Here is a 59,505-nt window from a genome sequence, read left to right as displayed (position 1 = left end):
GGTGGTGCAACCGGTTGAGAGGGGGGGCGGCTAGGGTTAGGGTTTTGGTGGCTCTGATACCATGTTGTAAATGAAAACCCTAATCTTATTCATGAGATAAGATGGGCTTATATAGGCCCCTACAACTTACACATAAGCCCCTAAACATATTACTATTTCAACAGTTATCATATGTTTAGTTATTTGGGTAATTGTGCCAATATCTATACTCGTTTATATAATCCTCCTTATCTCTATATAAGAGAGATCTCACCTTTCGTATACAAAAAGAAATTGGTGAACTACTTCTACTGGTAAGGCAAAAAACAATATGATAAGGCACAAAACAATGTAATATGTTAAGGCAAAAGACATGTAATATGTTAAGGCACAAAACAATGCAAAGTGCCATATATTATTTTAATTTTAAATTAGAATTCCTATATGATGGATTCATTTTCGATTTTCTACATTTCTATTGTATAAAAAAAGTGTGAATCTCTTACCTATATCTCATATCTTAATCCCCTCCTACAGTTATTATCATGCATCTGAAGTAGTAAATCATATTTACCATATAAATTCTAATTTGATTGGTTTCTTTTTCTAGAGTTCCTATAAAAATAGTTACAAGAATTTTCATTTCATTTTAAATTTAAGTTATTATTTATGGATTGGATTTCTTTGTTATTATTTATTTCTAGAGAAACTCAGAAGGTCAATCGCCACAAATTTTTAGCCATGTCAGCCCATTTCAAGTTGTGAGGTGGATATCGATTATCAAAGAAAAAATTGGACAAATTAATCGTATTGTCATTATCTTTTGTAAAAGCTTGCATTTTTTAGATTAATTTTTAAAAAAACCCATGAATTTTGGTGTGTTGCAATGAATACCCTAATTTTTTTAATTCACTAGATCCCCTAACTTTCCTAGTTATTTCACATAACGACTTAAACTTTTTTATTTTACTAAATCCCACCTAAAAATTTCTCATTTAATTCCCTAAATTATCATCATTAACTTTAATCATCACGTTGCAAGCAAATGAATAAAAATAAGATCACCCCTCAGTAATTAAAATTATTCTTTTCATTTTTGGACTAAAATGGAAGTTTCATTTTTTTTTTACATGACATGTTAGCCACATGACACGTTGGAATTGATGGCGCTAATTTTGAGATTTATTGGAATAAAAACTTTTTGGGGATTTATACGTAATGGCCCCTAAAGTTCAAGAGCGTTAGTGGAATAAAAAAATCCTCTAGGCATGTTTTCTTAATTTACTCTAATTTTTTAGGGTAAATTTCATACCGTTTTGGTTGCTTTGATACCAAGTTGAAATATATGAAGAAACCCTAATCTTATTAATGAAATAACATGTGCTTATATAGGCCCCCTACAAATACATCTTACAAATAACCCCTTAACTATTCTAATATGTCAACAGATATCAATCTGAGGGCGGCGGCTAGGGTTTTGGTTGCTTTGATACCAAGTTGAAATATATGAAGAAACCCTAATCTTATTAATGAAATAACATGTGCTTATATAGGCCCCCTACAAATACATCTTACAAATAACCCCTTAACTATTCTAATATGTCAACAGATATCAATCTGAAACCGAAAAGAAAATGGAAGAAGCAACAGATGAAAAACCTGCTCAAAATCTAATTGGTCAATATAAATCTGAATCCACTGGTTTATGCTTACTGATAAATTTCAATTTTCTTTGTGTCCTAAATGAAATCAGGTACCACACACCATCCCTTCTCATGACTGTGCACTATTGGTTTTTTGGATTCTTTATATCCAGCTATTGCCTAACAGTTTCAGGTATGTCCTTGGAGTTGTGTTTATCTTTGTCCATTTGTTGTAAGAATTAATGCAGCATTACCAGTATTGATGGAAAATATAAATGCAACATAAACTACAAACAGAACTCTATTTGTATAATTGTAGTCAAAGGTGTGGATTTTTTTTAGTCCACATATAAGAGTATCTGTTGTAAAGTTGATTTATCAGTGATTACATAGGCCATGAGTTAACTATAAACACAATAGTATTATTTTCTATGATTAATTGCGGATAGACGCCATGTAGTTTCACTGTTGCATATAGATCACTTGAGCGTAACTTTTTGGACTATATTACCCTCGTGTGCTCCTTTTGTCAAAGGAGAAATTTCAATTTCTCTCAAATGTCAAAAGAAAAAAAATTGCTCGGGGTGTCTACATGCAACAATAGAACCACACGGGATCTATCCGGAATTGAAATTACAGGGATAATGGAATAATATTGTATTGAAATTACCTTCATTGGTCATAATTGATCTTTCCTGGTCATGCAACATTAGCTGTTGATTCCATGACACAAATCTACTTGTTGTACTTACAATTAGTTCTAGGGTTCTAATTTCTTTGGACATTTGAGAAGATAAGAGCTTTGGACAGGACCAGGACCATCTAAACCTAAAAGGGTGTGCAGCTGCTCCCCTATAATAATAATAATAATAATACATCACATGGTATACAGTCTAGCTACTCCCCTCTCATGTACCAATATATTCCTTGTGCTAAAAGCAAGAGACAACAAGCAACAGACAGTAGACTATCTAGAGTGAATCTTCCAACAAACAACTAAAAACCATATCTTTTTACTAAAACTTACATATTACAGTCACATGGGCATTATTATTATATCAACCTTAAGCTCAAAACTTCAAAGTCTACCAACTCCTTGGATAAGAACCAACACTTAATTAAACAAAGCCATAACCAACATAACTAAATAGAGATCAGCTAGCTAATACAGCCCCCAACTCTTTTCCTTACATGACAACACAACTGTTTGCATTCTCATCACTGAAGAGATGTGAGTAGTCAGTTCTCTCTGCAGGCTGATTGCTGCTGAAGTATGGAGCTTGAGAGTACTGATTATAGTAGCCAGTGTAAGGAGAGACCTGTGGAGATCTATGGTACATCATCTGAGGCTGCACCATCATCATGTTATTGTTCATGGGCCCACCTCTCATGTTCATCATCATGGATGATGGGTGATGATGAGCCCCCATCATCATGGGTTGATGGCCATTCATGCCAAGACCCATGTTGTTACCTGCATGAACCATCTTGGGTCTATTGTCTGGGCCATGTTGGGCCTTGGCCTGGATTGGGCCCAGCCCACTCTTCTTTGGGCCCGCTGCATTCTTTTTTCCGTTGGCATTGTTGATCTGCTGCTTCATCTTCTCAGTGATCAATCTCATCTCTTCATCATCATCATATTCATCGTCGTCGTCGGAAAAATCCTCTTCATCTGAGCTGAAGGAGGGGCGATTTTTGGGCTGGGCCTTGGCATTTTTCACTGGGTTGGCCTGCGGAGGCTTTTGTGGCTTTTGCTGTTGCTGCTGCTGCTTTTGGTTTTGATTGGGTTTGGGCTTTTGTTGGGCCTGGTTGCTGGATTTCTGAGAGGAGAGGAGTTCTGCATGCTTGCCCGATTTGTTCAGTTTCTTAATGAGGGTGGAAGAGTCCACAGTACCAGAGACTGTAACCTTTTGGTTCTCTAAATCAATGCTAACTGAGTAAACCCCTGAATGAAAATTCGAGAGAATAATTATAAAAAAAAATATTTTTCTTTGTACAAGAGTTGAAACAGAGTAGAAACAGGGCTAAACGTCTCTATGATTAGCTCTTGAATCTGGATTTAGCTCTGTTTTTTTCATTTTTAAGATTAGAACTTTGATTAGCCAAGGATAAGAAGATCTATTTACTTATATTTTACATTTTACTTGGAAATTTTGTAGAATGTTGAAGAATGTAAAAAATATATATATAAAAATTGGAGAAATGGGCAAAGTTTTGCAGTTACAATCATCAAAATTCAAAAGCTAACTAAAATGGAAGTGGCTGGGGGGGGGAGCTTGAACTCATCATTATCTTTGGTCATTTTCTGCTGAGAGAGAACGGAAAGAGAAAATAGAAGCAGAAGCTCTCTGTCTCTCTCTCTCTCTCTCTCTCTCTCTCTCCTCACTCAACTGATATATACTTCTCTTCAGGACTGACAGATGGAAAATTCACAGTTGGAAGCAACATGTAGTGTGCACATAAAGGCTGTATTTACTGTGATAATGTACTGTGTACGGTACTTACATACAAGGGTAAAAATACAGATGAGATTTGAATGCGAGAGAGGGTTCTTTTCCAACTTTTTTAACCTGGCTTTATGAGTTTTTACTGCTTAGCGGAAAGTATGAGGGCTTGTTCCTGGAAAGTTCTTCAGATGTTTCGTACAATGCATGCGGATTTGTTCAATGCTTGAACATTTTGAGAGCGTCCGTGTTAGGTAGTGTTTCACCACCTCAATTTTCAAACTTAGAAGAAATATTAGAGTCCGACTAAACTCGTAAAAAGTTTTTTAAAAATTTATATTCATCAAAAGACCATTAAAATAATCTTACCATTAAACTAAAACCAACAACAAATATTCTCTATAATCCAAAAGCCAATATTAATCCAATTAACTTGAGAAAAAAATAAATATTCTTCAACTTGAAATAAAACTCAACCGGAAGGGAAGAATCTCATTATTACAAAACTATCAAATTATCAACTAAATATCAAACCCTTATTTAACCTCCACCTATAAGAAATTTAGCAATCTGTAATTTTATTTCTTACTCTCTTCTAAGAATTTAGCAACCACCAACTCCATCTAATCTCGAGTCTCTGAAAAGAATGAATATAACACAATGAGTTCACAACTCAATAAGTGGATAAATTTATACATTAAACACTGGTTTCGTAAAAACTCAAACATTTTGACAAATGATAAGCAAATATAGGAATAATAGAAAATCATCAATGAACTCTAATACTTGATGCAAATATTTGAAAACTTAAAAAAATCATGAATTGGAAAATAAATAGGCAACGTCTCAATGCAGTCAGCACTTAATACCCCGGTTGACACGGTATTCCCACTTTTATTAATCCCGTGGTACTAGGATATAGAGACCCAATTTAGCGCTAAAATAATCTCATAGAGGCACATTGAGTCATGTTTAGATGGCTTACTTATCTCTAACATATACCGATATATTGACCTGAGATACATATGCTTTAAGAACAATTGAACAAAGTTCATATAACCAAATACTTCATAAAGAATTGCTAAAGGTTAACCAATAGTGAAATTAATCAATCATATATGTATCTCAACTCACTACTATATGATAAGACATGATTGTCAACGAAGAAGCATACGCTCATACCAAAATAACCGCATGCATCATAAAATACAATCCAACCAACAACCGATATATGAGTAAATCATACAAAATGATATAATCCATTCGGAACAAATCTGCATATACTTGATATACTTTTATATGAAAAATAAGCAGCGCAAAATGCATAAATTCACGACTTACCTTGATCTAAAAATAGACGAAGCTCAACTCAAGCCACTTTCTTAGAACCTCTAGGGATACCTAAAGAATAAATACAGATATTCATCAATATATAATATGCCACTGCCATACAAATCCATATACTAAAACAATGCTAGACTCCGTATCAAATTATGTATTTTTTTTATATTTTATTTAACCCAGCATCCTATCTATTTAGTCATAAGAATAAATCTACCCCTTGAGAACTTGTATGCCTAAGTTTCTAGTCAGCCAATAACTTGAAGTCATGATCCATAATCTATACATGTACACAATTGGAAGATAGTTGCAGTAAAGTTTAGCTATAGCTACAATATAAGATCCGACTAACTACATGAAGTCATGGCTAACCAGAAACATCAATATAAGGTAAATTTAATAACTTAGAAATACCTTAATTACCCTATTGAGACCGAAAGATCGCCAGGATCTCCAGATATAGATATCAAGAGATCGAGAACATCAAAAAGCCGAGAACAAGGCCGAAACTGACGCCTTCTATCAGAAATAAAAAAGATCCTAATAAAATAATATATTTTCGGCCTTTAGTAATACAGGTTCAAAAAAAAAAAATCCCGAAGATTCTAATAAATATGTTACTATAGTTATTATTTTCTTTCTTTGGATAAAAGTCCTCTTACAAACTCATTTATATATAAATTAACATTGTTAATCCAATTGTTTGGATATCTATTTAAATAATTAATAATAAAGACTCGTTATCACTTTAGGATATTGTTGCTCTGATTACATTATTGTTGATTACCCTATGACACACAAAGGAAAATTTTAGTATAATTTGAAAATGACTGCTGATCTTGAGGATTCCAAACAAGGATGTGAATTAGCTGCATCCACCTGTCAATTAGGTTAGGGCCCCGGGGTTGGGGGTGTTGAGATCGGTGTAGACTCAAACCTCCGCAGGCGAGCTCGATGTCGAGGCGGATCAGAGGCGAGCTCAAGGCGAGTTCGAGATCAGCGGCTTCAGGCGGATCCATCGCAGGCGAGCTCGAGATCCAGAAGCTGCAGGCGAATTCCTTCAGGCGTGTCGAGCGGATGGCTGCAGGCGAAGTTGGGGGCAGGCGGAAATCTCGAGCACGCGAGCTGAGAGACCCAATTTAGCGCTAAAATAATCTCATAGAGGCACATTGAGTCATGTTTAGATGGCTTACTTATCTCTAACATATACCGATATATTGACCTGAGATACATATGCTTTAAGAACAATTGAACAAAGTTCATATAACCAAATACTTCATAAAGAATTGCTAAAGGTTAACCAATAGTGAAATTAATCAATCATATATGTATCTCAACTCACTACTATATGATAAGACATGATTGTCAACGAAGAAGCATACGCTCATACCAAAATAACCGCATGCATCATAAAATACAATCCAACCAACAACCGATATATGAGTAAATCATACAAAATGATATAATCCATTCGGAACAAATCTGCATATACTTGATATACTTTTATATGAAAAATAAGCAGCGCAAAATGCATAAATTCACGACTTACCTTGATCTAAAAATAGACGAAGCTCAACTCAAGCCACTTTCTTAGAACCTCTAGGGATACCTAAAGAATAAATACAGATATTCATCAATATATAATATGCCACTGCCATACAAATCCATATACTAAAACAATGCTAGACTCCGTATCAAATTATGTATTTTTTTTATATTTTATTTAACCCAGCATCCTATCTATTTAGTCATAAGAATAAATCTACCCCTTGAGAACTTGTATGCCTAAGTTTCTAGTCAGCCAATAACTTGAAGTCATGATCCATAATCTATACATGTACACAATTGGAAGATAGTTGCAGTAAAGTTTAGCTATAGCTACAATATAAGATCCGACTAACTACATGAAGTCATGGCTAACCAGAAACATCAATATAAGGTAAATTTAATAACTTAGAAATACCTTAATTACCCTATTGAGACCGAAAGATCGCCAGGATCTCCAGATATAGATATCAAGAGATCGAGAACATCAAAAAGCCGAGAACAAGGCCGAAACTGACGCCTTCTATCAGAAATAAAAAAGATCCTAATAAAATAATATATTTTCGGCCTTTAGTAATACAGGTTCAAAAAAAAAAAATCCCGAAGATTCTAATAAATATGTTACTATAGTTATTATTTTCTTTCTTTGGATAAAAGTCCTCTTACAAACTCATTTATATATAAATTAACATTGTTAATCCAATTGTTTGGATATCTATTTAAATAATTAATAATAAAGACTCGTTATCACTTTAGGATATTGTTGCTCTGATTACATTATTGTTGATTACCCTATGACACACAAAGGAAAATTTTAGTATAATTTGAAAATGACTGCTGATCTTGAGGATTCCAAACAAGGATGTGAATTAGCTGCATCCACCTGTCAATTAGGTTAGGGCCCCGGGGTTGGGGGTGTTGAGATCGGTGTAGACTCAAACCTCCGCAGGCGAGCTCGATGTCGAGGCGGATCAGAGGCGAGCTCAAGGCGAGTTCGAGATCAGCGGCTTCAGGCGGATCCATCGCAGGCGAGCTCGAGATCCAGAAGCTGCAGGCGAATTCCTTCAGGCGAGTCGAGCGGATGGCTGCAGGCGAAGTTGGGGGCAGGCGGAAATCTCGAGCACGCGAGCTGCAGGCGAGTTCGTGGTCGAACCGCTGCAGGCGAGGTTGAAATCCAGGCTGTCGACAGCCTATCGACATCCCAGCTAGGGTTTCCTATAAAAGGGAAACCCTAGGGCTCGAGCAGACTGTATCTTTTTTCCTCTCTCTCTCTCTCTTCGATTCCTGGCGGCACCTGCGATCTCTCTCTTCCTCTTCTCTCTCTCGCGATCTCTCTCTGTCTCTGTCTCTGTTCTCACGTGATTGGGAAAGAGATTGAAAAGGTGGAATTTATTGTAGAGAGATTGAGAGGAGGTGTTATTTAAGAGAGGAATCTTCACTGTAGCTACAGTGAAAGATTGTATTTATTTGAGGAATCTCAAGTTTGAGATTCGCTCTTGATTTGTAATTTCTTGTTAGATTAATAAGAAAATTACTGTGTGGCTCCCGAGGACGTAGGCAGTTGCCGAACCTCGTTAAAACTTGGTGTACTTTTTCTATTCTGCGTTTCTGTTGCATTAGAGATTTCGGTGTTAAATTCCCAACAACTGGTATCAGAGCGTGAAACGATCTAGAGGAAATCAGATTCAAGTGGGAGCCATGGCCGCAGATGAAGGAAAAATAAGACTCGAGAAGTTTGATGGAACAGATTTCGGATTCTGGAAAATGCAGATAGAGGATTATCTGTATCAGAAAAATTTGTATCAACCACTATCGGGGAAGAAGCCAGATTCTATGAAGGCAGATGAGTGGAACCTTCTAGATAGACAAGCCCTCGAATTTATCAGATTGACGTTGACTCGTAATGTTGCGTTCAACATAGCGAAGGAGAAGACCACGACGGGTCTTATGGCAGCACTCTCAAATATGTATGAGAAGCTATCAGTCGCAAATAAAGTTCATTTGATGCGGCGGTTATTCAATTTGAGAATGGCGGAAGGCGCGTCAGTAGCACAACACCTCAATGAACTTAATACGGTTACAACCCAATTGAGTTCAGTTGAGATTGAGTTTGATGAAGAAGTTCGGGCGTTGATATTGTTGTCTTCCCTACCAGAGAGTTGGAACGCTACAGTCACAGCTGTGAGTAGCTCGTCGAGAAACAACAAGTTGAAGTTCGACGACGTTCGTGATTTGGTTCTCAGTGAGGAGATCCGACGGAGAGAGACGGGTGAAGCTACAACCTCTTCAGTATTGCATACAGAGTCAAGAGGTAGAAATTTAACCAGAGGAAACGGACGGGGCAAATCAAACTTCAGAGGTAGATCAAAGAACAGGAGGTCCAAGTCAAGGAATCCAAGCAACAGCTCGAAGGCTATCGAGTGTTGGAATTGTGGAAAGACCGGGCATTACAAGAATCAGTGCAAGAATGCACAGAAGGAGAAGGAGGCGAAGGCAGAGGTGAATGTCACCTCCACCTTAGGAGGAGACGACGCATTGATATGCTCTTTGGAGAGCAAGGAGGAATCTTGGGTGTTAGATTCAGGAGCGTCGTTTCATGCTACCTCTCAGAAAGAATTCTTTGAGAAGTATACCCCTGAAAATCTTGGATACGTATATCTTGGTGATGATCAACCATGTGCTATTGTGGGCAAATGCGTGGTAAAAATTAAGTTGAACGGGTCAGTATGGGAGCTGAAGGATGTCAGACATATTCCCGACCTGAGAAAGAATTTAATATCCGTAGGTCAGTTGGCTGGCGAAGGATATACCACGACCTTCCATGGAGATGATTGGAAGATCTCAAAAGGCGCAATGACGATTGCTCGAGGTAAGAAGACTGGTACCCTGTATATGACAGCAGATGCACGTTGTTTGATCTCAGTTGCAGCAGACAATGAGACTTCAAAGCTGTGGCACCAGAGACTCGGTCATATGAGTGAGAAGGGGATGAAAATCATGCACACAAAGGGAAAACTCCCAGGACTGCAGTCAGTGGAGATGGATATGTGTGAAGAATGCATACTTGGAAAGCAGAAGAGAGTCAGCTTTCAGACAAGTGGCAGAACCCCCAGGAAAGAGAAGCTAGAGCTCGTTCACTCAGATGTTTGGGGACCAACCACCACATCGTCTATTGGTGGAAAACACTACTTCGTGACTTTTATCGATGATCACTCTCAAAAAGTGTGGGTCTATTTTCTGAAGCACAAGTCAGAAGTATTAGAAGCTTTCAGGAGATAGAAAGCTATGGTCGAGAATGAGACCGGTCTGAGAATAAAAAAGCTCAGGACCGACAATGGCGGTGAGTATGAAGACACCAGATTCAAGAAGTTCTGCTATGAGCACGGGATCAGAATGGAGAGAACCGTTCCCGGCACGCCTCAGCAAAATGGTGTAGCTGAGCGGATGAACCGAACGTTGACAGAAAGATCCAGAAGCATTCGAGTACAATCAGGCCTACCGAAGCAGTTCTGGGCAGAAGCGGTCAACACAACAGCTTACTTGATCAACCGAGGTCCATCGGTTCCATTAGAGCACAGAATACCAGAGGAGGTATGGTGCGGAAAGGAGGTAAAACTCTCACATCTTAAAGTTTTCGATTGTGTAGCTTACGTGCATATTAGTGATCAAGGCAGGAATAAGCTTGATCTCAAGTCAAAGAAATGCACTTTCATCAGCTATGGTGAAGATGAGTTCGGCTACCGCATTTGGGACAACAAAAACAAGAAAGTGATCAGGAGCAGAGATGTGATATTCAACGAGAAGATGATGTATAAGGACATGTACAAGATAGATGACTCAGAGAGCGAGTTAATATTTGTAGATGCAGATGATGTCCCGAGTAACCTCTCGGAAGAACCCAATGTAGAAGATCCTTAGCCAGAAAAGCCTGTTGGACAAGATGGTGCGCAGGAGCCCGACGCACCAGCTCCGATATTAAGAAGATCTTTTCGTCCTCCTGTACCCAATCGGAGATATATGAACTATCTGTTACTGACAGATGGTGGGGAGCCTGAAAGCTTTGATGAAGCTTGTCAGGGTGGAGATGTGAGCAAGTGGGAGCTTGCTATGAAAGATGAGATGAAGTCTCTCATCTCAAACCAGACGTGGGAACTAGCTGAGTTGCCCACGGGTAAGAAGGCACTCCACAACAAATGGGTGTACCGGGTGAAAGAGGAGCATGATGGTTCCAGAAGATATAAAGCCCGGCTAGTTGTTAAAGGATTCCAGCAGAAGGAAGGAATTGACTACACCGATATTTTCGCTCCCGTGGTGAAGCTAAATACTATCAGGACCGTGATGAGTATTATAGCAATTAAAGATCTTCATCTCGAGCAGTTAGACGTGAAGACGGCGTTTCTTCACAGAGATCTAGAAGAGGAGATACACATGCACCAGCCAGAAGGTTTCTCAGAAGAAAAGAAGAAGAACCTGGTGTGCAGACTCAAGAAGAGCTTGTATAGCCTAAAACAAGCCCCAAGGCAGTGGTACAAGAAGTTTGACGACTTTATGCAAAAGGAAGGTTTCCAGAAGTACAACGCCGACCACTGTTGCTACTTCAAAAGATATCAGTCCAGTTATATCATCCTACTGCTATATGTTGATGATATGTTAGTTGCAGGAGCAGATATGGAGGATATCAGGAGGTTGGAAGATCCTTGGAATGCAAATCACGAGAGACAAGAAGAAAGGATTCTTGCGGTTGTCTCAGACGGAGTACATCAACCGTGTTTTGCAGAGATTCAACATGGGCGACGCCAAGCCAGTGAGCACACCATTGGCCAGCCATTTTCGTCTATCGAATGATCAGCCTCCTCAGTCAGAAGAAGAAAAAGAGAGTATGGCTCAGGTTTCTTACGCCTCAGCTATCGGAAGTTTGATGTACGCAATGGTCTGTACGAGACCAGACATTGGTCATGTAGTGGGAGTGGTCAGCCGGTTTATGTCGAATTCAGGGAAAGTTCATTGGGAAGCGGTCAAGTGGATTCTGAGGTATCTACGAGGCACCACACAAAAGTGTTTGCACTTTGGTAAGGGAGAGGTGAAAGTGCAAGGGTACGCAGATGCAGACTTCGACGGAGAAGTTGATCACCGAAGAAGCACCACCGGCTATGTATTCACTGTCGGAACTATAACTGTTAGTTGGATGTCACAGATACAGAAGATTGTCACTCTGTCCACTACAGAAGCTGAGTATGTTGTAGTGACTGAAGCCAGTAAAGAGATGATATGGCTTCAAGGTTTGTTAACAGAGCTGGGATTCAATCAGGAGAAGAATGTTTTACACAGTGATAGCCAGAGTGTGATACACTTGGCGAAGAATTCCGCATTTCATTCTAGAACGAAGCATATTGCGCTTCGGTACCACTTCATCAGATCCCTGTTGGAAGATGACGTGTTAAAACTGGAAAAGATTCTAGGAAGTAAGAATCCAACAGACATGTTAACAAAGACAGTGACCGTTCAGAAACTGGAGTTGTGCGCAACTTCAGTTGGTCTTCATGCATAAATGATGAGGGCGGAGCCACACATGAGAAGGAGCTTGATGAGATAGCCTGCTGACGGCGGTTTGATCTCCAAGTGGGAGATTGTTGAGATCGGTGTAGACTCAAACCTCCGCAGGCGAGCTCGATGTCGAGGCGGATCAGAGGCGAGCTCAAGGCGAGTTCGAGATCAGCGGCTTCAGGCGGATCCATCGCAGGCGAGCTCGAGATCCAGAAGCTGCAGGCGAATTCCTTCAGGCGAGTCGAGCGGATGGCTGCAGGCGAAGTTGGGGGCAGGCGGAAATCTCGAGCACGCGAGCTGCAGGCGAGTTCGTGGTCGAACTGCTGCAGGCGAGGTTGAAATCCAGGCTGTCGACAGCCTGTCGACATCCCAGCTAGGGTTTCCTATAAAAGGGAAACCCTAGGGCTCGAGCGGACTGTATCTTTTTTCCTCTCTCTCTCTCTCTCTCTTCGATTCCTGGCGGCGCCTGCGATCTCTCTCTTCCTCTTCTCTCTCTCTCTCGCGATCTCTCTCTGTCTCTGTCTCTGTTCTCACGTGATTGGGAAAGAGATTGAAAAGGTGGAATTTATTGTAGAGAGATTGAGAGGGGTGTTATTTAAGAGAGGAATATTCATTGTAGCTACAGTGAATATTGTATTTATTTGAAGAATCTTAAGTTTGAGATTCGCTCTTGATTTGTAATTTATTGTTAGATTAATAAGAAAATTACTGTGTGGCTCCCGAGGACGTAGGCAGTTGCCGAACCTCGTTAAAACTTGGTGTATTTTTTCTATTCTGCGTTTCTGTTGCATTAGAGATTTCGGTGTTAAATTCCCAACAGGGGGGATGCAACTAGAAATAATAAAATCATACCCACTGTGGATAACCGGGTTGATTAGAGGTTCCAATAAGGCTCCCGTGATTTTGGGTTCGGTTCGTTCGGATATGGTTATAAACAAATAATAGCAAAACCAGATTTCTCGTAACTAGAAAAATAAAAGGTTGCTGGTGGCTCGTGTGGCTTCAACACGGCAGGATTCAGAAAAGCAAGCCTTAGATGGGAGCTGACGAGTCTGAGCGCTCTCCAGGGTGTTGAAGCAGAGAAAAGACAGGTTTTTTGAGCTAGCCAAACGACTGGGGTTGTAATGTCTTGCAAAGCACGTAACAGGGTTCAGGGTTGCGGTCAAAATCCTTCTGACATCCAAGTCTGTGAGGGGCTTTGGACTTCTACGCGAGAGAAACAAATGTTTTTAGAATGAGGGGTTTAGAAGTTTCCTCTCCTTATTTTCGTGTAATTTTATTCTGAGTGGTGTTAGGGGCACACCCAAACCACACCCCAAACCACACCTCCAAACACACCTCCCCCTCTTATTCGCTACAGTACTCCGGGCCCCACATGAGTTTTTAAAATTTAAAAAATCATGTGGGGCCCGGAGTACTGTAGCGAATGAGAGGGGGAGGTGTGGTTGAAGGTGTGACTTAGGGTGTGCTCCTAACATTTCTATTTTATTCTTGTTAGCATGCAATGTTTAATATTTTTTAAAGTATAATACATATTCATGTAATGTTTTCTTTTTTTTTTTTAATCTCATATTGAATATAATCCAATGAAGTCTTATTGTATGGAAAAATGTGTCCAGGCCCCAAAAACATAAACTTCATGTGCTGCAGCCCCTTCTAGTTTTCCCCATGTGGTTCAGCCCCTTGAAGTGTGACGTTTTGTGCTGCAGCCTCTTCTCTCTCTCTCTCTCTCTCTCTCTCTCTCTCTTTAAAAACAAGGGTTTTCTTAAGCTCGTCGCTCTGGCCCTCGCCCTCCTCGCCGTCGCCACCTCCGCCCAGGCTCCCAAGCCTCCCCCGAGTTCGTCGCCGCCTCCCCTCCTCTCCTCCGCCCGACCTCGTCGCGGTAGCTCGCCGTCGCTCCCCATCTCGCCCTCGACTACGCCGGAGTTCGTCGCTGTGCCTGCCACTTTTGAACCCATAGTATGGTAGGCCGGAGGAGGATGACCAAGAGAAAAGAGTGCATGATGCTCAAGAAAAGTAAAAATGAAGGGGACAGAATAGAACTAACATTGTGCAGATTAGAACTAACACTGTAGACAGAATAGAACTAACATTGTAGACAGAATAGAACTAACATTGTAGACAGAATAGAACTAACATTGTAGACAGAATAGAACTAACATTGTAGACAGAATAGAACTAACATTGTAGATAGAATAGAACTGTAGACAGAATAGAACTAACATTATAGACAGAATAGAACTAACATTGTAGACAGAATAGAACTGTAGACAGAACAGAACTAACATTATAGACAGAATAGCATATTCTTGTACTTTAACTTGGAACTAGATGCAACTTATGACTCTGTCTAGTTTCTGGTATTGGTTTATGATTCAACAAATGAGCATGCTCATATTCTTTACAGAAATTTACACCCTGTCATTAGATTGAAATAGAGCATTCTGGCTGTTTCGTCATTGGTTGACAATAACAGTATCAGTTTCTTAATGTGTTCCTCTGCCTGTTTAAGCTCTCGAGCTGGACTTCTGGATTACTATAGACATGTAGTTCGTTTGCATACAAGTTTTAGTGGTTTGAAATTGACTACGTGGTTACAGTTTTCTATTTTGGAAATGGGAACGTATCGTAAATCATGCAGCATTTTGCTCCTTGGCAACATTTTGGCTGACTACTATTCTCAATTCTGTAAACAGGAACCATGCTTTGAAAATGGGCAAAAGCAGCAGGAAGACTCTACACAATTGTCACGAGTGTGAAGAATCTGCGAGACATGCCGGAATGCCTCAATCTTTACTTCGAATCCCTTCAACCAAGTTCGTGCCGCTTATTGAGTTTGTAATTTCTGGTGTTACCAACCACAATTATTTCTGTCCAGAATTGTCCAAAATACAATCACCCTATAAGAAAGTTGTTGGGTCAATTACAAACTTGGTTGAAGGGATTCGAAGTAAAGATTGAGGCATTCCGGCATGTCTCGCAGATTCTTCACACTCGTGACAATTGTGTAGAGTCTTCCTGCTGCTTTTGCCCATTTTCAAAGCATGGTTCCTGTTTACAGAATTGAGAATAGTAGTCAGCCAAAATGTTGCCAAGGAGCAAAATGCTGCATGATTTACGATACGTTCCCATTTCCAAAATAGAAAACTGTAACCACGTAGTCAATTTCAAACCACTAAAACTTGTATGCAAACGAACTACATGTCTATAGTAATCCAGAAGTCCAGCTCGAGAGCTTAAACAGGCAGAGGAACACATTAAGAAACTGATACTGTTATTGTCAACCAATGACGAAACAGCCAGAATGCTCTATTTCAATCTAATGACAGGGTGTAAATTTCTGTAAAGAATATGAGCATGCTCATTTGTTGAATCATAAACCAATACCAGAAACTAGACAGAGTCATAAGTTGCATCTAGTTCCAAGTTAAAGTACAAGAATATGCTATTCTGTCTATAATGTTAGTTCTGTTCTGTCTACAGTTCTATTCTGTCTACAATGTTAGTTCTATTCTGTCTATAATGTTAGTTCTATTCTGTCTACAGTTCTATTCTATCTACAATGTTAGTTCTATTCTGTCTACAATGTTAGTTCTATTCTGTCTACAATGTTAGTTCTATTCTGTCTACAATGTTAGTTCTATTCTGTCTACAATGTTAGTTCTATTCTGTCTACAGTGTTAGTTCTAATCTGCACAATGTTAGTTCTATTCTGTCCCCTTCATTTTTACTTTTCTTGAGCATCATGCACTCTTTTCTCTTGGTCATCCTCCTCCGGCCTACCATACTATGGGTTCAAAAGTGGCAGGCACAGCGACGAACTCCGGCGTAGTCGAGGGCGAGATGGGGAGCGACGGCGAGCTACCGCGACGAGGTCGGGCGGAGGAGAGGAGGGGAGGCGGCGACGAACTCGGGGGAGGCTTGGGAGCCTGGGCGGAGGTGGCGACGGCGAGGAGGGCGAGGGCCAGAGCGACGAGCTTGATAAAACCCTTGTTTTTAAAGAGAGTGAGGGGAGAGAGAGGGGGGAGAGAGAGAGAGAGAGAGAACTGGGTTTGAATGATTGAGGAGAGGGGGTAAGGTTATTTTGGGGATTTTAGCTTAGTTGGCATGTAATAATTGTTAAAAATGGGCTGCAGCACAAAACGTCACACTTCAAGGGGCTGAACCACATGGGGAAAACTAGAAGGGACTGCAGCACATGAAGTTTATGTTTTTGGGGCCTGGACACATTTTTCCCCTTATTGTAACCTCTTCACTCTACAAATAACATGATCAATCTAAAAGCCAATGGGCTGGGCTTCTTATTAAAAAGCCTTTGTAGCACTAAATTCAAGTTTGAGGTCCAAACATTTGGTCTGTTTACTGGGTTACATATTTATACAAGGCCTAGAAATCTTAACAAAAGCCGAAATGAAGCCTGCTGTGTTACTTCACATTTCTAGCGCAAAATTATCTGGGATCAAATGATCATGGGCAATTTTATAACAACTGGCTGTCAAGTTGGTTTTACAAAGAAAAAATGATCTATGAAAAAAAAATGATTTATCTTCGTCATCTTAGTAAAAATTTTGAGAATGTACCCAGAGATCCCGGTCTATTTCATGAATGGCATATTAGAAGTATATCAATTGTTCAATCAGTACACAAATTCTTAAGCTAACCAATCTAACGGTTGGCATTGTTTCAATATATCATCAACGTTACGCACTCAATAATATTTTGTAGTTTTCTAACAACTATAATTGGAGATGCGATTTTCCACAAGCCATAACAATCCACAACCCAAAATCGAAACGGTCCTCCAACTTCCGAGTGTACTCACTTTAAGCCCGTGGGACCATTTTTAACTCGTAGACAAAGGTCTACCGTCTATGGACCATTTCTTTTGCCAGTTGCCACACATTTCAAGTTACATTGATAATATAATGACAAAAATAGCTCAACGTATCCTGGCCGAGCTTTAGGGCTGTCCATTTTACCCGCTGGCCCGGGCCAGGCCGGGTTCCGGGCCCGGGTCCGGGTGGCCTCAGCGGCGCCCGGCCCGGGCCCGGCCCGGCCCGGTACAGTGCGCCGCCGGGTCAACGCCCGGGCCGGGCAGCCCGGGACCGGAGCCCGGCCCGGGTGGCAACGGTCACCAGTGGTGACCGTTGCCGGAATTAGGCCGGGCCGGCCCGGCCACAACGGTCACCATTGGTGACCGTTGTGTGAAAACGACCGGGCCGGGCCGGGCTGGCAAACGGCTATTTTGTGAGGTTATTTTGGTCATTTACCTAGGGGGCTGGTTCTATAAATAGAGGGGGGTTTTCATTTGTTTTCTTCACACCAAAAACTCATCTCTTCTCTCTTATACTCTTATACTCTCTCTTATACTCTTATACTCTCTTATTTATACTTTCTAATCCAATCCCCAAATGGCTTCCGGATCTGATTATGAAGAGCAAAACATATCTCCCGATCCTGAATTGAGTCCTCCTACTATGAGTCCTCCTACTATCAGTCCTCCTACCGAAGTTAATCCCGAATCCGGTGGCGACGAATCTGCACCAAGAGCTCCTAAACGGCCAAGATCCGATGTGTGGAATTTTTACGAGAAGATCGACGTCACCAAGGATGAACACGGTAGGATCCTCACCCAGAAGGCTAAGTGTGCTTTGTGCGGCAAGATTTTTCAAGCTCATCATAAGAGCGGCACCAACCACCTCAAACGCCATTTAGATAAACACAACAAAGGCCAGCCTCCTCAAGGTGATATCCGACAATCCATGATTTCTCAATCCTCCTCTTCTGGTAGTCTCGGTAGTTGGAACTATGACGCTGCCAGAGCCAGGAAATGCGTAATCAGGTTTATCATTCTTAAAAACCTTCCTTTTAAATTAGTAGAAGATGATGAATTTGAAGATATGTTTAGAGATGGTTTTTATCCTGCATTTAAAAAATTTTCTCGTCAAACCTGTCAACGTGATATTTTAAAATATTATCAGCAAGAACAAGAAAAAATAATTTCTTATTTTAAAAATTTAAACTGTAAATTTTCTTTAACTTCTGATATTTGGACATCTAGAGCACAAACTGGATATTTATGTATCACAGCACACTGGATTGATGAAAATTGGCAAATGTTTAAAAGAGTTGTTTCTTTTATTGCAATAGAAGAGTCACATACTGGTGCTAATGTTGCAAATTTAATAATTGAAGAACTTATGAAATTAGAAATTTCACAAAGAATATTTTCTCTTTCACTAGATAATGCAAGTAATAACAATGTAGCTGTTGATTTTATCAGATCATCTTTATCATTGCCATGTCATGGTGATCTTTTTCATATTAGGTGCATCTGTCATATTTTAAATTTAATTGTTCAAAGTGCATTTACTGAAATTAAACCCATGATAGAAAAGGTTAGAACAGTTGCTTACATGCATAGTGCTTCTGAACAAAGACTTAAAAGATGGAAACAATTTTGTAAAAGAAAAAATGTAAAGCCTAGACTAATTCCAAAAGATGTTGACCATAGGTGGAATTCCACATATGCAATGTTAAGTGTAGCAATAGAATATAAAGACATTATAACTGATTTTATAAACTATTATGCTTCTAGTTCTAGTTCTGGTAGCACTTATGGAATAACTGAAGATGAATGGACAGTTATATGTAATTTAAATGAAATGTTACAAGTTTTTTATGATGCTACCATGTTATTATCTGGCTGTTATTATCCAACCATTACTTTAGCTGCTTTACAAATTTTAAATATTCAAAATTTTTTTGATAAATATCGTTTGGATGCTACTTTTGGACCTATGGTTTTTGAAATGGAGAGCAAATTTAATAAGTACTTTAGGCCTATTCCTCATATTTTTGGTTTGGGGGTTCTTATTGATCCATGCTTGAAGGATATTGGCCTTCGAAGTTTGTTACAGTCATTGTATGGTGGACAGGTTATAGACTTAGATGATGGAACCACCCTGAATGCTACTACTCATCATTTACTTATTAGAAATTATTTTCAAACTTTATATGATGAGTATGCAGCTAGACATGGTGTAGCTGCACAACAGTCTGCAGCTTCGGTTTCTTCGAGCTCATCCCGAGCCCGAGGTAAAAGTGTAAGTTTTGATAGGTATGCAATGGTAGCCGAGCTAACTGGTCGATCTGGACTTGGATCGTCATCATCGGAGGTTTCTGAAATAGATGAATATTTTTCTGCTTCTTTAGTTAGATGTCAAGGAAATGCTTTAGATATTTTGCAATGGTGGAAAGTATATGGATCAGTTTCATATCCTATACTTTCCACCATGGTTCGTGATTTACTAACAGTGCAGGTTTCGACGGTAGCTTCGGAATCCGCCTTCAGCACAGCAGGTCGTTTGATCGACGATCATAGGACATGCTTGGATCCGTATACTGTACAAGCGGTGATGTGCCTACAAGATTGGTGGAGGTACGAGAAGCGAACGCAAGGCATCGATCGGATGGCTGGAATTGAAGATAAATTTGAAGAATTGGGACTAGCAGATAGATATAAAGAATAGATTGTAGTTTTTATATCTTAGCTTACAATTTGTAAAGAATTATTTTGGAAATAATTGCAAATGATAGTGATATAGGTGAGTAGGTGCCAAGCTAGTTGGGATTTACTTATCTATTGTGATGCGATTAATTCCAAAATAAATTTGTACTTGTAATTTGTAACTGATTTATCAATTATTAATAAAGAATATGTTTTTATCATTTCTTATTTGTAATTTATGTCATTTTAAGTAATTAATAAAATTATTGTTTTTGTTATTTTTCTTGTCTTTTTTTATAATTTATAAGTTAAATAACATTAAAAAATTTTGGAAAAAAAAAAGGAAAATCACCCGGGCCAGCCCGGAACCCGGCCCGGTCGGGCCCGGGCCCGGGCCCGGACCCGGCCCGGTGTACCCGGGTCCGGGTCCCGGTTTTGCCCGGCCCGGGCCCGGATTTCCGGGCCGGGCCGGGCCGGCCCGGATGGACAGGCCTACCGAGCTTGGTTTGGGAGGGGGATTGAGGGGGAAAGGTGAGGTGAGACGAGGTGCGATGAAATAGAGAGATGAACATCAATTTAAGCCTTTATGTTTGGTTAGAGAGAGGGGAGGAGGGATGCGTGCTTTTGTTGTTCATTTTCTCTCTCGTCTTGAATCATTCGAATTTGGAGGGATACATCTCTCTCTCTCTCTCTAACTTTTTAGTTCCATTTGTGATGCCTCCTCCCTCCCCTTCCCTTCCCTCACTCTACCTTCCCCTCTAAAAATTCTCTGCCAAAAGCAAATCTAATTTTTATCACTCCTCTCTCCTCACCTTCCATCCTATCAAACCAAGCGCAAGTCGACTACTAGCTGGTATGAGGGACCATGAGAATCTAAGGACTTCACGAAGCATGACATCAACAAAAAAACCTTTACTTCATCAGAAATGAGAATACAAGGACTATAGTGAGCAATAGCACGCATGCAATTGCCAAACTTTGCTTTTACTTTTTAGTACACACCAAATGATACCTATCAAATCTTAGCGGCATCTTTTCCATGAATCTAGACGTGGAGATGCTTCCTTCCTAGGCGGGGAGAGCAATGAAGGGATTAATCTCAAAAAAGTTTTGAGTATTTTTGACCTTTCAATTCTGATCCCATGTAATTAACTAGAACACTTAACTAAAAGAAATATTGAATTGTCAGCTAACATATACGTCAGCTTAACATAAATTCTTAATGACGTTGATCAGGTAATTTTGATGATAACAAATATTGAAATTTGACTAACATGAATCATTTGTAGTGCTACCCAAGTTGATCAAGCAAGGCAAGGCTCAAGACTACCGGAGAAAGAGTTGTGCTTCAAAATTGTATTTTTTTTCTTAATTTATCTTAGTCAATTTTGTTAAAAGCCTTGATGATACACACACACTAGACTTAGATTACCAGGTGACTTAGCCCCTAGCCTAAGTTAGTTTATACTGGTTAATTTGATTGTAAGTTCATTAAATTTTTAATCTTGTTTTTTATTCAAAATTGATTTTAAAGTGACAATAAGCTTTCAACTCATTCGTCAAACTAAATATAGCCAGTCGACTGATGAAGACCCTGATACTTAACCAAAAGTCTCTGGTCAGACGACTTATCTTTTCACCAGTCGACTGATCAGTATCATGCAATTTTTAACAAAACTCTCTGGACAGTCGTCGGTATATATAAGTCGACTATTTGGTCAAACAGTCTACTGTTTGATCAAACAGTCTTTGTTAAAAGTTTCTGGCCTGTCGACTGATGAGTTCACCAGTCGACTAACACAGACAATTTATTACTGTTTGATTTTGATTTTCAAATTACATTAGTTGTTTATAGCAGTTAAAAATCGAAATTTTGACAGTAAATTTGAACTCATAAGTTATGTCTTTTGGTTAGTATATATACTTTTGAGTTCACTTTTCAAAATACAAGCTTTTCATTCAAAGTTTTGATATACTCTCAAGTTGAAAATCTGAAACTTTTTCTCTCTTGCCATCAATTTTTAGAAAACTTTTAAATTGTTTTTAGGCATCCAAAGAGAGATCCTATTAGCCACTGAGATCACTTCTTCATCAAGGCTTATAGGGCAAAGTGTTGTAATATTCTTCAAAGTGTTTTCTCTAGTTTGAGGGAATGTTCTTCTCTGGTTTGAGAAGGGGTCTGCATTTTGGCAGGGGGGTTGTCAAGGTTATGCATGAGTTATTCTTATAAGGAAATTTAAGAATGGTGGAAAATCTCAAGAGGGTTGCTTAGGGACTGGATGTAGGTCTAGAGGACCAAACCAGGATAAATCTCTGTGTTTGCGATTGTTCAGTTCTAGTTTGTTTGACTACTTTATTTCCGCATTTTGTTGATTATTTTTCAATTTCGCAAGAAATTTTTATAAAGCACTATTCACCACCCTCTAGTGCTTTGGGCATTGCATACAGGATCCAACAAATGATTCTTATTGTCAGATCAGACAGACCTCTTTGTAAGTTTAATGAGTTCTGAACAGAGGTTAATCAAGAAGCTGATCCAAAAGTTTTTACTCTTACTCATTTGATCCCACTGTTTTATCTAAATTCATCACTAATTTTTTATTCCTTCAATTGGGGACTACACCCTCACATGAAATTCCAACAATCTTTTCTGTCAGTTGTGAATTTGCTTCAATCACCCAACAGAATCATGGCTCCTTGGCTGCTAAGCTAGAAAGCCAATAGGGTATTCGAACTTACGACTGTCGAGCAGGAAGCAAACCTATCCAATTATCCTAGCTGAGCATGGGCCAGTTCCAATCTTAGCTCAGAACCAATCTTATCACATATCTCTGAATTCCTATTTCCAAATTGAATAAGTCAAAAATGATGACATTTTACTAACTCTAGCGGCTGTTAGGCACCATTCTGTTCGTTGATATATCCTTTTGAGCAACCATTGAAAATTCAAGGATAGCATGCTGCGGTTTGTCCTACATGTATCGTCTATATCGCCTTTTGCCCGACATAACAGCATTCGGTTGGCTTTCCGACAAATTTTACCCTCAACATTTTCTTTATATTATCCTCAATAATTTCTTCACATGATCCTGGTTAAATAAATAAAAACAGTACCTAAAAACAAAATGAATTAAAAAATAATAATGGAGAATTTACTTGGAGCTAGCTCTCAGTACGTGCAGCTTCAGGACATCCATGGTTCCAAACTTTTAACAAATATTTACAGGATGTATATCATCACACTATCCTTTTCGAACTTGTATATAAAAGTAAGACTAGAAACAAATCAAATTGAATCAAAATTTTGAAGTTGATACATTTGTTTGTACTGGTGTATTAATTAAAAAATTTTAATTCTATGATGAAGGATAAGTATGAATCGAATTTGAAATTGTTTCCTCTATAGTGATTATATATAAACCGATAACTTAATGTCTGATAAAGATCTGTGTACACATTGTAACAAGGATGGTTATATAAAATCATGTCCCTATCAGCCAATGTCAGTGTTAGATCTCAAGGGATCCTCCACAACGATGAGTGGAGATGGTGGCTTTAACCAGAAGGCCAATCTCCAACACTGGTATTTATGAAGTTCAAGCTCTAAGAAATTATCTCTCTAACCTCCACATTTAGCCCACTTATGCCAACAATGGGGCTTGGTGGCCATTCCATCCTTCAGGCAACTTTACAGTCAAATCCATATACACCTTCATCGATGGCGCAAGACAACTCTTCAGAGGCTACAACTTTATTTGGAAATCTTCTACACCCTTCAAAGTGAAAGTTTTCCTTTGGATTCTTAGCAAGAGGAAGCTTAATACCAAGGTGAATCTTAGGAGAAAAAAAGGTTGGACATGTGACATTACCTGCTCTTTCTGTAATTGTAAAACCTCGTAAATTTGAATATATTATGATAAATAATAATAAATATGTTATATTATGATAAATAACATATATTGATGTTTGAGTATGCTAGGGATTGATTTGAGAATGCTAGGGATTGATTTGAGATCAATCTAATGTATATATGTGAGTATAGATAGAAAAAATGTACAAACATGTTTCTGGGCTGTTAGTAGTCGACTACTACTTAGAGTAGTCGACTAACCAGCTTAGTAGTCGACTACTCTGAGTAGTAGTCGACTACTCTGAGTAGTAGTCGACTATCCGGGATGTTTCTAGTTTTTTGTCAGATTTTGGGTCGGCTTCGTTTTGTTTCGAACCCAGTTATATATATGCGTATATATACTTGTTTTAAAGCCCTTGCTACTCTCTTTCACATGAGATTTACTCCAGCCACATTCCTCCTCAAACACTAACCCTAATTGTGAGTTTCGGGAGAGTTTCGAGGCGTTTGTCGAGAGGAATGCGGAGTTTGGTGATCGTGATTGAAGAAGAATCTTGCATACACGTGGTTGAGGAGTTCAACAGCGCTCTGAGGCAAGATCATCTTCATCCAAACCTGCACCCTTAGTAGGTTAAAGATTTAATGAGTTTAATTCAATGTTTAGCATGTTTATGCTTATTTTCATGTGATAAAATGCAGGTTTTTGATAACAGATCTTTAACCCTTGATAAATCTGATGTTTCTTTGCTGTTTATACTCGAAATATGATCATGATCATTAGGGTTAATGTTAATTTCATTTTTACCTTGTTTAATTAAGTTTAACCCATGTGAAAACCCTAATTTAGTTAATTAATTGAGTTTTCTTGTAATCTAATCATGCTAAAACCTAGGGTTGTGATACCTAGACTTGTAATCAGGCTTAAAACAAAATACACCTCTGTCATGTGTAGATTCTATCATGCTTTCATAATCATGTTGTTTATATATGAGTAATTGAAGAATTTGTTTAACAAAGAGGTTAACCCTAATTAGATTAAGCTAATTCTATATTTCATGTTCAAGTTAGAATCTGTTAAAAGTATACATAATGTTTTTAATCTCGTTTAATATTGCATATGTGTATGTTCTTTGGTTAATTTCATGGTTGCGCACTGTCAGTTTTTATGTTGATGCAGTGTAGTCGACTACTAAGCATAGTAGTCGGCTACACTGTCTTAGTTTTGATTCACGGAGTCTGTTTCATAGCAGAGTAGTCAACTAATGATCATAGTAGTCGACTACCCACACTTAGTTTAATTTTTCATGTTCGGGATGAACTCAGAGTAGTCGACTAATTAGCATATTAGTCGACTACTATGATTAGTCGACTACTAAGGCTTGATTTCCTGAGTTTTGTCTTCTATTTGTTTGAGATATGTTTGCGTGGTTCGAGCCACACTTCCTCACATGTAATTACACGAATACATAAGTACAGTGGTATTGCACACACATGAGTATCCCAAAAGGGATTTTTATAAGAATTGAGTTGTTTATAATAGAGTTAGAGATTGTTCATACACCCGTTGGATATCGTTAATGAGCACAGCTGTTTGGTGAAAAATTTGTAGTAAAAATAAATATTGAAAGAAATGTATTTGATTTGTATTCTCTTAATCTCAATTACAATTTGGATTTCCTGATATAAAAGAGAAGAGAATTGATCTGGATTCTCTCCTTTGTTTAATTCTGGGTTCTTCACGGTAGCGATGGAGTGCCTCCCTCGAATGCTTTCGTCGAGTTTACTCTCCGTTGATGATCTGAAAGTCTTGATTCACTGGAACGGTATCTCCTCTTTATGATTTGACGTTGTGGAGAACTTATAAAGCAAGTTTGAAACTCTGAATGAGTTGATAACTCGGAGCGAGTTTAAACTCTTGAAAAGGAGTTGATTTGAACCAAAAATTGGTTAATAGCCAAGTGAATTTGCTGTTGCTCAAGGATGCCTCAAGATCTCCTTGTTGCTAAGTATTTCTCTCTAGCCGATCTCCTCAAAAGCCAGCCTTTGATCCCTTCTTTGCTGCCAAACCGAAGGACCAATCCGAGAGCCCGAACTCAATTGAGTTTTCCGCTATTTATAGGGGATTAAGGGGTATAACTGACCCCTTAATTTGCTCCTAAGTGGGGATAAATGGGGTGTAATAGCCCCCTTAAACAGCTCCCCAAATCATGGGAAAACGGTTTTGAAATCGTTTAGTTCGTGCTTGGAATGAGTCAAACGCTGAAAAATAGCGTTTATGGCCCGAACTCTGCGTTTTAGACTTGAAACGCAGAGTTGGACCTATTTTGGTGGCTGAACGCACAGGTCGCGCTGTGTTGTAAATCTAAAACACAGAGTTGAGATGCAGAGACGAACTTCGCGTTTTGGACCTGGGACGCAGAGTTTGGCTCTGCATGAACTCTGCGTATTGTGTCCACGAACTCTGCATCTGGACTTGAATGCTGGGAATGGCCTCTGCATTTTTGACTAGAATGCTGGGCATGACCTTTGCGTTTTGATATTTGTAACGTAGGCATGACCTTTGCGTTTGATGTTATAACACAGTGATGACCTCTGTGTTTTGATGGTGTAACGCAGGGATGACCTCTACGTTTTGATGATGTAACGTAGTGATGAACTCTGCATTTTGATGTGAAGAGACCATTAATTTGTGGTCTCTTTTGCTGAAGCGTTGCAAAGATCGTCATCTTATAATCTTCATCTTGGCTCCTTGAAAATATGAGAGTCATCAGATTGTAACTCCTAAAATGTTGATTGTGAAGACTGTTAAACTAGAGCTTTCATCGGTTGTTGTGAAGGTTGTCAGATTGTAACCTTCATTGATCTACGTGAAATTCTTAAATTATATATTTTTGAAAGTCGTCAGATTGTAACTTTGTTTGCGTCGAAAATTGTTATGTTCATTACGGTATTCATTACAACTTCGGTCGTTACAATGAAAATGCAAAAAGATGGTCTTTTTATAAGACTCTTACACAATGAAAATAAAAAAAAATACAATTCTCGTCAAACAAACACAGAGATCGTTTATCGGTCTTCTGCTTGCGTGGGATCTTTGCCTGTGCTGGGGTTTATCCGTGGACCGCCTTAGATCTGGATCCGGTTGATGGAAAATTCGGCAGAGCTTCGCCTTCGCCGAGGAAGTTTTCTGGTTTGAAGCGCTGAGATCGACAAAGCGAAATCAGGGCTCTTCTCGAGATTAAGACCAAGCCTAATCTCAAGGAACGGAGGAAACGGGCTTCGGATCTCTCGAACTCTCCTTCTTTATGCTGAAGAACTCGCCAAGATCTGTCAATCCTCGCTGAAATTCGTGCTCCTTTGACTCCTCAATCCGGCAGCACTTCGTCCTCTTGATAATAACTCCGCCCCGCTGAAAGGAGGCCCTAGGCTTGTATTTATAGGGCTTCAAAAGCGGTTATTTGGATGAGAACAAGTGATTTGGCTCTATCTTCAGTTGACAAAAGCCTAACCACGTTTGGGGATGATCTCAAGCCAGTTAAGAACCCCTGGAATAGATGAATCCTACGAAAAACCACTTTAAAACCGTCAAAACGCGTTTCGGGTACCAAACTACGCGGCAGACTGGTCTGACCTGCGCTTGCGTGGGTCGGACAGATCCGACCCGCACTTGCGCGGGTCGGACCAGTCTGACCCGTGCTTGCGTGGGTCGGGTTGATCCGTCCCGCCCTCGCGTGGGTCGGTTTGTTCCGTCCCGCACTCGCGCAGGTCGGTTTGTTCTGTCCTGCGCTCGTGCAGGTTTGCCGATTTTTTATTCTTTTCCGTTCTCTTTCTTCGAGACTTGTCCTTTCGCGTGTTTGGTTCGCTTCGTTGATTTGTATGCTTTGAGTTGATTGACGCGTGCTAGCTGATTAACGTGCGTGTGTTGATTGACGCATGCGAGCTGATTGGCGTGCGTGAGCTGACTGTCGAGCGCGCAGGTAACTTGATTCGCCGTTTTGCTTCAGGCGCTTGTCGGCGTCAGATAATCCTCTTAGACTCGGATAACGATGTTCGTCATCTTCTCTCTGTCTCGAGCTGTGTGCGGATACCTATAGGTATTTTTAGACGCCTACAAACTTTCATCATCGGTGTTTGATGGGGGATCAGCTATCTATTGTGATTTTTAGATAGTCTACAACAGCTCAGTATTATATGGGATAGTACGTCGATATACCAGATTTTTATAGTTTATACATGAGATGGATATCGTTGATGAGCTCAGTTCAGTACGGTAGTGCGTCGATGTTCCATATGTACAGGCCATTGAATCGGGTTTGGATGCTTTGTATAACAGTTCGTCCGTACGAGTGTGCGATGAGGCTTGTGAGCCGTATAATTATGAGGCTTGTGAGACCATCTATTTGGATACCTATATGGTAGGTCGTCCCGCACTCAGGCTGTCCCGCACTCAGGCTACATGCTGAGATTGCGATGAGACTAATGAGTCGTGTACACAATTTAGGACACTTACAGGATAGTCTGTTACTCTGAAATTATTGATTGATAGCCTAAGTCATTTGGGCGGATGTCAGTTATGAATATGACACATCTTTGAGCTATAGGACCGAGATAATGTTCTCTTGGAAGTATACAGGATTATATGTTGGTATTCATTCTATCTCCCCAGTGATAGTGGAGGATAATATAAATACGATGTATTGATGTCTTTATTTTCTTTATTGCTTTCTTTATGCTTTAGTTGGGATTAACGATTAGCGATTCACAATTTAATACATATGGTATATACATGAGGGTTTCCTTATTTGGATTATTTTGCTCGACGTACCAGTCTCGTGTTGTGGATTTCTAATTGTTGATTTCATTCAGTTCGTTGTTACGATCAAAAGTTGATTCTTTCATTGTAGGACCCATTACAACTTCAGTTATAATAAGTTCAAAAGGAATTACTTTTTATAAGACTCCTTACACAATAAAAATAAATAAAAGTTTACAACTTTCTAAAACACACACAACAGACGTTTATCACCCGCCTGCTTACATGGAATCGTTACCGGTACCGGGGACGCGTTAGTCCGTGAACCGCCACGGATTATATCCGGTTGACAGGAAAATTTAATGCTCTTGTTTCACAAAGGAAACAATCGCAGAAGTGATAATCTCGACCAAGCGAGATTACGACTCTTCTCAAGATCAAAACCAAGTTTGATCCGGAGGAAAGGTAAAACAGGCCTCAGATCCTTCGAATAGCTCCCTCTTTATGTTGAAGTTCGCTAAGGTCTGCTAGCCCTACTCTAAAATTCATGCTACACTCTGCAATTTAACAGCACATCGCCCTGATTTCAGATCCCCTTGCGTATAGGGCCCTAGGCTTGTATTTATAAGCTTCGGTTGCGACGTTTTTGGATAAGAATTGATGATTTAATGTTATCCTTAGTTAATAACCGTTTAACCATGTTTTTTTGTCTTGGCCGAGCCACTGGCTTTGGTCAAGTCCTTTTAGTGCGAATCGGCTGCCAGGGGCTATTCTGGTCTTTCGGGTTATGACTTGTTTCGTCGTTACACGTATTTTGTCATTTCGTTGACTTATACGCTTCATCGGTTCGCTTGATGCGTTTCGTTAACTTGGAGGTGGCCGACGAGTGCATGGGTAACTTGGAGGTTGTCGGTGAGCGTACGAGTCACTTGGTGGTGGCTGACGAGCGCGCGGGCCACTTAGAGCTGGCTGATGAGTGCGCGGGCCACTTTGAGGTTGGGGAGTGCGAGGGACACTTTGAGGTAACCAGTGAGTGTACGAGCCACTTAGAACTAGCTGGTGAGCGCGCGGACATTTAGAGGTGGTCGGTGAGCGCGCGGACCACTTGGAGGTGGCTGATGAGCGCGCGGGCCACTTGGAGGTGGCCAATGAGCGCGCGCGTCCACTTGGAGCTGGCTGATGAGCGCACAAGACACTGGAGCTGGTCGGTGAGCGTGCTGACCACTTGGAGCTGGCCGGTGAGCGCGCGGGCCATTTGAGCTAGCCGATAAGCACGAGGACCACTTGGAGGTGGTTGATGAGCGCGCGAGACTAGTTTAGAGTGCCTATGAGCATGCGGTCCACTTGGAGGTGGCTGATGAAGCGCGTGGGCACCAGGAGGTAACTGATGACGCGGGCCAGTTGGAGGTGGCCGGTGAACGTGCGGGCCATTTGAGGTTGCTATGAAGCACGGCGGCGCCATCTAGAGGCTGGCCCTGGCATGATGCGCTGCGGGCCACTTTGCGAGGTTGAAGGTGGCCAGTGAGCGCGCGGGCCACTTGGTGCTGGCTGATGAGTGCTTGGGCCACTTGGAGCTGGTCGGTCAGTGCATGACCCACTTGGAGGTGGCTGATGAGCGCACGGGCCACTTGGAGGTGACCGGTGAGCACGCGGGCCACTTGGAGGTGGCTTATGAGCACATGGTCCCTTGCTTTACCGTTATGATGGCTTGTTGCTATGTCATTAATGGTTCGCCAATTCGCTTCATGTGCTTGTCAGTGTCAGATTATCCTTCTTGATTTGGATAATGACATTTATCATCCTCTCTTCGTCTCGAACTACGTGCGGGAACCTATAGGTAATTTTTGATGCCTACATATACCCTCTCCAAAATATTTCAGTATTATTTCTTTTATAGAAGAGCCTGAAATACTTTAGATGTGATAGGCTGAACCTTCAATAAGTGTAAAAGGACCTGTAATTGGCTTCAGTTCTTGACTTCTTTAATTCTCAGTCTATTCAGTATTTTGTCGAATAGCTAAAATTCTTCTGGCTCTGTATTTATCGTCTGACCGTTTTCGAAGTCTTGAATTGAAACTGGTGTGTTGATTTCTGATTTTAGCTCGTGTTGTTGAGTCAACGTTGAACTGACTATCTTCATCGAGGATTCATATCTGAACTACAATTAAAATCCTTAGGATTATCCTTTGTTTTGGAGTCGATCTGAGCCTTGTTTTTGTGAGAATTGGCGACGCGTTGACTGAAGTTGACCTTAAAACTTCGGCTAATGTTGATATTCTCCTAGGTGTTCAAGTCACGAGACCAACTGATGAAGCTGGTGCGTCAGTGACTATCGTGTTTATAGGATTTTTGGTAAACACTCAGTCATAAACGGGTTTGATGAGCCCTTACTAACTACCGTTTGAGTCGGGCTAGCATGCAGATTGTTTAAGTCTGTTCCACAGATGACGTTATTCTAAAAGAATGAACGTTCTTAGCCTCGATGCTATAATATTGAATACGTAGGCTTCGTCATTTGTCGTGGGAATAGACTACCCGACAACGCGTGTTAGGCGTAGCTTTTAGGATTTTTGGTAAATCCTTAGCCATCAACAAATTTGATATGCCTTTACCGATTACCGTTTGAATCGGGCTAGCATGCGAATTGTTTAAGTCCGTTCTGTAGGTGACGTTGTGCTACGAGAATGAACTTTCTTAGACTTGGTGCTATGATATTGAATACATAAGCTTCGTCCTTTTTACATGGAGAGACTAACTAGCAACGCGTGTTAGGCGTAGACTTATCTCTATTCAGGGATCGAGATAATATCCCCCAGACGTGTATCCTGACGTTCTTTTCACGAAGAAAGGTTAACCGACAACGCGTGTTAGACGTTGACTTATCCCTACTTAGGATTCAGGATAAAATTTCTCATGCGTGTAAGGCACGGATTTTGGCATTGTTAATAACAACCTGTCATGATGTCGAATATATGAGATTTTGTCATTTTTATGGTAAAAGACTAACCGGCAATGCGTGTTAGGCGCTGACTTATCCCTACTTAGGATTCAAGATAAAATTTCTCGTGCGTGTAAGGTACAGATTTTGATGTTATTAATAACAACCTACCATGATATTGAATACGTGGGCTTTTATTCTTTTTACGGTAAAAGACTAACCGACAACGCGTGTTAGGCACTGACTTATCCTTACTTAGGATTCAGGATAAAATTTCTCATGCGTGTAAGACACGGATTTTGGCGTTGTTAATAACAACCTGCCATGATGTCGAATACGTGGGTTTTTATCCTTTTTATGGTAAAAGACTAACCGGTAATACGTGTTAGGCGCTGAGTTATCCCTACTTAGGATTCAGGATAAAATTCCCTGTGCGTGTAAGGTACGGATTTTAACGTTATTAATAACAATCTGTCACGATGTCGAATACGTGTGCTTTTATCCTTTTTACGGTAAAAGACTAACCGATAACGCGTGTTAGACGCTGACTTATCTCTGTAGTTTTTCTAATGTGTATTAGCCCAATTACACTTTCCAAGATGTGATCGAGCCCTATTTCCACTTCCCAAGAGAAAAAAATCCAAAAAATTCCAAACTACCCCTCTTCTTCTTCTTCTCCTTCTCCTTCTCTTCCTGTCCTTTCTTTCCATGGAGACCACAATCCGATCCTCACTCTCCGCATCACCTCTTGGCCTACCATCTTCATCTCGGACTGCTCACTCGTCTACCACGGGGACCACTTATCCGACCGCTTCCCCACCACTGATCCTAATCACGTCCTACTCCCCGTTATATCCACGTCCTCTGCCTCTCTGCCAGCCATGATTTGATGGAGTAAGATTCGTTCCTTGTTCTGATCTAGGGATTCCTTTTCTTGTTGGATCTATAATATCTGAGTTAAAAAACATTATTTTGATGCTTTCTTTGTTTCGAAGCTTTCCCCTTTTCTTTCCCTTAATAGCTTCTATGAGTTTAAGAGCAAAGATCTGTTCTTTATGCATATTTGTAAATACCAACTTTTTTATTTTTATTTATTTTTGTAGGAGCAGACTATGAGGGGGTCTAATGATCTGATAACAGGACACATCATCTCCACTACCATTGGAGGAAAAAACGGTGAACCTAAGAGAGTAAGCAACTCCAAGATTAAAAGCTTTATGTGAAATTGATAATGTAATATTTCCCGAGTAAATCATGGGCGTCTCTATTTACACTTGCAGACGATTAGCTATATGGCGAGTGAATTTTATCTACTATCTAACTCACTGAAGAAAATGACGATGAGGATGAAGTCAAAGGGAGGTAGATGAGGCTTATCTGGTTATTAGGTTTTGGATCTATGTCGGATGGTATATCGGACTCGGAGATGGCCGGTGATCAATAGTAGAGGGTGGGGCCCATCGTCGGAGCAAGATAGTTGGAGGGATGAGGAGGGGCAAAGGGAGGAGTGGTGGTGGCAGAGGCGGATGTGAAACACTTTTGTAACGAACCGATCACCACAACCGAGCAACTTGCAACGAACCAATCACCGATTAATATGAGTTACGGATGTGAAACACTTTTGTATGTATGAACTGAAATACTTTTGGGTGTATGTAATAGCTAAATGCTTTTATATGTATGTAGTAGCTGTGTATGTGAATTGAAATACTTTTGTAGGGATGTGAACTATAATGCAAATGTCATATAAAATTGATGCACAAATTTGTCCTATTAACTATTGAAATACTTATATATGTCCTTAACTATAGAAATATTTTTGTTAAATTGTTAAGTTACTCTGTTAGATTGTTAAGATACACAAGTAACATGTTAACTTTTCTTGGTAGCTTGTTAAGTTACACAGATAACATGTTAACTTTCACGGTAGATTGTTAAGCTACACAGATAATATGTTAATTGTTTTTGTTAACTTGTTAAGTTACATAGATAACATGTTAATTTTTTTTGGTAGCTTGTTAAGTTACACAGATAACATATTAGCTTTCGTAGTTAGATTGTTAAGTTACACAGATAACTTGTTAACTTTCTTTGTTAACTTGTTAAGTTACACATGTAATATGTTAACTTTCGCAGTTAGATTGTTAAGCTACACAGATAATATGTTAACTTTCCTTGATAGCTTGTTAAGTTACACAGATGACGTGTTTATTTTATTTGTTCACTTATTAAGCTACTAAGATAACATAAGTATATGCCCACCTACAAAAAATATGAACGTTGAGGATTTATATATGTCAATAGCTGTGTCTATTTGTCCTATTAATTATTGAAATACTTATTTATGTCATTAGCTGTGTATATGAACGTTGAGGATTTACCTTTTAACTATAATCTATACATAAATTATAGTTAACATGTTAACTATATCTGGGGTGTAATGTGATACAACTACAGAACTATTTTATAGGTTGACATATACTTATGGTTAACATGTTAACTTATGGATTAAGAGTTAACATGATATTTATTATAGTTAACAAATTACATGTAAGAGTTAACAGCTAATCAACTATAGTTAACATGTAATGGATTATAGTTAACCTCATTCTGCTGTGCGTAAGTATATACCAAATCAGGTTAACTTGCTAAATATTATAGTTAACAGGTAAATCCTCAACGTTCATATACACAGCTAATGACATAAATAAGTATTTCAATAGTTAATAGGACAAATATACACAGCTATTGACATATATAAATTCTTAACGTTCATATTTTTTGTAGGTGGGCATATACTTATGTTATCCGAGTAGCTTAACAAGCGAACAAAAAATTTTAACATATTAGGTGGGTAAATTAACAAGTTAACAAAGAAAGTTAACAAGTTATCTGTGTAACTTAACAATCTAACTGCGAAAGTTAACATGTTACCTTTGTAACTTAACAAGTTAACAAAGAAAGTAAACAATTTATCTGTGTAACTTAACAATCTAACTGAGAAAATTAACATGTTATATGTGTAACTTAACAAGCTACTAAGAAAAGTTAACATATTATCTGTGTAGCTTAACAATCTAACTGTGAAAGTTAACATGTTATATGTGTAAGTTAACAAGTAACAAAGAAAGTTAACAAGTTATATGTGTAACTTAACAATCTAAGTGCGAAAGTTAACATGTTATCTGTGTAACTTAACAGGTTACCAAGAAAAGTTAACATGTTATCTATGTAACTTAACAAGTTAACAAAAATAGTTAACATGTTATCTGTGTAGCTTAACAATCTACCGTGAAAGTTAACATGTTATCTGTGTAACTTAACAAGCTACCAAGAAAAGTTAACATGTTACTTGTGTAACTTAACAATCTAACAGAGTAACTTAACAAGTTAACAAAAATATTTCTATAGTTAAGGATATATATAAGTATTTCAATAGTTAATAGGACAAATTTGTGCATCAATTTTATATCACATTTGCATTATAGTTCACATCCCTACAAAAGTATTTCAGTTCACATACACAGCTACTACATACATACAAAAGTATTTAGCTATTACATACACCCAAAAGTATTTCAGTTCATACATACAAAAGTGTTTCACATCCGTAACTCATATTAATCGGCGATTGGTTCGTTGCAAGTTGCTCGGTTGTGGTGATCGGTTCGTTACAAAAGTGTTTCACATCCGCCTCCGCCACCACCACTCCTCCCTTTGCCCCTCCTCATCCCTCCAACTATCTTGCTCTAGCGATGGGCCCCACCCTCTACTATCGATCGCCGGCCATCTCCGAGTCCGATATACCATCCGACATAGATCCGAAACCTAATAACCAGATAAGCCTCATATCTAACTCCCTTTGACTTCATCCTCATCGTCATTTTCTTCAGTGAGTTAGATAGTAGATAAAATTCACTCGCCATATAGCTAGTCGTCTGCAAGTGTAAATAGAGACGCCCATGATTTACTCGGGAAATATTACATTATCAATTTTACATAAAGCTTCAATCTTAGAGTTGCTTACTCTCTTAGGTTCACCATTTTTACCTCCAATGGTGGTGGACATGATGTGTCCTGTTACCGGATCATTAGACTTTGTCATAGTCTGCTCCTACAAAAATAAATAAAAATGAAAAAAGTTGGTATTTACAAATCTGCATAAAGAACAGATCTTTGCTCTTAAACTCATAGAAGTTATTAAGGGAAAGAATTAGCTCAGATATTGCAAATCCAACAAGAAAAGGAATCCCTAGATCAGAACAAGGAACGAATCTTACTCCATCAAATCATGGCTGGCGGACAGGCATAGGACGTGGATATAACATGGAGTAGGATGCGGTTGGGATCGGTGGTAGGGAGGTGGTCGGATAAGTAGGCCCCATGATAGACGAGGGAGCGGTGGGCGAGGGAGCGATCGGAGATGAAGATGGTGGGCCAGGAGGTGATGCGGAGAGTGAGGATCGGGTTGTGGTCTCCATGGAAAAAGGGACAGACAGAGAAGGAGAAGGAGAAGGAGAAGAAGAATAGTGGAAATATGGTTGGATCACATATTGGGAAGTATAATTTGGGCTAATACACATTAGAAAAACTACGGGGGGCTGGGACACATCTAGATTCCATTTTTGGGGCCTTGAAGCAATTCTCCCTATAAAAAACCAAGGAATAATTCTTCAATGACAAATAAATAAATAAATGACCTCTAGATTCAATGAATATTCATTGATTTATTGTTGATATAATTTTAATACCGGAAATTATTCATGTGATAAGTAGGCCATATGTTATTACCAATTGAAAAATTCAATTTTTTTTATTACTCAGAGGCCCAATAGTATTTTGGCTCTAACCTGATCAGCACTGCTGGTAGGGATTTAATACCTCTGAGGCCCATTTGTGTTTAACCATGACTTGACAAGCCCATGAACTTAATATTTAAAGTTTATGATATTTCCTAACCATATCTCCCAACAATTTCCATGTTTTTCCCCTAATCAAATCTGTAGGCGTATAAAATTGCTTATATGTCCCTTAGCACAGCTCGGCACAAATCGACGAACCAATGAGGCGACGAGGTTGACGAATCGCACGCAAGCAACGGAATACATCCATTCGCGTGTGGAATCGAGCCAAGTGTTCGAAGAATCAACGAGTCATCCAACCAAGGGCAGACTCGGACGAATCACGATCGAATCAAGATCAGTTTCGGATTCGAACTCAGAAGTGGATTTACTGCCAAATCAGGAATCAGATTTACTACCAAATCAGATCAACAAATCAGAGTCTAAGTCAACCGAATCACGGACTGAACCAAAAACGGATACAACGAAAAAACGACGAAACCCAATGCCTAAGGGGGGCTCGGCCCAGTGCCGGCCACCCATAGGTGGCCGACCCAGGCCAAGGCCGAGCCACCTTGAGGTGGCTCGGTGCGTCGGCCACTTGTGCGCGGGCACAGTGAAGGGAGCCTATAAATAGGCCCCCCTTGGTTCATTTGTAAAGGTTGGATTTTTTGAAGGCGAAGCCCTGCTGGATTGAAGACTCAGATCTAAAAAAGATCCAAGCTTTGGGACTTCGAGGACTTGCTCATCCAGATCTGGTGCTCGGCGATCGTCAATGCTAAATAAGGCAAGAGTTCGAGAGGACCGGATCTCAGATCTACGCAGGCGTACTCCGGATCAAAGCTTGGCCTTTGATCCCGAGATTTAAAGGCTACTATTTCCTTGGCGAAATAGTACCCTCGGCTATTATTTCCTTGGCGAAATAATACCCGTCATACTGCGTAGATCCGACCGGATCTAGATCTCGTGGTGGTCCACGGATAAACCCCGACGCAGGCAAAGAACCCACAAAGCGAGCGACCGCAAAACAGGAGCTCGCGATTTGTTCGACAAACAAGGATAAAAAGTTGTAATCTTTCTTTTCTTTTCTTTGATTTTCATTGTAACCGGATCTTATAAAAAGATCGGATCTTTGTAACCGATAAACGATTACTTGAGTGCAATGACGTCAATGAAGAAAGACACGATTTTTCTCGCGAACAATCTGGCGACCACAGTGGGAGCCACCGATCTCGCTGCCGAGATCGTTGCGTCGCAGCGCGGGATTCTCGATCCCGGTCGAGGAGGAGGTCGAGTATGATTCGACCAACAGTTCGAGGAGCATCTATCATCCTCGTCCGGATCTACCTCCCCTCACAAGTCCAAGAAGTTCTCCTCCAGGAGAAAGGCTCGTTGTCGAAGATGTTGAAAACACCAACGAAGATCTCGCCCCGCTGGATGCCAAAGTCGCATCGGGTGAGATTCCTCCAATTTCCAACCAGGTCGGATCTGCTCTGGCCACCTTCTGCCGCAGGGGCGTGGTGACTCTCTCGAAGGAGCCCGCCAAAGGCAACGTCAACGCCTGCGAAAACAATTCGCAAAGGCCATGAGTCTGTTGACGGGATCCTCTACAAACGCGGATCTGAAGAACAAGAGAGGCAAAAAGCCTCAACAATCAATGAATGGTGGTTCCTCCAAGCCGCCACAATGGAATGGGTCCGCTGTCAAACGGACCGGATCAACGCTGGAGGAGCGCATTCGCAAGCGCGCCCGCCTATCAGCGCAGGCACGCGGCTCAAGCTGAAAAAGCCCGTAGGAAGTTGCAGAAAGAGTGGCCAAGAAGCCGCCATTCAACAGCAAAGTTTGGAGGCCGAAGACTGAAGCGGCGGTTCAGACCAAGAGCGTCAACTGCAGCCGTCGAAAGTTCAAACTTCGGCGAATCAATCCAAACCGCCGATGATTTCCACAACTGCTCCGGGAGATCCCGCAGGACCATCCCAGAAAGGAAGTCAGTCTGGAGCGCCTCGGTCCAATTCCCGATGAAAAAAGGCAAAGCTCCAATTCAAGGACGTTTGGGCCCACTAAGAAAGCCCCGAACGAATCAACATGCTGGGGGTCGCCGCAACCCTCAACATGACAAAGAAATCATGGCACCCAAGCGCACTACTTTGCGCATTGAAGTTCGGGAGCCCGTTGAGGATTCACGCCCACAAAGGCGCGTTTCGAGACGCGTGACTCTCGAAAGCCCGAAGAAGGTAATTCGCTCTCAGAAGGAAATGTTATCGTCTGATGATGATTGCGTTATACCTGAGAAATCGTGCCAACACACGATAGGTTGCTCCGACTTTCAAACGGACGAGCTGTACTATCGTGCTGGGGGTACGAGCAAAGCCAGAAAGAGGAGTCCTCGAAGGCTAGAAACTCAGTGCCCTTGTTCAAAGCTCATTCGGGCGGTACTGTCTGAGTGCAACTGCATTAAGGCAGTCCCCGAGCGAATTTCAGTGTTCGAAAGGCTTGGTACCGAAACGCCAAGACCAAGGTCTAGGCGCTTCCGACAAAGAAGAAGAGTAATTGAAGACGGAGAATTTCCACCAGCAAAAGGGCATCGACACGGGATAATCCCGAGTCAATTCCGCCAATACCCCGGTATCTAACTCGTTTGCAGTCCAGAGCCATCATACGAGGAACTTATGGTAGGGTTCGGACAAGAACACCTTCAGAAGATGAAGAATCAGATGCCTGCTCTGCGGTCGCATCAGATAATACAGTGTCCAACGATGGACAACCCTGCGAGTCATTCATGATAAGTGCGGAACAAGTGGCCAAGATGCTCGAAGAAGCCATGGCTAAACAGCAAGAAAGCTTCAGGTTCGAAATGCAGATGGCCATGCAGAATATGAGAGAGATGCATGAGCAACAAATCCAGACACTGACGAACCTGCAAGGCGAACCAAGCCGCCGTAATCAAGTTGTTCAGGAAGTTGAGCATACGGATGCGGATGAAGCTCGCAACGCCAATAACCCTCCCGTTAATGCAGGGGGTGACAATGCGGATGCTAGTCACAACACCACGCTTCCACCTCAGAATCGTGCTGATGAAAACTCGGGTGAAAGTCTGAAAATCAAAAATCTCGAGAGCAAAATCAATACGTTGATTTTCGCTCAAGAGGTAAAGAAGACTGGCATTCCTTGTCCCTACCCAAGAGAATGTGAATCAATCCCGTATCCGGCGAAGTTCAACTTAATCAACTTCACGCCGTTTGATGGGAAGGGTTCACCCACTCAGCATGTGATTTACTTCAAATCACATCTGGGGGTCATCTCTGGCAATGAGCCTCTGATGGTACAGTCCTTCGTTGGCACTCTTCGCGGAGCACAAGATCAAGCTACCACCTATCACAAATCAGGAGGAAGCTGACAACACTACGGACCCAAAGTACTGTGCATACCACAGGAGGGTCGTTCATCCCACCAAGGATTGCTTTGCTCTCAAGAATAGCATTCAGACCTTGGTTGAAGCTGGCGTCATAACGCTGAGGTAAGCCAATTGAGAATGGCAGACTCCGATAAGTATAAGAGTATAAACTGCTTCTCAAAACTCCAAAGAGTATACGAGTATAAACTGTTTCTCAATCCTCCGACCGGTATAAGAGGTTAAACTACTCCCTGATACTCCAATAGGTATATGAGTCTAAACTGTTTCCCCACTTTTGACGGGAAGTTCCTGGAGAATATTAAGCTAATATTCTTAAGGATAACCCGGTTAGTTAACTGATAATAATGTCCGAACCAGTTCCGCAGAGGAAACTGGGGGTGGACGATTTATGTAATGGGAAGTTCCCAAAACCACAGCAATGTAATGAATAAGAACTCCCATTCTCACCATGTCTATGCACTCAACACTCTCTCTGTTAGAGTCTGGACGTAAAGTACCCACTTGGTCAAACCTTCTTACAGTTAGGACCACAGTCAAAATCCCCTCTCGATTCCCCCAATGAACGAGAGGTCCACAAATTGAGCGATCAAACCTTCCTACAGTTAGGATTGTCTCAAAACACCCACTTGGTCAAACCTTCTTACAGTTAGGACCACAGTCAAAATCCCCTCTCGATTCTCCCAATGAACGAGAGGTCCACAAATCAAGCGATCAAACCTTCCTACAGTTAGGATCGTCTTAAACCTTCCATTCGGTCAAACCTATCTACAGTTAGGACCAAAACCGAAATCCCCTCTCGATTCCTCCAATGAACGAGAGGTCCACTTTCAAATCGAGTGATCAAACCTTCCTACAGTTAGGGTCACCTCAAACTCCTGTTTGGCCAAACCTTCCTACAGTTAGAGTCAAAATCATAATTCGTTCTCGATAAACGAGAAATTCATCTTTAGTTCGGTAATCAAACCTTCCGACAGTTAGGGTTATCCGAATCTTTTCGATTCTCGGAGTGGAGATCCCACTCCTAGTTTCATCGTTCCGGATTTTGGGGGTGGAGATCCCACCTCTAGTCTCCTTTCCAGCTGAAGATAGAATATAAAATTCTTCTTCTTCAGTGTCGGGAGATAGAATATAAAATTCTTCCTCTCCTATTTCGTGTTCGTCTTTGCCCCAAGAGAAGACACCACCTTTTTCAACTCTCAAAATCTGTGCCTCACAGGTATAGGGAATTTTATCCCGAATCCTAAGCAGGGATAAGTCTGCGCCTAACACGCGCCGCCGGTTTAGTCTTTTTCCGTGGAAAAAGGCACCAGAGTCCGATTCTGGGGTATTCTATCCTGAAACCTAAGCAAGGATAAGTCTGTGCTTAACCCACGCCGCCGGTTAGTTCTTAACCGTTAAAAAGAACACCCGTTCACATATTCAACATTGTGACATGTTGTTATTAATAACACCAGAATCCATGCCTTACACGCATGGGGAATTTCATCCTGAATCCTAAGAAAGGATATGCCGACGCCTAACACGCGTCGCCGGTTTAGTCTTTCTCCGCGTATTTTATCCTGAAGCCTAAGTAGGGATAAGTCAGCGTCTAAAACACGTTGCTGGGTAGCCTATTCCCATAACAATGGTGAAGTCTACATATTCGAAGTTGTAGCATCAAATCTAAGGGAGTTCATTCCTTTAGCACAACGTCACATGCGGAACGGATTTAGACAATTCGCATGCTAGCCCGACTCAAACGGTAGTCGGTAAAGACTGATCAAATCCGTTAAAGGCTGGGGGTTAGCCAAAAACCCTAAAGTCAACGCCTAACACGCGTCGCCGGGTAGTCTATTCCCGTGAGAAAGACGAAGTCTACGTATTCAATATCGTAGCACTAAGAGCGTTAACTCTCTTAGCACAACGTCACATGTGGAACGGATTTAGATAATCCGCATGCTAGCCCGACTCAAACGGTAGTCGGTAAAGGCTCATCAAACCCGTTGATGGCTGAGGGTTTGCCAAAAAATCCTATAAATACGAGAGTCACTGACGCATCAGCTTCATTAGTTGGTCTCGTGACTTGAGCATCCAACGACATTCGAAACCCTAGGGTCAACGCCGGACAACGCGTAACCCTAGGTCAACGCCAGTGAACGCGTTGCGATAAAAAAGTCAACGTACGACGTTCAAAACCCTAAGGTTAACGTCGGACAACGCGTAACCCTAGGTCAACGCCAATGAACGCGTTGCGATCAAAAAGTCAACGCACGACGTTCAAAACCCTAAGGTCAACGCCGGACAACGTGTAACCCTAGGTCAACGCCAGTCAACGCGTTGCGATCAAACAGTCAACGTACGACATTCGAAACCCTAGGGTCAACGCCGGTCAACGCGTAACCCTAGGTCAACACCGATCAATGCGTTGCAATAAAAGTCAACGTTTGACAATTCGAAACCCTAAGGGTCAACGCCGGTCAACGCGTAACCCTAGGTCAACGCCGGTCAACGCGTTGCGACAAAAAAGCCAACACACGGGGATCCGAAACCCTAAGCCAGCACAATGTGGCGGAGGTAATTCAAAGTCAACTCAATGACACGAGCCAAACTCAATTCATCAGCTGCACACTCGAGACTCCGACGACGGCCAAGCGATAAACACAGCGCTGGAAGAACTTCGGATATTCGTCAAAGCATCGAATAGACCGAAAATCGAAAGGGTCAAGAGTTGAAGCTAACTACGCCGACTGAAGGCCAGATCAATCACATCCAAAGTATTCCAGCCTCTTCTATAAAAGAAACGAGTCCGGAACGCTTTGGAGGGGGTATCTGTAGGCATCGAAAATTGCCTATAGTTCTCCACAACCGGTTCAGTGTTAACGAGCGACGATGAACGTCACCATCCAATCCACATGAGCCTAATCGACATCGACGAACGACTGAAGTGAATCGACGAGTTACATGAGCGGATAGGACTTCGGAATCACGAAGACCCGGACCAATCGGGAAGCCCGGCACTGTTCACAAAAAGGACGAAAACCACGCCTAAGGGGGGGGCTCGGCCGAAATCGAGCCACCTCTAGGTGGCTCGGCCAAAGCCGAGCCACCTTGAGGTGGCTCGGTGCGTCGGCCACTTGTGCGTGGGCACAGTGAAGGGAGCCTATAAATAGGCCCCCCTTGGTTCATTTGTAAAGGTTGGATTTTTTGGAGGCGAAGCCCTGCTGGATTGAAGACTCAGATCTAAAAAAGATCCAAGCTTTGGGACTTCGAGGACTTGCTCATCCAGATCTGGTGCTCGGCGATCGTCAACGCCAAATAAGGCAAGAGTTCGAGAGGACCGGATCTCAGATCTACGCAGGCGTACTCCGGATCAAAGCTTGGCCTTTGATCCCGAGAATTAAAGGCTACTATTTCCTTGGCGAAATAGTACCCTCGGCTATTATTTCCTTGGCGAAATAATACCCGTCATACTGCGTAGATCCGACCGGATCTAGATCTTGCGGTGGTCCACGGATAAACCCCGGCGCAGGCAAAGAACCCACAAAGCGAGTGATCGCAAAACAGGAGCTCGTGATTTGTTCGACAAACAAGGAGAAAATTGTAATCTTTTTTTTATTTTTCTTTGATTTTCATTGTAACCGGATCTTATAAAAAGACCGGATCTTTGTAACTCAAAAAGTTGTTATTTAAGAGTGCAATGGAATCAATGAAGAAAGACAAGATTTTTCCCGCGAACAAAATCGTGCGATTTTTTGTCTACAGTTTATTTTTGTAACTAACCCGTTTGCTACTACTTGAAAATCCCTTAGTCTTAGGGATTTTCTAATCACAACCCTCCCTTAAAACCCTTATCTCCTCTCCTCTACCATTCTGTCCTCAGAACCTGCACACACAAAAAAAAAGAAAAAAAAGAAAAGGAAAAACAGAGAGCAAGAGAAGGAGAAGGACGAGATTTGGATTTTTTTCTTGGATTTGGGGTTCAGAGTCTTTCATTATAGTTTCATAGAAATAAATAGTAGGCTTCATGTTTAAACTTATTAGATATTTCTTAGTTTGGTTTTTTCCCCTCTCTATATGGTAGATCATTTTTCCTTTTTGCCATTAGAAACTCTTGGCTACTGTAAACTAGAATTTTATGTTGGGAGTTATCCATACCTAGTTCCATGCATAGGTCAATATATTTAATTATTGCTCTTTGTGGAGTACATGATTATACTTGGTTCTGGAGCTTGGTCTATTTCGAGTTTATGCTACATATAATCCTTGCATAAGCTAACATTTTGGTTCATGAGTTCTTCGGTTGATATTATGCTACAGATAAACCTTGGTATATATGAAGAAATCATGCCTTGTGCTTGTGTTAAACTTTATTTGATCAGTTAGACTTTAGTCAAAAAAATAGTGAATATGATTTGATTTTTTTTTCTTGTTTATAAAAAAATTATTTTACAATTTATTTTTTATTTTTATTTTTCCTCCATGATCTTCACATTATTGCTACTATTAGTACTATTACTTTCACATAAATTTTTGTACAAGTCGGAAGCTTAATTTTTAGCTTTTATAATATATATAAATATATCATTTACTTATCAGAAAATATGTATTGAGGACTTTAACTGAAACTGACATTTAGTTATTACATGTCATCACCTTTGGCATAAAAGATTAATGTTTGTAGTGGTTAGTTGTATTTAACAATGACACCAAGGTTTGGAGTTCGAATCCTAGGGACCTGAGTTTTCACAAAAATTCTTTTGGATCGGGTTTTGAACCCAAAACGATCAGGTTGGAGTCCAATATCAAATACTAGACCCGTTTGGGTCTAAACCTCAAATTTCAAATCTGTTTGAGAATTTTAATCACTAAAATTAGTTTTGTAGGTTTTTATGCTGTCAAATTAAAACCGTTTGACCCACTTTGACACTAAATAATTATGTTAATTATTTATTTTTCACTTTGTTAAGACAAATGATGATATTGTTTGATCTCTCGATCCTTATTGGATCACCTGATGTTATGTTTCATCACGTAGTGACATTTAATAGGGTTGATTGTGCATGAAGATGACTTCCATCAAGAAATATGATTCATAAATGTGTTATCATAACATGGCTATACCCTCGAAATAGATATACCGATGTGAAGAGTTTCTCTTGATTATTACTATTATTATAATAACATTGACTAGATGATATACCCATTTTGATTGGACATACTTTGGGTCACAGTTATTTTTTATAACTTTTACGGAAGCCGTTCCACGGTAACTCTATGGTTAGTGAACAATATTTCATGCACAACCACTTAAAATGAATGAATAAAAGTGGGGTTTGTAAAGGAAAATTGGACGGAGAATATAATGTGTATATAAGTGGGCTCATGTGCATTCTTGATATCCAGATTTATATATATAAGAGCTAATGGTCAATCCTGACTTGAATCCGTGTTCCGGGATGGTTTACAGGAACCCGACTTATATACATGAAAATATTCTTCTCTAATTCAAATAACACATAAAATAATAACAAGGTGCTTGTGTGTCTTGTGGTAGACCTTGTTTAATATCTACAATTAGCATTTTCTTGTATCACTTGTAGTTGAGTTTTCTTCTTTTCTTTATACCTACTACATATACTTACACGTGCACAATTCCTTCATTTTACATGCTTGTTGGGAGTTTTCTTACTCCCTTGGGGTTTGTGCACCCCAGACTCGGGAACTGTTCTTTCTTCGCATGATCAAGACTATTTTGAGGAGCAAGTCCAGCGGCATTGATCACACATTTTACTCCATTAGTTTTTCAATTCAGTTGGTTTAGATAGTTATTTGGTTTAGACTTTTTCTTGAGTCATATGTGACTTTTTTCTAGACTATGATGTACAAAATTTTTATTTACCCTTTCACTTTGTGGATAGTTGTGAACTTGTAGTTGGACTCCGTCCTTTTTGTAGATTTCTTCATCTATATATATTTTTTATTACCTTAGTTACATGCTCTATGATGTAGTTTTGACTTTATATCTATATACAGGATGATCTAAAGGCATGAATATGACCGAATTGTTGCATTGCCGGCCCCAAGTTATTACATTTTGGAACCGGGGTGTGACAATAATGTCACGTGATGATATATACAATTTCTTAATTATATCAAAGTGAAAAACAGGAAAGGAATAATTAAGATGCACATCGCACATGCTAAAATAAGCCGTCATAATAAATAAGAAGGAAAAATAAATTATGCGTAAAAAATAAGATAAACAATAAAGATTAAAAAACAAAGTTCACCGTGGAGTGATCGACTAAAAAATTGCCACGCCTGAAACCGACCGCGCGATCTCTGCCGTTTATCCTCCACCGCCGCGTGTAAGACGCAGCCTGACACAGCCAAATGCAACCATGCGCGCCCACCCTCTTACCCGTTAACGCCGTCACTTCGACGTCAGTTCATTTCAATCCGTTTATGAACTGATAAATATGCCTTTTACGTGATCTCCGTGACTGCTGTCAGGCTCCTCACGTCCCAAAGCCCCCACAAAAAGCCGTTAAAATCGTATAGAGACTTATGTATAGAAACTTATATATGGGTGTATGACCCTCCAGGGGCACCTTAGATTAGTACAATTATTCACAATTTCAAACATAAACCTGTTCCCGACATTAATGTTTTTTAAGTAAGGAACGTTATTGTTAATGTTAATAATCAAACAGCTAATTAAGAGGAGGGTTAGGTTGTCGGAAGTCCTCTAACTCCTCCAAATGTTTGTTGGGATCCGAGGAAATCCGCGCAAACGCCGAGAGAAAGTCACACAAGATCAAAATAATGCCACAAACACAAACAAACGAATTTTATGTGACTCGGCAAGTTGGCTATGTCCACGGGTCAAGAAGGGGATGAGTTTTCACTAATAGAGAAGAGAGTACAAATAGAGATTATAAAATCACTCAAAACCTCACAAATTAATCTCTCAAACAAATCTCTCAAATCTCTCAAACAAAACTCTAACCAAATTGCACAAAAAACTCTCTTTTCTGTGCACAAAACAAATCCCTTTTCAACCTTGCTTAAACCCTAAAAAACGTGCTTGCTATTTATATCAAACAGCAATCCCAAACCAATCAGGAAACAGAAACCAGTCCCAAAAACCCGACGCGATCGACCGCACTTGACACTACAGTCGACTGACCAGAACAACAGAAACTCACCTTATAAACAAACCTGTATCGATCGACTGGCATGACCCTTCGGTCGACCGGATAGCAAATTCAGTCGACCGTAAGTATCTCGCGGTCGACCGGACAAAGTGCATCAAATTGACCTGTAGTCGTGCACGTTTTCTGTCGATCGGCCTTGCCTCATGGTCGACCGGACAACACCCAAATTGTTTCCTGCTTTAAAATTCCTGAACTTCGTCACTGAGCCCGTCATTTCTACAATTCTCCACCTCGGTGAAGATTTTTTAAAACTAAGTCGACACCAACCAAACCAAATGCCCCACTTGTTACGTCCACTACAAAGTGAAACAAATTCACGACAACGGATTCAACCACAACAAGTCGGGAACCCAAATGAGAATGCGAACAAACTCTAAATATTGGTATCAACTCACCAAACCGGGTGCATCAAAATGACTGCCTACATATCCTCTTGCCCAGGGAATCAAGCCTCACGTAGTTTACCCAAATAGCCTTCAAAGGCCATCAATCAACTAGAAGGATTTTTAAATCTTTATGATCATCACCAACAAATCTGCAGCTGATAACTCTCCAAATGGTCTCAATGTTAAAAGATAAACTCTCTTCCAAACTTGCATCTCTCCACACCAAATCTGTCTTGGAGCTTAATTCCTCAACCCTATATGTAGAAAAAACATAAATACCAAACACCTCCAACTAAGGTGAACCAACGACCATAGCCAAATCTGAACTGTGTGCATCAGCTGCACTCGAATCAACAAACTCATCATTTGCATCAACACTAACATGATACCGTGTCACCTCAGCTAGAATCCTAAACAATACAAAATGATCTGGAGTACGTGGAGTAATCTCTACATAATGTGGAATAGCATCACTCTCCACCCGCTGTGATATCCTAATGATCTGTCCAACACTCTCCACCTGCTGAGAGTCAAATGTAACAATACTGCTCAGAACAATATCAAAATCCCAAAACTGGTAACCAAACACGCCTCTGAATCCCAAATGTGGACTCGAATTAAATTTTATATCCTCAATGTGACAATATGCTGGGCATCCAAATATCCGAAGCAACCCAAAATTTGAAGCAGCTCCACCAGATCCAAATACTCTAATCGCGATAGACGACAATCTATAAATAAGATGTCTCCAATATGTCAAAGCCTCAGCACCAAAACTCCTCTACAAACCACTGATTGACATCAAACGCCGATCCTTCTTCAGCAAGGAACAACCCATCAAATTTGCCATCTCATCTCGTTGCCCTAATGTTTCCTTTCCAATGAAGTATCTCAAACTGTCTTACACTAGGTACAAATGCAAAAAAAGAATCCCTCTTGTACTTCCTATCAAAATTAGAACTAAGTATATTTACTTTTCTGCCTATACACTTCTTTCACCTGTTGTTAACTACTAAGACTTTACTCAAATGGGACTTAGTTGCAACCCACAAATGCCTAGAATAGTCTTCAACACAGAAAACCAAATACCTATTACCTCCCAATGATACCTTCTTGGAAGGTCCCCAAATGCCTACGTGAACATCATCTAGAAGGCCCTTCGTTCAGTGAATAAAAGTGCCAAACTTCACCTCGGTCTTCTTGCTCACACCAATATATTCACAGGACTTCAAATTGTAGGTCAAAGCACCTCTCTCCAATCCATGCACAGAATTAACACTCGAATATCCCAGCCACCTCAAATGCCATAGTCTAGCCGAATCAATAGAAGCCGTCAGCGCTCCATGTATCACCGTGCTCCCAATCAAATAGTACAAATTATTCTTTCTTACGTCCTTCATTACAATCATGGACCCCTATTGTGACCTTCAGAGATGCATCATCTAATATCACCCTATAGTCTGCTACCTCCAAAACTCCAAGTAAAATGATTTTCTTCGACAAATGCGGAACGAACCTCACTTCCTTCAACTCCTTAATCACCACGTCACACATTCTGATCCGAACTGTTCCAATACCACCAATAGGATATTCATGACCATTACCCATGAGCACAATATCCCCTCTTTCCAACTTCTCAAAGTTGGAGAATCAATCCCTCATAGGATAAATATGGTATGAAGCACCCGAATGTAACATCCACTCCGTAAAGTCTACATCACAAACTGACGGTAGTGTAGGACACGAGTAGCCCGAAGAATCCGAATCTAAATTATTATAACTAGCCTTGACAACATTCACCTCTGAAACTTGTATAACTTTCTCCTTATTCTTCCCGGCTCGATCCTTCAACTTTGGGCATTCAAACTTCCAATGTCCATCTACTTTACAAAAAGCACATTGATTTCTTCCAACTGAAGGATGTGCTCTTCTAGACTGCGACCTCCTATTTCAGTTTGAACTTTTCCCTCTTGCGGTCAATGCCTCCACTACTGTATCATTTGAAGACTCATTGTCCTTCTTCCTTAGCTGATAATTCATAAGAGCAGCGGTAACCATACTATACGAAAGAGATGTCTTTTTATTAATTAGAGTAAGAGAAAAAGTCTCATATTCCTCATCAGGCAAGGAACTCAACAACAACAATGCATTATCCTCATCCTCGATCATAATATCCACATTCGCCAAATCTGTAAAAAGCTTCGTGTAATTGTCATGTGATCACTAATTGATTCCCTTCTTCAACTGGAAACGGTAAAGCCTCCTCTTCAAATACAAACGGTTCTCAACACTCTTTGTCAAATACTTGCTCTTAAGAATCTCCCAAATCTTCTTTGTCGAAGTCTCATTGATCACATCATACTTTAGATTATGCGTTAAACAAGACCTAATCACGTCATACGTTGTCTGATTCATCCTTTTCCAAATCTTTTCTTCAATATCGTCCGACTTGCCGTCCAACTCCAAAGTATCTTCCAAATTCTGTGTGTTCAGCGCATCCAAAACTTCACATCTCAATAATCCAAAGTTATTCGTGCCATTAAACTTCTCCGCATCTATCTTCATAGAGTGGATATTCAGACTTTGAACGGTCTTCACGCCAGAAGAACCATTCTCAACACCTTCTTTCCTAACCATCTTCCTCAAAATACCAACAAACCAATACGGAACAAACCAAAAGATATATCCAAACTGCACGAAAGGTAGATTTTTACCTCCAACTAAAACCCTTATAAGAGCCTCCAAAAGATCTCACTCCCACACGACAAAGACAAGATCTACAATAGTAAAAATCCTACATTTATCTCCAACTGAAACCCTAGACGAGTTTCCAAAGTGATCTACTCCTCCACCTAACCTCAAGCATAGCATGAGCTCTGATACCACTTGTTGGGGTTTTGAGGTCAAATACAAACACTGAGAGAGAAGGCCAAACACAATTAAAATAACGGTACGAACACAAATAAATAAATTTTATGTGGTTCGGCAAGTTTCCTACGTCCACGAGACAAGAAGGGAATTAGTTTTTACTAATAGAGAAGAGAGTACAAATAGATTATAAAATCACTCAAAACCTCACAAATTAATCTCTTAAACAAATCTCTCAAACAAAACCCTAACCGAATTGCTTAGAAAAATCTCTTTTCTGTGCATAAAACAAACACTTTTTCGATCTTGCTTAAACCCTAAAAACGTGGTTGCTATTATATCAAATAGCAATCCCAAATCGATCAGGAAACCAAAACCCTAAAAATCCGATGCGGTCGACCGTACTTAACGTCACGGTCGACCGGCCAGAACAACAGAAACTCACCCTATAAAAAACCTATATCGGTTGACTAGCATGACCCTTCGGTCGATCGGACAAGAAATTCGGTCGACCGAAAGTATCTCACCGTCGACCGGACAGAGTGCATCAAATTAACCTATAGCCATGAATATTTTCGGTTGACCGACCTTGCCTTGCGGTCGACTGGACAACATCCAAATTGTTTCCTACTTTAAATTTCCTTAACTTCGTCGCTGAGTCCGCATTTCTACAATGTTCACTTCCGGAGCAAGCTGCTCTTCCTTGTACATGTAAGAACTCATATGAAAACGGAGTTGAGTTTTTCGATTGTTCCTCTTAGGGTTGTGCATGGTTCGGTCCAGACCGAAAAAATCGACCGAACTGACCGAAAATTAGCAGTTCAGGTCGGTTTTATTTGTAGGTCGGTTTAGATCAAGTTAAAAACTTTTCAACCTGAACCATTTGAACCGACCGCATCAATAATAACACAATAGTTTTTAACCCGTACCCATTAGAAATTATACCCGACTCATTCACTAAAATCCCTCAAATCTCAATACCTAAACCCTAAATCAAAGCCCGCAGCCGCACTTCCTCTCTATCCGTAGCTTCGCACTCCACACTCACACACACACACTCTCTCTCTCTCTCTGCACTCCGCAGCGTACTAGCGCATGCATAGTGCCGCAAGCGCAACTTCTCTCGTCGACTCCGACTCGCCAACATCGTCTACGACTCACCGTCGTTGCCTACGACTCGTCATCGTCATTGACTCGAATTTCCTTCACTCGCCACCAAACAGCCACTCATCATCATCTTCATGGCCGAGGCCGAACCATCTCCTCAGGATCCATCTCCTGCTTTGGGGGACACCTGCACCCGTAGTGAACATATAAACTAAGAACCCTAATTTTGAACATATGCTTTCAGTTTCAGGGGAAAAGATCTAAACTTTTTAGTTCTTCATGCATACTACTAAATTATAGTTTAGTGAGAAATAATTGGTTTAATTAGATTTTATGATTAAAATTAGATTTTTAGGGGGACTACAAATTAGATCATAAAAAAATACACATTCTCACAAATTGGATGAGTGTTAAGTCATTGACACTTAAAAACTGAAAGATACACTAGCACCATATCCACTAGTTTTTCGACTGGTCTTGGACTCTTGGGTCTTTGTATATGTTAAAATAGCTTCTTCCCTTCATGTAGCTTATAGATGTATTTGTTTTGTTTTAAGTTGTAGCTGATTATTGCTGCCCCTATGATGTTTTCCCTTCTTTATCGCTTTATCTTGATTAGATTAGTGTTTTTTTATTCAAAATCCTTGCATGTTAGTACCTGTATAAGTTGTGAATAAAGCAAAAGAAAAGGTTGTATAATAGACATGAATAAATTTGTCTATAACATTTGAATGTATTTGGTTAAAACAAAACAAACCAAACCGAACCACACCAAACTGACTTGCAACAGTTCAATTCGATTTTGAATAATGGGTGGTTCAATTCGGTTGTTCAAAAGTTGATAAGAACCGAACCGACCGACCATTTGCACAACCCCAGTTCCTCCGACGATCAAATCAATAAATTGCTTGAGTCGAGAAGAAAATGAACTGTAGAAGTTCTAGAGTTTACGGAGCAGGAAAATTGCTTACCTTGGTGCTGAGAATAGTCCTCCTATTTATAGTAATAATAGAGGAGTGGTTTGGTAGATCGAATATGGGATGGCGGCTGAGTTAGTATTCACTTTACACGTGTCGGCTGTCCAGTGTCGGCTGCCCAGTGCCAGGAGTCACTTCGACGTTTAATTTGAAGTGACAAGAGGCACGTGGTGCCGACTTAGTCCGATATGTTATAAAGATCTTCGAGGACGGAGAAATGATGAATTTGCTCAATGCTCTAATCGTGATGGCGACGAATTGTCGGGGGGGGGGGGTCGCTGGAGTTGCCGTCCTTTTTACTCGCCAGGTAGAGGGCTAAGAAGTATCGTCTTTCAAGTCGACTCTGAGAGATGTCGACCGAACAGGTGGTTGTGTAGGTCGCTTGTGGAGTCGACCTTAGGAGGTTGACACGTACCGCCTTATGAGCCAGCTACGCGAGGTGTCGCTCCTCTGAGCCGCACGAGCTGAGGGATTTGGTTATCTCGAAGTGGTAAGCTGATTTAATTAGCTAGTTAATGTGGAACACTTGTATGCTACCAAATGAAGATTATTATTCAATAATTGAAGCACTATAACAATTATGTTTTCAAGCGACGTGTTCTTAAATTTTATCTGAACATTAATTATCTTATACAAGCGACTTGTATCGAGATAAATGTCGAGCAACATATATATTCATACCAAACGTAGTGATATAATTTCTAATATAATAATCGGTGCAAAACAAAAAACATTAGTGTATTCTTTCTTCAAGATCAGTACAAACAAAATTTTGCATCAATATAAATCATATAGGGATTAGTATAATTGACATTCAAAATAAAATATTAGAATAAACTGTAATATTTTTCTTCTCTTTTTCATAATTATAAACCATTAACGGGTGGCTTAGATGGGTTGGTTGCATTATTAAGATTCGGAGTGCCTGAGTTTGATTTCCTAACTGGTATTTACCTTTTTTTTAGGAAAAATGCGTCTTTTGGGTACATAACAATACTAATTAACAAGCATAACTAATGCGTCTTTAACGCACATGAGTTCTAATCGAGGTTCTCTCGTGGGAGAGCGACGTGACTTTGCCATATGATCTACTAGGATGCTGCCTGCATTTACGTATTGTTGTGTAGGATTAAAGACGAGGCTCAACGCGCAGAAATTTTTTTTTACGGATGTAGCCTGTCTCGGGGAGAGTGACATGACTTTGCCATATGGTTTAAGCTCCTCGGAACCTTGTCAAAATGTAATAAATCTCCTCCACTCCCCTCTATAAAAACGTCCGAACAAAACTCCTATGCGTACAAATCGTCAGCGGCCCCCCACGTCTGAGGCTATAAATAACAACCATTATCGTTGCTCCCTCCTCACTATGGCGACCCGAGTACTGTTCCTCGTGCTCCTCCTCGCGGTCCGGTGCTCCGCGGATGGGGCCGGGCCGGGCCCGCTCCAGTAGGCTGAGCCGGGCCGCGTTTCCGAAGGGGTTCACGTTCGGAACCGCGGCGTCGGCTTATCAAGTAGAGGGCATGGCCCTCAAGGACGGGCGTGGGCCCAGCATCTGGGACGTGTATGTTAGCATTCCCGGTAAATCTCAGCCGTCAATCTTTCGAAATGGTCGGAATATTTTTGAAGTTTTTTTTTTTCCCTTGGTTATTTTAATTTGGGCTTTTGTTCGGAGCAGGGATTATTGCGAATAATGCGACTGCGGACAGGACTGTGGATGAGTACCATCGATACAAGGTATGTATAAAAATAAAAAATAAAAGATTCTGCGTGATAACTGTTGCACTCTCTTTTGTCATTGTACACGCACAATCTTTGTGAGTTGTCTAATCAAGAAGGAATCCAAGTTTAGATCTGGATCTCACGCTTTTATTGAAACAAATTGCACAGAATGTCCCTTTTATATTCTTTCTTTTTTAACGTAATTCTTTTTTTAACATAATGAGAACTAAGTTTATTTAAAAATAATAAATCCTTTTAACATTCTAGCGAATAAAATAATCCAATTATCACATGAAGGTTTCTCTAGGCACTTATGTATATATGTTTAATTGTAAAATTTGTAAATAAAATAACTTTTCTAACTACCTACACGGTCCATATACGGTCCACATAGGAAAATGATAGAAAATGATAGAGACATACCCCTAACCACACTCTCTCTCTTCTGCTATAGGTAAATATTTGAGATTAATTTCCTACGTGTAAATATCGGATAAACGTCCCTTAACTTTGGACGACTATTGGAAAACCCCGTTAGCTTTTAAAATATCAGAAACCCCCCTTAAGCATAGGAATTATCATAAATTCCTCCATTAACTTTCAAATCTTAGCAAAACCCCCTTTAACTTTAAAATTTTTATCAGAAAACCCCCTATTAAAAGTTAAAAGGGGTTTTCTTATAACCCCTAAAGTTAATGGGTGTTTCTGATATTTTGAAAGTTAAGGGGTTTTTTAAAAATTCGTCCAAACTTGAGTATAACTCATGTAGATTTCCTACAACAAACGTTGTAGCTACAATAACAAACATCTCCATATCTCACAATGTGAGTATAACTCCCGTAAACTTAAGCAGATTAAGGGATTTGTTTCAACCAACTTTTTGACCAATTGGATTTGCTTTAACCAACTTGTTTATCCATTGAGTTTGCTTTGAGATGAGTGTCAAGCACTGATACAGGACAGATTTTGAGAGGTGTGCCACACAAATCAGCACGCATCTTAAAGGAAATCTAAGGGATAAGTTTGTGAATAGATCCTCATAACAATGCTACTAAAGAAAGCAAATATACTTCAAACACATTAAATTGGATTTAACAATGAATTCCAAGGTATAAGTAAGCATTGTTAGTTGATAAGTGTCGAATATGATATTTCTTCTTCATAGGACTTTCCTCTATTTTGTTTACTTTCTTATTTGATTTACTTCTTATCACTTTCCATTTAAATGTGTGCGTAGGCGCGCACATGTGTGTTTGTATGTATACATGTGTGTGTATGTGCAACTATTATATTTTTCATAATAAATAAATTACAACAAGATCTTGACACTTACACATTTGAATAATATTTTGTTTATACATTTATTTGTGGTTTGCCTGTCCAAATGCATTTCAAAAAAATAGAATCATATTTTTTTCATGACATCTGACACAAAAATGGATATAGTAAAGTGATATACGTATAATAGTAATTGATTACAAATAAATACAGTTTTACCTTATAAATCATTGGAAATAATTTAAAGTTATGAATAAATAATTAAAGTTATATAGTGTTAATTAAATTTTCAATAACATTGGATAAGGATATAATTGTGTCTTCTTATCACAAGTACATGTCTTAATTTCCTACGTTGGAAAGCATGTAAGTATGACTAAGAAAGTATTCATGGCATGTGTTTAGATGGCTTTCTGATTGTTATTTTGTTTCTGGCTGTTCCTTCTCTTTCTTGCCTTCCTCGTGCCGAAAAAAGAAAAGAAAAGAATATATAGCTCTATTTGGAACTTGAGACCTCCTTTAACGTAGTCTTTACAATCTTTCACTCAGATTTCGGTGGATTATTTCTAAAGTGAAGTTATTTTCTGTAAGAAGACATTAGATTTTGATTAGAATTAAGTTTCCACTTAAAAATATATAGCTCTATTTGGAACTTGAGACCTCCTTTAACGTAGTCTTTACTATCTTTCACTCAGATTTCGGTGGATTATTTCTAAAGTGAAGTTATTTCTGTAAATTTCTTGAAGACATTAGATGTTTGATCAGAATTAGTATTCCACCAAGATCTTTACCAAAGTATAATATATCAGAAATGGTAGTTTGCTCATCGACCTCCTTATATGTTTGTCTGATGATTTATGGGCCTTTAATCATAAATGATACAGTTATTGTCAAGAAGCATCTATTTATATTGTTTGGTAAGAATTCACCTTTGACTATTTCTTGTGGAACCCTCCACATATAAATATCTCCTCAAAACAAGAAAATGCTATAGGCTAATTGAAATATTTGTAGAATGTTTGGTTAGTTGACTGAGCTAAAAATAGGAATTTTAGATCTCTAAACAATTATCGGGTTTGCTTCAAGTGCTTACCAGAAACTAAATTAATTTTTTCACTGATGAGTATGTTATATATGGTTGAAAAACTGTTAATATATCTAGTTCGAACCTCTTCAATTTTCTGCAAATGACACTAAATTTATTGTTGTAGTTGCAGCTTCATCATCAATTTTCCATTTATTGTGTTAGCTCACCAAAGTTTTGAAAGGCATACCCATCTGACATTTTTGTTGTTGCAGACTAGCAGCTGGGCTTAAAACTTTACCATTTACGGTAATTTGGTATGCAAAAAATAAAAGTTTAAACATGAAAAAGATCCTAAAATGATATCGGATCCTAAAATGATACAACCAAGACTTATAGTACAAGTTCTTGTTTGTCGTCCTGGACAAGTATTGTAAATATAAGTATTAAGGAGCTGCATAAGTCAGATGTTTTACTTAGATTTATAAAAAAACAACGTAAGAAACCATTCAACAATTTACAACAACTGACAATCTGGATGAATTTGTCCACCATCAAACATATTGATAAAAATTTTGCCATTTTATTCACAAATAAGGATTTTTTGCCCTCTAAAGCACATTTTTATTCATATTTTGTTAAACAGCCTTTATCTTTTATCTATTTTTTTTGGAAAAAAAAGAATTACAAAAAGATGGTCTTACAGAATATGAATAAAAAAAGCCTCATAAATTTAGCAGATAAAATTTAGCAGTCACTTAGGTAAAAATTCTCATATACTTGAATAAATGTCCATGAATAAATTTGTTCTAACTTTCACCTCTATGATCGTGTCATGTTAAGTTATAGGTAATTGAAAACAGGTTTCAATTACAAGGTCCTTTAATTTCAGGTATCCTTCTTATAAATTGCTGTGCACTCTTTTAGTGTTTTTGGTTTAATTTATCACTTTGTAATTAAATATTGGAGGCAAATTAACTGCTGCCTTATTTTGAGTAAATTTGTCTTGAAAAGTTTAATATTGCTAAGTGCAAACATACTTGTGGATTTTTATATTCTTAATGATTTTTGTCTCTATAGCAATCTAAGACATCACCATCTTTACACAAATAGACCCAAGAATGTGTCAACGTTTATGAGATAATGAGACATTAAATTAATAAAAGACAAACACAGTTATTATCATGTTTCAAGACTTCAATTAAGTTGAGATACATGGTTGTGTAATCTTAGCATTAGTGGAGTAATGGGAGCATAGACAGTGAAAATTGTATTCAAGGGTATTATATAACATGCTAAAATCACTAACCGCTCCAAACTTGAGTTATATGAAGTCAGTATCTATTGATGTTTCCTATTTAAAATTTCTTCACTAGATTTATGGATTTAAATCTTGTTGGCATTATGGTGTAGGAAGATGTAAACATCATGAAAAAGATGAATTTTGATGCATATCGTTTCTCAATCTCATGGTCACGGATTTTTCCAGGTAAATAATGCAAACGGAACTCTGAATCAATTAATTTTTTTGTTATTATTTTATTTCTTTGTTTGAGTTGAAATTTTATATGATTTAAAAATGTCGCCAACTTTTTCATATAGATGGCACGGGGAGGGTAAATTGGAAAGGGGTTGCATATTACAACCGGTTGATAAACTACATGATAAAGCAAGGTGAACTCTTTGATCAAATGATAAAAGTAATCTGCGTATTAGTTTTGCATAGATTGACGACTGTAATTAATACACATCGTTGTGTAGGCATCACTCCATATGCAAATCTCTATCATTATGATCTCCCAGAAGCACTCGAGAAGAAATATTTAGGCTTGTTAAGCCACAGGGTTGTGTAAGTATTCAATAATATCTATAGATTTAAATTCTCTGATTCAGCAAAAAGTACTCTTGTTTATTATGACATGCTGATTATCATGCCGTTTTCATTTCTCTAGTTGTGAATAATAATATACTTGGATGCCCTATTAATGCATCAAATCTGTCAAATTCTGCCAATAATGTGAAATAAGCCTTCTGTTTAATTTATAATTTTTAAAACTTATTATTGTTATTCCATCAAAATTTTATGGAGTCAATGATTATATGACAGAGTCAATACTGGTTACAATGGAAAGTTCTGAAGTTTTTCTTTAATTTTCTTTAATTATTTTTTTAAGAATAGTAAGTGTCTATAGCACTTACAATTATGTTCGTTTCTTATCAGCATTTTTATCGAGCATGTCAAGCATACATTTAGAATCATCAAAATGAGGGTTTAAATGTTTGAAATTAGTAAATTTTTCTCTTAGGCTCCCACCCATATTTTCCTCTAATTGTTTTGGTTGGTTAATTAATCTCAGGGTTATTTCCTGCTTAATGATACAAATTTTGTAGTTTCAAGTAGACTAGAGTATACTTTAAATTTAAATTTAGGGTTGATTGCGGATAGACCTTTGTAGCATCTCTGTTTTAAACTTACTACACCTCTTTTTGTTTCTTTGCAGATGGACCGTCTAAGTGGAATTTTTTTACTCTTTTAGAATGGTCTATTTGTCAAAGAACAATATTCTCCTTTTCTTTTTCTGAGTGTAAAAGAGTCAACAAAATTCACTCAGGGAGTCTATCTGCAACAATTAAACTAGAGGGGTAGTAAGTTCAAAAACAATGATACTAGAGGGTGTAACAATGATACTAGAGGGTGTAACAATGATACTAGAGGGTGTCTATCTGCAATATTTAATCCTTAAATTTAGCACAATTATGCCAACTTCACTTAATTTACATCGCTTTGTTTATTTGTTTCACAACATCAAGTTATATCTGGAACATGCGGTTAAATTTTTTGCAGAAAGGATTATGCGGATTATGCAGATTTTTGTTTCAAACATTTTGGCGATAGAGTAAAAAACTGGATGACATTCAACGAGCCAAGAGTTGTAGCTGCTCTCGGATATGATGAAGGTAGTTTTGCTCCTGCACGATGCACAAACTGCACTGCTGGTGGAAACTCTGCTACAGAGCCTTACGTTGTTGCTCATAATATGATCCTTTCTCACGCTGCTGCAGTGAAGAGATACCGTGACAAATATCAGGTAATAACCATTTTGACATAACCATCCTAAACTTGAAAATCATGTGCATGAAAATGAC

General features: G+C 39.6%; 2 protein-coding genes across 2 annotated transcripts in view; one reads left to right on the top strand and one right to left on the bottom strand.

Annotated features, from left to right (window-relative positions):
• LOC109839895 (heavy metal-associated isoprenylated plant protein 37-like) lies at window positions 2,604–48,993 on the bottom strand. Its single transcript, XM_020408351.1, has 4 exons — window positions 48,902–48,993; window positions 47,689–48,116; window positions 43,649–43,665; window positions 2,604–3,646 (listed from the first exon to the last, which is right to left on the bottom strand). Exons 1-4 carry the CDS (start codon window positions 48,991–48,993, stop codon window positions 2,810–2,812), a joined length of 1,374 nt encoding a protein of 457 aa, XP_020263940.1. The 3' UTR covers window positions 2,604–2,809.
• Window positions 53,759–59,505, top strand: part of LOC109839886 (beta-glucosidase 1-like) — an 8,185-nt gene continuing 2,438 nt past the window's right edge. Inside the window, exons 1-6 of the mRNA XM_020408340.1 lie at window positions 53,759–53,915; window positions 54,013–54,071; window positions 57,772–57,847; window positions 57,961–58,032; window positions 58,120–58,207; window positions 59,204–59,447. Of these exons, the coding sequence (XP_020263929.1) occupies window positions 53,759–53,915; window positions 54,013–54,071; window positions 57,772–57,847; window positions 57,961–58,032; window positions 58,120–58,207; window positions 59,204–59,447 (696 nt within the window). The remainder of the gene's footprint in view (window positions 53,916–54,012; window positions 54,072–57,771; window positions 57,848–57,960; window positions 58,033–58,119; window positions 58,208–59,203; window positions 59,448–59,505) is intronic.

This window comes from Asparagus officinalis, chromosome 1 (assembly GCF_001876935.1).
Source record: "Asparagus officinalis chromosome 1, Aspof.V1, whole genome shotgun sequence".
In the NCBI taxonomy this organism is placed as follows: Eukaryota; Viridiplantae; Streptophyta; class Magnoliopsida; order Asparagales; family Asparagaceae; genus Asparagus; species Asparagus officinalis.
The sequence above is the reverse complement of the archived record's forward strand: the minus strand, read 5'-3'. Positions and strand labels throughout refer to the sequence as shown.

What these genes read in the sequence shown, in the direction of transcription:
- LOC109839895 (XM_020408351.1), bottom strand. Translation starts at nt 48,993, where the DNA reads ATGGGTAATGGTCATGAATATCCTATTGGTGGTATTGGAACAGTTCGG. An exon ending in AAGGAGTTGAAGGAAGTGAG is followed by an intron (nt 48,117 to 48,901) that starts GTTCGTTCCGCA and finishes TCTTATTTATAG; the next exon opens with ATTGTCGTCTATCGCGATTA.